The sequence below is a fragment of the Vidua macroura genome, chromosome 3, assembly GCF_024509145.1.
Source record: "Vidua macroura isolate BioBank_ID:100142 chromosome 3, ASM2450914v1, whole genome shotgun sequence".
Taxonomy (NCBI): Eukaryota; Metazoa; Chordata; class Aves; order Passeriformes; family Viduidae; genus Vidua; species Vidua macroura.
The window spans coordinates 21,231,088-21,303,176 of record NC_071573.1 but is presented as its reverse complement, the minus strand read 5'-3'; the positions used below and the strand labels follow the sequence as shown (position 1 = coordinate 21,303,176).

The window sequence follows — 72,089 nt, the reverse complement described above, 5'->3', positions numbered from 1 at the left end:
GTGGATTCCTACGCTTGTCTGTATGCAACACCTAATGTCTTGCAAAAGATGAGCAACTCTTATCTCCATGTACATAAAGATAAACACAAAAGTCTTGCACAAGTGGCTGCAGCAAAGGACTGTAACTAATGTGGAAGAATAACCATGCAAGCATGTTACACCTAGAATTATTTCTTCTTTGATCAGAAGTTTTGGAGTTTATCTATGTTACATAAAATACTGAGGACTTAGGTCCTTCACTGGCTTAAGTCATAGCTCTATATCAAAGCACATGGAATTACGTTGATTTGTGTAAGATGATCACATATTTGTAAAACATATTTTGGCCAAGATGCTGATAGACTAGAGTAAGGGAGTAGAAGGAAATAAACCCTTTTAGAAGATAATAATCACATACTTCAGTAAGGTGAGCAAGAAAGAAGTATGTCCTACCCAGTCAGAAATGTGCCCTTTTTTCCTATGCACAAGCCATATGTACCTCTAATGAAATAACAGCACCTTGTGCTGCAGAAACAGGATGGACCCACATATGAACAACACAAGGGGGGCTTACTTCAGAAGTGCTTCCTCTGCACTGCTTCTGGTACCTTGCTCTGCTTGCTTTTCCAAAGTAGCATCTCTCTGGTGGTTCAGCTTCTGTACAGGTTATTCAAGGACTCTTTTTCAAGTACCAGTACACTTGCAGGGATAAGGTTTATCGGAAAGGCAGGCTATGCAAACAAACATACAATAAACTTATGTGGTTCCACATTTTTTTCCGCTCCAAAGATTGTTCTTCCATCACCTGACACTTTGGTGCAAAATGCATCAACAGGCTAGAAGCTGGTATGTAAACTTCACATGCCAAACATAGGGAATGCTAAGGACATCCATAACTGAAGAGTTTCCATGACAGGAGAAGCCCATATTCATGTGAGGGTGGAAAACTTAATTTACCAACAGTCAGGCCATTTGCTTTGGAATAATTTGATCACTGTTGGCATTAGACCAATTAACAGTTTACATGGTACAACTGTGCTTGGGGAAGCACAGGCTTCCAGCTTCCATGACTAAACACAGCACTGAAAAGGGCAAGGAATGATAACAAAGGATTTCAAGTTATCTACTACCAGAAAGCAAACCTGATTTCCAACAAAACACCTGCCATTAAAAATGGTTTCCCACAAATTCCTCATTTCCTTTATGGAGTCTCATATCTAAGGTTAGCCAAGGATTAGAGGTAAGATGCCAAACAATTTTGCTTATCGACAATAAAAGTCTGCCAGTTCTTTGCAGCAATAGTTAAAAAAAATAAAGTTGCACCTGTGGTGCTGCTCTTCCATAATTTTGAAGCTGTTCTTCAGGATAATGTATTACTTTTTGTCTCTATTTATTTCCAAGGGCTATTGCTTGGCAGGCAAAACTTTTGGACTGTGTTGTGTACCAATCCTTCCAGCATCTAGGTTTTCACAGCGTTATTAATACTCAAGAACACAGGAACAGATCTAAAATAAATATCCCACTGTACTCTTCGCTGGGTCCTATACATCAACTGCTGCACTAGGATAAAGAAATGCTTGGTATTCCACAACTGGATGGAGAACAGAGAAGGGAGAGCTCGCAGTGAAATGCCGGGAGCTTGCTTACTGTAAACAAACAGAATGGAAGATAAATCAAAGCTGTTCTTTGATCCCAGCAGTCCGGGCCATGTTCTGTTTGACTCTGCACTGACAGCCAAGAGCCCCTTTACACCCACATTCACCAGGCATAAGGCATTACTGAGCCTCCCTGTCCCACAGAGGCTGGGTTGGTGCAGCATTAATCAGGCTGGGATGAATCTGTGCAGGCCAAATAGGGGCAGGGCCCTTGCTCTGTCCCCAAGAGCAGCACAGGAAGCCTCTCACGGAGGAGCAGCCGGCTCTGCTGCTCAGTGCTTCCCATGACCCAGGTGCCTCAACTCCAACACTAATCATGCTTCCCTCTCTGCTGTTCCCAGAGGACCTAAAGGTGTTCCCTCAGATGCTATAATTTAGCCCTTCCAGGCATCAATCCTGTTCACCCATGCGAGGACAACGGAGTATTTAAAGCTGAAAGAGCCAAAGAATATATTCAAGAATCTATGATAAAGGCTACAATTTTATGCACCGTGGAGCATCCATCAAGGAAATGCACAGAGCTAGTGCCACAAAATAATTACATGTGCCGGGTCCATTGTAAACACAGCTTTTATGTGCATCAGCACAGCTGGGGACAGTGTTTAAAAATATAATTATGTAATGCATTTTATGTAGTCCGTGAGCCATTCAAGTGATACCATCGGTTCAGCAAAATTGCATGCAGCAGGTCTGTATCTATTGGCCTAAGCAAAGAAACATTTTTCAGGAGCATTATTTTTTTTTTTCCCCTGCCACAAAATAGATTTGTCTCTGATGCCTATGGGGGATTTGTGTCTCTGTCATTGGCCACTTTCTCTCCTACTTTCACCAATGAAGGAGGAAGAAATGTGGAGTTATTTTTGGCCTTGCAGCAGACTCCAGTATCTAAATCAGTTAGTTCTGAAACCACTTGGGGTGGTGCCGGTTCTGTTTTAATGGCTTTAGAGGGAAGGAATTTGTGATGTCTGACTTAGTGAAAGGAAACAAAGCGGCTGTTGTGCGGTGGAAGGGCAAGGCAAGGTTAAGGCTCTGTGTAAGGAAGCAGGGTCCAGCCTACAGTACTAGATGTACAGCAAAGGGTGAGCTGTGGCAAGGGCAGCACAGAAGAGCCTATTACTGAGCCACACAGAGGCTTCAGTTAGCAGGAGATCTCTATTAAAATGCACAGAGAAAGCAAGCTTACAGCTACACTAACTGCTGACACCCTCATACACCCTCCCCACTGCCACCCCCCCATTTATTTTATCCTTGCAAAGCTTATAGCGTATGAGCTGCAAAACACGTAGAGGAAGCTTAGCTTTCCTTCTTGTTCAGTCTGCAATTGCAGCTCAATTGAGGTGATGCAACAGTAAAATTTCTGATACAGTGCTTCACCATGCTGCTAAATGATAGGAGCTGCAGCATCCACAGATGTTTATCTCAGACAAAAATGGAGGTTTGTAGATACTACTTAATGGTCATTTTAAGGCCCCAAGGCTTTCACTACTTTGCAGACAGCAGATTATGTGTCTGGGATAAATCCTACATGGAAACTGACATTTGAGCTGTCAAAGTCTCTCTAGGAGACCCAGAAGATTGTCTTTTTTTCATTTAAAGAGGCCATTAAAGAAATCTGTGCCTAGTTTCATAACAGAAGATCCACAGGTGGGAGTAGCGAGATAGCTTCTTCAGCTAGCCAGGAGCCGCCTAGCACAGAAACAGGACTTGATGCTGATTTCTAAATATAGGATCTGATATCAGAAAAGAGATTTCCTTTTTTCTGTTAGATGCTGGGTCATGTGTAGCATACAGAAAAAGAGAGTGGGGACCAAAATCCTGATGTCTGCATTCCTAATTGCATGCTGGCATCATTGAGAAAGAGAGGCATAGCTCCTTGCATTCTCCCTTCCTTCCTATGAATATTGTATTTCTCTTTGCTTAGTGGGACGGCATTGATCGGAAGATGGAAGATATCACAGCCAGAAGAGCCCATCACTGGCTGCAGCATGGCACAGCAGAGCCAAGTGGGAACGCTGCTGCTGGATCACACCTGGATGATCAGCAATGCTCGACAGAATAGCTGTTTGTCTGAAAGACAGGCAGACATCATCCAACTACTCTTTAAAAAGGATGCAAATACAGCACTATTTGAAAAATCTCAGAAATGCCATGTTTGATTCCAGAGCTCCTGAGGTATTTGGGTGTTTCCTTCCCCACAGAAATCTCTGTAAAATACATTTTGTAGATGAAGATCTTTGTGTTCTCTGTGGCAGATTGTGCAGATATTGACTGATATATAGTGGTGCATACCATCTCATTTCATAGAAAGTTAGGGCAGCTATCAATGCCTTCCCCCACTGCACAGCCTACTGGCACATGTTGGTGACCATATTTCATGTCACATTACACAAGGAAGATAAAGTTTCCCATGAACAATTTAAGTAAGCAAATATTCACACACACATATATATATAGATACTGAGCAGAATCTTTATACATTATTAAGGAAAGATTGATTTGGGGGAGGTGTAAGCAGTTAGATGGTTTCTGTAATTAAACTTGAGGAAAAGCAAACTTCTGGATTTCTAAAATCATTCAACGTGATTTTTAAAGATGCACATAGTGGAATGTTTTCTGGGGAACTTTATCAACACAATTACTGCTTTGCAATACGGGAACGTACAGTAGAGTTAGTCAAAATGAATCAATTACCTCCTATCATGCACACAAACAGAAGGTATAAATAAGCAGTACATAAAAATTAATTTTCTGAGCAGAATTGGTCAGTGGCCAACTAAAAAGTCCTTCAGTCTGTAGTATCAGTATCAAATGAAGGAATTTTATTCCTTCAGGCAGAGATTTTTTAACATGTAACATTTTATATTCTCATGGGCATTTGCAATTGTCCACTTGAATGTGCTTGATAATTTAGAGCAAGACATATTTAACACAATGCCTGCAGACAGTGAGCTGGATTTTTAAAACCACACTGTTGAGCAAACACAGTCACAAGGTTATATGTCTATGGCTTGTTTATGCACAAGATAATTCCTTTGTAAGTCTGGCTCAGAATGTATCATACCAACAGGTGAAGACCGAACTCTTCTCTTTTTAAGTCTTGTCTAATCCAACTGGTGAAGTATGAGTATAAAATGAGTTGAAAAATTTACAGTTTTGGACCCTAAAATGTTATGTTATAAGGGAAACATGTTAAGTAGAGTACTGTCAGCAAATGAGACATGGGGAAGAGGCAGGAATGAACAGGCAATGCGACTTCCTCAGGATCACATAACAGCTTTGTAGAGGAATTCACAGCAGAGCCCCTGACTTGTGTTCCACAGATTGCTAACCACTCTCAGGTCCAAACTGCTTGCAGTGTGCCTTTCCATAGAATGTCACAACACTGCACTACCACAGAAGCAGCAGAGACCACGCTCATTAAACATTTGTTAAACAGATCTGGTTTAAGGTTCTTAACAAAAAAGTTACTTGAAAGGATGTGTTCTATCCAAGTGCATTCAACAGAGCTTTATGGCTTAAAAGCTAAAAGCAAATTTGATTACAAACAAACACTTCCAAATGGAATGTGTTGTATATGATCACAGGGAACCTTCAAAACATAAAATTAAATAATTTATCAGTGCCTCCTGGGTGAAGCCTAGCTGTGAATTCAGAGGTAGAAATATGCAGGCAGAATGTTGTGTCCTAGAAAGAAGAACAAATGCTACTTCTACCTTTCTGAGAGAACAGAGAATCCCAACACTGACGTGAGCACAGAAAATAAAAATTAGTTAAAAGCAGGGAGAATCCCTCAGACTGCGCATGCAGTAACTTCTGACTATCCATAAAGAAGTTAGTGCTAACTATATTTATTTAGCTAGCAGAATTACTTAGGTGTAACTAAAACTCTGATTCCTTGAAGCCAGTCACTCATTCTTAAAATATGGTACATATGTGAAACTGCTACCTCTTCCAATAGAGGCAACTGCCCTGGCACAGCAGATTAAGTAATACTGCAGGGTAAATGGTGGGATTTGGTCACAGGTCTGAAGGAGTGTTGTAAGGAGAACCCATCAACGCCTTGCCCTTAAATTCCTTCAATGCTCTTCCTTTAATCCCTCATACTAATGTTATTTATGCAGTGTTTATTAAAAGTGGTTTCTAATTTCAGGTGCCTCACTAAAAGCACCCAGCTGCTAGAGGTTTGCACAACTCCATCTGAGCTAATGGAAGCAATGGGCAATACCTGGTCTCATCTCCTTCCCTTGACTGCAGTAACACATTCCCACTTTTTCAAGCACTGTTACCCAGCATAAATGGCTGAGCTGTATTTCCTTAAAAAGGTGGGAGTTGGGGAAGCATTGGCTATCTGGGGACTTGCAAGCAAAATATGTTTTTTTAAGTAAGAAGATACCAACAGATGGATTTCATGAAGGAAAAACACGGAGCAAAATGCCACAGTCAGTCCAAATAGTTACAGCGAAGATGAAATGTGAAACTAAAACCCAACTTGTTAACTGTATCTTGGCAGTGTGCAGTTGCAGGTAATAATTGTCTTCACAGTCCAAATTCTCATGTACTTCCCAGCCCATGAAATGGAAAGTTGAGAACATAATCACCCTGACTGGCAGACAGAGCTGGTGGATGGCAGCTTTGAGCTACTTGGAAACTACAAAAGAGACTCAGCCTTTAGAACAAGAAGGTGCTGGTCAGCTTCTTCTATAGTGACCCTCCAAAGCACCTCACAATGAGGATGTTTCCTTTTGCTCACTATGTACAACAACAGAAGTGGTGGTATGGCCTTATCAACAACCATGACAACAAAACAACTTTTAAGTTGTTACTGTTTAAAGGACAAGGAGAAGGTGATAACCAACCTCTACCTGCAGCACCATGTAAGAGCACTGTGAGTATTTCTTCCCCCCTTGGAAAAAGTAGGTAAATGTGGAGAAAGAGTCATAGAAGTTCTTACCCTCCATTCCACCCTGAATTTTCTAGAATTCATGGCCACTGGCTAAAGCCAGTTTTGAGTATTCACTTACCTGACACATGCAGTTGAGAAATTGGTCTGTTACAAAGAGAGAGAGTTAAAGGCAAGAATAGACCACAACAATCACCCTTTCTAGTCTCTAATGTACTTAATTTCAATTCAGTAATACTATAAAGAACCACATAGCCATCTATTTAAGTAAGTATCTGGCTAAAACATGTCTTCTGAAAATATATTAATTCCTGTCTTAAGAATAGTATATGAACAATCACTCCTTAGGAGGTTTTTCTCAGTAATAAAAATTATTTCAAAATTAAGCCAAATTTCTAATTTGAGCTTACTTACCCTCAGGTTCCAGGAGACTGCTTCACCAGTCTCCACACATTCTCTTGAGCCATTCAATCATGTTTTGTTAGTACCATCTTACCATGGGAGTACTTTATACTGAGAAAGTCAGCTTTTAATCTTCTTCCTGATAAAGCTAAACCAGTTCTCCATTGAGGCTCTCTTACTAAAGATTCCAGGCCTCAAATCTGTTTGTGGCTTTCTGTGAAATCTTTAATCAATACCTAGGCAACTAAAATATCTGTCACAAAATAAAGGCTATTGAGACAGAAAAGGGACATACGAGGAGAAGGAGCGTGCACTTCAAACAGCAAGTCTACAGCATTACAAAATACAGCATTCAGATCTAGACTTCATCTGTTTTACTCTGTTTTGTTAAGTTCCAACCTTACCTTTGAATCTCCTACACGTACAGGAACAAAAAATTAGGGAAACTGTTGTATTTTCATGTCTGAGGACAAATTTTAGAACCCCCTGCATTGTAGAGAGAAGTGCTAAGGCAGTGTGCAGGGCAGTGCTCAGCCAGAGGCTGGGATTAAGGAGGAGTGCAGAGTGTACCCAGGACAGCCGGCACTGCCTGGAGCTGGCTGCAGGGGTGCTCTGCCTCCCGCTGCCAAGGGCCGGCTGGGACTGCTTCCACCCTGCCCTGCTGCAGGTCACCTGCTTGGACCCAAACAGGGCACTGATATTTGGGCTGCAGGCCGTGGCTATTCAAGGACGAGTTCGTATTTGCTAAGCTGTTAAGTACAGTGTAGGACTTAGTTTCTAATACCAGCGACACAGCAGGAAGCTCCCAAAGTCCCTACTTCACCCTTCTCCACCAGTACCAAGGGGACTCCATACTACTGTTACTTTCACATCGTTATGCTTTTAAAAATGATCAGATCACCGTTTCAAGAAGGAGCCATCCTTGGAATGGCATATATTTAAAAGAAAGGCAATTTCCAATTACTACAGTCTGTAAAAGCCAGAGATCAGATTCAATTACACTGCACTTTGCAATTTACAATCTGTTGGTGTTCATTTCAGCAGAGCCTTGTTAAATGCTCTCTTGCTGCAGACCTTCAAAATGTTCTTGCCAACTGAAAGAGCACTGGCTCTTAGTGGAGCCTTACCATAGCTTAAGCCATTAAAATCTGGGTCAGACTCCAGCCTCTACTCAGAAACCCCACTTAGGCGAGGATGGCACGTGGCTGGGTTTCAGCCCAGTGAAGGAACCTGGTGGGCTACTGAGCAAAGCTGGTGTGAGCACACATTTAAAATGTGAAGTCACCAGAATACACAAATATGCAATATGTCAGATTCTGACTGGCTCGCTGACCTATTATGGCTCTAAATCCAGAATTTGAATGTTCTTGGATTTTCCTTTTTTGAGAGTGAGGCTCTCTGGCTTCACAGTTTGGTTGCTATTGCTGTGGCATGTAAGTCCTCAGAGATAACAGGCATGCAGTGAAGGTGCTTGCCCTGATGTTTCCTGATGTACATTCAGCAGATCCACAACCCAAGGCAAAATCCAAGGGAAGGGCCACAAAGGCAGTAGATTCCCAGGCAGGTGATCTTTGCAAGCCTCTTCATATAAGTACAATGCCAAATATCGCTTAGGTATGCTACTATAAAGATTAAGCAGCAGTCGTAAAGTCAATAGAATTGTATCAGTTCGTACCAGATCAAAATGTGGTGCTCTCTAGGAAAGTATGTGGTATGTACTTGATTAATTAAAGACACAGGTATCCAAAGAATCCCTGGCTCAGGAAAAATGCAAAGTGTCTTTTGATGTGTTACAACAAAGCAGATTCAATGTATACCATTAAAGTTGATAGCAAAAATATTTGCAAAAATGGAAAACTATTACATTTCTAAACCCATCCCAGGGCTAACTCAGTCACTCCTTCCCCCATTTCTGCACATCTACTGGTATGGACCTTGTCAAATACCTGAAAACATGAAACTAAAGCAGAGGAGGAGAGCAACAACAGAAACAACAGTAAGCATCCCTCTTAGTAAAGACGTATTTTCCAACAAGAAATGTGCCAGAAACACTGAACTGATCCACTAACAGGGCAAATCAAAATGCTTTAAAATTTGTTTAGGAGACTAGTTACCAACAAAAGTCACTACCTTTAAATCTTGCCTGTTAACAATGGCTAAGTGAAAAATTAGCATATTCCTGAATGGGCCATTGCCCTGAGGTTGTGGTTATTTACCTGCAGTGTAGCAGCGCAGTGCACCATGAAAGTTCAAAGTAGGCAGCTGCCTTTGCAGACCATGGGATACATTAATTTTGTGTATTCAATTTGCATTTATTTTAAATATTGTGACCTCTCTACTCCCCTTTCTGGATTTCATTTCTTTATGTTTGCCTTAGTAATTGTTAGTAATTTTTCATTTTTGTATTGGTTTTGGGTGTGGTGGAAGCCAAAGATACTTATCTGCTATTGTTCGACTAGTACTGAGCTACATTATCAGTGGCATGGGCTACAGGGGTTTTGTGTAATCGGGATAAATCAGAGTGATTTCAGAGAAATGCATGGAGTCAAGCTCAGATTGCACAAATTGCTCCAAAGTCAGAGGAGGAACCAGGTCATATAGCAGACAGCAATCTAAAACCTAGGTTTGAACAGGTGTCAGTTGACCCTCCTGCCATGAAGAACGACCAGAAAAAGCACCAGGGGAGGATGAATGGGAACGAATCCTGAAGGAGCTGCAGGCATGAGAGCCCTGGTTCTCTCAGAAGTCCAAGCACTGCAAAAGCATGCAGCAGCCTGCAGGGTTGCTGGCTCTTACTGTGCCAGTCCTTGGGGGAGCACAGCCAGGGCAGCATCCTTGGGCAGCATCCAACAAGAGGTTTTGTCCCTAAACAGTGGGGCTAAGGAGGTTCCAAGGAGGAGGTAAAGTTGACTTTGGCAGCCTTGAGGAAAATCTCAAGGCAGTTTTTGAGGTGAAATGAGGGGAAAGCTAGGAGACAGGCAAGCTTGGAAATGCAGCAGCTGCAATATTCATCAAAATTTAAGTCATATATGGATTAAAAATGAAGACATAACTTCTGAGCTATGAGTATCACTAGGAAAAGGAGACAGGCAATTTAGTCCAAAGGGTGCTTTAAAGCTCTGTGCTTTTAGCTAAAGAAACTAAATGTTAACAGGAGACACTGACATGAACTTGGCTTTTCTAAGGAAGAACTTTCCCTTCCTCCTCGCAGCACGGCAGCAAGCCAAGCTGAAAGCCGATGATCAAAGGTCAGGCAGTGCTCCTGAATCTCTCTAGTTATCAGGATCTCCGCTGGAAACAAATGCTTTCACACGGCAGTTGAGCACGTTTATAAGGGCTGCTGAAAGCTACATTTCAATTAATGCAGAGGTAATGCACTTTGGGTTCTGGGTGACATCAGCATGGAGATATTTTGAGTGGCAGTGAGTCAATACTCTGTTACTAGCAGGTCTGCAGGCAAAGTGCCCGCTGGGAACAGGGAGGCAGCTATAGTCTCCCCTACCAGGAGGGGTCTGGGGTAGGGAAGCATCTACTTTTGCTGTTTGCCCTCTGCTAGGTTTTTGGGATAAGCTGAATTCTTTGGTTTCTGTGATTATCATCTCAGCACCACTGTTAGAGGCCTACATTCAATGTAACAACTTTTCAAAACCTACCTCAGAACAAGACCAAGCTTCTGCAGATGGAAAAGCTGAAAACATGAATTTTGAGAGCCAGCTTTTGTCTGCACTACTCAAGTAGGTCTTAGAGGACTGCCTGCCTACATTCCCCCAAAAGTTCACATCTCATCACTTCTGTTGGAAAGTAATACATGTGTGTGTGTTTATATATATATCTATATATCACTTACAAGGGATCACACAACTGGGGTCACAGGGATAATTAGTTAGGGAAGGGACCACGCAGCATTTCACATTTCCTGCACAAAAGACCATAGGTTTCTCTCAGTTTGGGTCTTGGCTATAAACTGCATTCCACTTTTTGACCTTGAACTGTTGGGAAGTATTTTCTGTACTAGACAATTAGGAAGAAAGTGGAACAGTATATGAAAAATTGGTGTGGGCTTATGTACTTGAGAGCGGGGTGGCCTTGGCCCATTGATGGCAGATAGGCCACACCTATGTGAAATTTTCTGTCCCTCAGAATGGATCCTGGTATGAATAAGTTACTGAAAGAGAAATTTAGAAAAAATACTTAGGGATCTGTCTGAAAAACATCATACTGGTAAACAAAAAGGTAAGGAATTTTTTTTTTCCCCATGAGGCTGCGCCTGGCAACTCCCTCCTGCTCTGTCACACTCATACACCACAGTGCCTGGTGGAAAACTAAAAACTTAAGAAGGGAAATGGCAAAATCATTCATCTAATATGGGTGGGCTAAAATAGAGATAAAGAGGAAATAAAAGATACTATATCCACAAACACTGATTAAGTTGTGGGCGTTAATGAAGAACAAAACTTTCCTTCATTGAGCTAAAACAGTAGTTGGGACTGAACATTACCCAATAAAACAGAGAAATAAAGCTGTATTTCTTTAAATGAATGAAATTCTCTTGGGAGATGGTTGGCACCAAGTCTAAGCACAAATGAAGATCCACTGCAATCCATAGAATAGGATTTAAAGCCATAGACTTCTCTTTTCACCAGGGCTCATTTCATCCTCCAGCAGGCAAAGAAAGGAACAACAGAGGAAACCAATCCAACAGCTTCAGAAAAAAAACCCCAACAACTAACCGATAGTTGGAAAATAGCAGCTCAGCATGCCTTGTGGGTTTTCCTCCCCTTTTAAATTTTTGCAGCATTTATTCCTCCGCACTCTATTCAAGTTCCTTGTATATTCATCACTTCATAAAGGAATTTGAGTGGAGTGGCAACGCATTGCCAAGTAAATGATTTGGATTTACTTATGGCTTTCTCAAAAAAATGCAGATTTATCTTTGTATCAGCAGATTTTGGAGATGTGCCAACAAAGAAGGTAAAACACAAGGAAAGCAGTAATTCCATTTTTTGCTGCTTAGCAATTGCCTCCTCAATTAAAGTCAGGAGATTTTTTTTTCATGTCTTTGTCATATCGTTGAAACACAAAACTGCTGCTTGTTCAGGAAATAATCTTTACATTGTGCAGTGTTTTAAACCCTATAGTGACAGATCTCTGCATAGGATACCTCCACATTAGTAGAGAGCTTCCTGACTCCACTGTGGCTTAGCAAAGATGTGGAGCTCACTGCACATGGAGGCCACATCAGCAAAAACCATCAATAAAATTTTACATGTTACAAAAAATCCAAACCACCAGATTTCTATATACCTGTATCTTCTTTGCCAAAGCAGTGCCACTGTAGAAAAACTGAGATGAAGAGGGCAAAGTTTCCTTTCTTACTTTGTATCAGGGCAAAGAGAAACTGGCTTTCACTTGCTGCTTTTCTCCTAGGTCTGCTGTTCCAGCTGACCTTTGAGCAGGGCACAGAACATGATGCAGAAAGCAGCATTGTAGCTCAGCTCCCGTGAATCACCCATTTTCCACGTGGATCTTAACCTCATTATCACCTCTGCCACACTCAAAAATGGACCCTTGACATCCACAGACTATGATTTGATCCGTGCTCCACCTCCCACAGAGCACTTTGTACTGAAACAAGGATGACTGCATTTCTTTAAAAGTTTGTCACATTTCATTTTGCAGATCAAAAATTAAGCCATCGTATATATCAAATTCACCCACTTGAGTTACTTTGCATGTAAGCTTGATTTCATTAATTGTTCTGCACACTGTATTCATTTTGAGCACAAAGATGAAAACCCCAGCCAGAGTCAGGTCCTGCTGAAAGCTCTGACTCATTCTCATATTTCTCTTAGCTCCAGGGCCTCTTTCTTCCTAACCTTTATATTCTTTCACTGTAAAAAAGACTCAAAAAAAACCCCAAAAACCCTCTTGCCCCATTTACTGATGCTAGCAAGACTAAATGCTTTTTGTTCACAGCCTTAATATATATAGCATCATCACCATTCTCCTCCAGGTTTTCAATGAAGCTGCCTACTTCATCTCATCAGTAGTCACCAAAATCAGTTGAAACATTTCTATGGATTCCAATGGGCACTGAAATAGGCCATTATAAAACATAACTTGTGCAGTTTTACCAAAATGTACTTAGTTCTAGGTGATTTTTTTTTCAGAGAGGATTTTAATACTTGAATCCATTACTTTAGTTACAGAGCAGCCCATAGGCCTATGGCTGCCAAAGTGAAAATAAAAGGAAACACTCATTGAAGTCATGCTTGCAACACACACAAGAGCTCTGCTTCTTACAATCTAGGATGGGAAAGGACTTCTGGAGTTCAACAAATTAGTGAACATCACCAAAAACCTTCAAGCATTTCAGTTAACCTGGTGGGCAATCAGAAAGCAAAGGAGAAGACAGCCTTTTACCAGTCTTCTCTCTCTGGCGTTTGCTGTCAGAATTTAATCTTTGCTAACCTCTGTCAGATGCACCAACACTCTTCCCTCGAGGTATGAGGTGGTTCCCCTTTGTTCTTCACACATGAATCTGTGCTAAGGACAGCTGCAGCACTTCAGCTACAACAGGTGAGAAGCACTAGGCTCACATGATGAAGTTTGTGGCAGGCAAAGGTTCATAAAAAAGGGGGCTTAATTATCTCTTTTTCCTTTATTAACACCTATTGAATCTCATTTTGTAATCTCAGGCAACACTTCTCACTCATGGTGTGCCTGTGAATGAGAACACATTCACTGTCTGGCACAGCCCTTCTTGCAAGTGTTTTGCTGGTGCTGCTCTTTCTTCTCTTGGTTTTGAAAATCTAATTGTGATTTGCAACATGCAAAACACCTCAGCAGAGGATCAGCATTTCAAGGTGGCTCGCATTTTTTAATGCTGTTTCCTCACCACATCATACAAATACTTTCATTCCCACTTATCCTGTCGTAACTTTGGATATCTGAGGTGGTGGGATTGCTTCACACAGCAGTGAGTGCGCAGCAAGTCCCGGGGTTCTGTGGTCAAGATGACCCCGAGATCGTAAAAAGCCTTTACCTCCCAACCCCGCAGCCAAAGAAGTCGTCCAGATGTGTCGGTTTTGCTTCTCAAGGTTGTTTATCTTCTCTTATCTATAACATTCCTTCTCTGACCTGCTAAGCTCTGTCTAGCAAGTTGGATCATGGCATCCTGTCTGCCCTCTAGGGCGGTGTTTATACTATGAACTGTGTGTACTTTATTTATGATTAATTTCCAATACCTATCACCTATGTTAGACAGTGTGTCTCTACTCTAAACCAATAGAAAGTGTCACCATCACAGTGAAAGATGGAGGACAAGAAGGAGAAGAAGAACGAGACACACCCAAATTCCTCCATCTTGCCTCCTGAACCCCATTCTAAAAAACCCCAAAATTCTACTTTTTCACCCTGTGTTACATTAACTCAAACTCTTGTGACCTGCAAATCTTCACACAAAGTTGTCAGCTTTTTCCATGGGTTAAAATTGAAGCTACAGGTGTTTTTGACTTCGTGCCAAGGTCTCCAAGCCCCTTGCCAGGGTCTCGAGACAGCCAGGGCAGCCAGAGTTCCCACAAGCAAGATGACTACATCTACTACAACTACACTAAACAGACAGAAGTTGAGAAGTTTTCCTCAAGGAAGGGATTATTCAGCTTAGCCATAGGCTCATTTGTATCAGATTCTCTCATCACAGGGTCATGACCCAGTTGAGATGACTTAATGTTCTATAGATTTCAGAACCAAAGTCCAAGAAAAAGAAAAAAAAAAACACATCAGTCTTCAGCCAGGTTGAAGACTTTTCCTCCTTCCTGGCAGGAAAGCCAGCATCAGCAGCATTATGTAACCCACAAACTGTGGGCCCCAGGAGCCACTGTTTCTAAAGCATCTTGCTCTGCACCTTGCACTTTCACACTACTCCCTAATGTCTCTTCCCAAAACTGGTACCCACCAGCCCAGCCCAAGGCTTTCAGGCCCTTTTACAAGGGTCTCACTTCCTTAAAGGCCTCACTATCAGTTCCTCAGTCTTAATTCCTGCAGATGTCCTGTATGTCCTTGCCAGACTATTCCCTTCTCATGAGAGTTTATGTCTGCTCCCTTCACATGTGGTGAATAAAGCGGAATTAAGGTTGAACTCCTGCTCCTCTGAGGGGTCCAGCTCATCACATGACAGGATGATCTCCACAAGGGGTAGCTTGGCCCATTGGCATCCAAGTGCTCATTCCACCTGAGCTTCTGGGGCACTGGCTGCAGCTCAGTGGGATAGATAGACATGCCCCCAGGAATCAGAGTAGTGGCATTGCCTACTCACCTACCTCAGTGCTTAACTGCACCAGAGCTGATGTGACCTAGCTTTGGCACTGGATTTAAGTGCTGGAGGCTGAGTCTTTGCTTGCTGCTTTAAAGAAACAGAGCAAGCCTCCTTTTTCAGATACTGAACTCCAGCTGGTTTAGCTAATGTCAGGGGAAATCATGAGTCCTTTGGAAATCTCTGAAATTTAGGCACATAACGTGTAAAGGAAGATAGTACAAACAATGCAGCCAAATAAGTAAATCCTGGTGAAAGAACAGCCATTTACTGAGGAAACAGCATACAGAGAAGAGGAATTAGCTGGGAAGTACTGTTTTGTAAAATTATTTGTCCAATTTCCATGTAAGCTATCAGCAAATCTTGGAAATTACCTTGGAGATTTCCAGTCACTGGAACATCACTGCTGGCTCTCTATTACCATGCCACAGAGATAAAAAAAAAATCTACTGAACAGTTCTCCCTTGCTTCTATGCTGCTCTTACACATCTTTTCCACGATTTTCTACATGGTGATGTTTTTAAACAATAAAAACTTCCACCTGGCATAGGACACTCTTGCTCTCTCTCCATTTCCAAAGCATAGAAGAATCAGTGATTCACCATGGCTAACAAAGAATGAAGGGGCTGCAAAATGGCTCTAGAAAAAAAAAAAAAAATCAGATGTACAAGTCCCCTGTTGTGAGAAATGAAGCCAACTCTGCCAGCCCTGCACTGCCACTGCAGCACAGAGTTCTTGGTGCAGACAGTCATGAAGGCTTGGAAAGAGACCCTAGGAAGCTGCATTTCTGCCAGTCCTCCTGAGATTTACTGGAGCAGGATCATAATGTTAGGTTGCTATTTATTTCCACATTAACTCCACTGAATAAGAGTGGGCCAGGTACAAACACTAAAACAAGAACAAGCCTGGCCTTTAATCCAAACTCTGAGACTTGACACAAGCATAAAAATGTAATATAGTAAATATATTTTTTTAAATGTTCAATTTCCTTCAAATGCACTTATCTCTAGGGTTGCAGCTGCCAGCCAAAATCTCTCTATCTCCAGAGATATATAGTGAGATTATGAGATCATATCCTCTGAAATTAATTCCCTGGTATTCAGTTTCTCCAGCTTCGATCCATGAATTCTGCACAAAATGTTTCAGGGAACGCAGTGCATCTCAGCTAAAGATTACTTGTTAATAAACAGAACAGTTATTTTATGAACACAGAAATTAGAGAAGGTCAATAAACAAACCCTATTTTAATAACATCTTCTGCATTGTTTCCCCAAGAGAACCAGAGCAGAAAGTTAATTGATGTTTCTATGAAAACTCCAGCTCCACATACTCTGCTGCTGTTAGTCAGGCCTCTTAATTGCTCTGGAGCAAGATTCCGTGAGCTGAGGGTGAGGACTCTCCTGGACTGGGGGTCAAAGACAACTATGCTAAAATGAGCAATAGTATGATAAAATGGCAATAATATGATGAAAACCAGAAATAAGGTGCAGAACATGGGCCTCTCCAAGAAGTGCAGAATGCATCTTAGGCAGACGGGTTATGTGCTTTTAGATGCAGATTGCAGTTAAATTATCCACCACTAAGTGGGTGAATGGTCATTTTTTTGGCTGAGCAACAGGCAGGAGAGCTTAACAGTCTGCTAAAACATTTTATCCTCTGCATGGCCATTTTCAGCCGATCTATGGCCAGCCTTTTGAGGTATCACTGTATTAAAAATGTTCTTCTCTGAAGGTACTTCCATACTGCAGCAGATGTCACTGACTTGGCACTGTTTGAAGGGTCTATTAAAAGTAATGTAATTAATTACTTGGGTTGTCATCACAGCACTGCTTTTGAGATATTTTAAATGGTTTATTATTGATAGCCTTATGGTGCAATGTGCTGAGCACCTTCACACTCACCCCTGGACACTGAGACAAGGGCCACTGCAGGCTCCCCAGGCACTGAGCATCCTGTCTCCTCCTGAGGCCGCTGCTCCATGTGGCACTCAGCACAGGGCCCAGTGCCACCACTGCCGGGAGACCTGACCCAGCAGCAGGTGCTGTGGCCAGTTTGGAATACTAAATCCTGTGTCAGTTGATGATTTGGGAAAGTGATATTCCCTGCAGCTGGGTAGGACCCACACCAGAGTGGAGGAGCACGACAAGAAGGGAGCAGCGGGGCTGAACTGCTCCACCCTGACCATAAGCCCAGTCCCCTTTGCCTTGCTCAAGGGACACAACCTGTGGTGATAACAAGGATGAAGGAGAAAAAATGAGCCTTGGAAAGGGGGAAGGAAAGATGCTTTCTCTGAGTGTTTTAGTGTTAGTCTTTTTGTCTTCCAGTACCCAAAAAATTAATTAACTACATAATTAATTGCCAATATATTAATTCAATTTTCCTCAAGTCTAGCCTGTTTTTCCCATGATGGTAACTGAAAGTGATCTCCCTGTCCTCATTATAACACATAAGCTTTCTCATTCCTGATCTTCCTACTCTCTCTCCCCTTCCTCTTAAAGAGGAGAGCGAGTGAGCAACTGGTGGGAGTTTGGCTGCCAGCCATGGCCACCCCACTACACTTGGATACCAAACATCTCACATGGACAAATACTGAATCATGTGCAGGGAACTGGGAACTACAGCACCTATGGAAACCTCAATGACAGGGATGGCTCCTGGTGCCCACTGATCACCAAACTCAGACAGAGCTATGCCGCCACCTTTGCTAAACTGTCGGGCTGCATCTAATTCCTTCTTCATGAAGGAAATCTTTTGGGTTCTGCAAAATTTCTGCCAATGCGTTTGACTTCCATCTTGGGACAGAAAATGCAGTATAGCAAAACATCCTTGAAAAATTGCTGAGCTCTGCTCTGTGGCATTTATTGCCAATAAAACGAAAAGGAACAAATTCTGAGAGGCGAAGAAAAATCTATAGGCATACAGAGGATAAAAGAAGTAAAAGTAATCTGCCGCCTAGGTCTCTAAAGCACAAATCTTTGGTTAATTTCAGTTGCTGATATTGCTGTTGTTTGTTTCATTTTAGACATACCACCAGGAAACAAAAAAGAAGCATCACATTTAGGGTTAGAGTATAGAAGATAATTTACACAGTTTCCTCTCAAAATCGATTCAAAATGCCTCAGATATGAGCTAGATCATGCAACCTAAGATATCCCTAAACACTGTAAACAGAGTACAAGTAAATATGAATTTGAAATATGAAAAGAGGGGGATGTCTCCAGGCATCTTTCTCAGCAGCCTCTCTCAGTGATATGGAAGAGTCATCAGCACACTAATGAACAGAGTCATGTTCAATATTAACAGGAACTTTTCTCAAGTGCTACCAATGGCCAAGAAATATTACATAGGAAGTAATATAAGAGTAGTTAAAGTAGAAAGAAGGTAGAACACAAGCGGATTTAGAATCTCACCTGAAGTCTATTGAATAGAATGGGTAGAAAACCCTTGACTCAGTGATGCCTTATATCTTTCTTGAGAGAGGAGCATTCAACTAGCATTTTCTCTGTAGGAAACAAAGCTACGGATACTTCTCCAAGCCCAGAGATAAATCTAAAAAGCAACAATAATGAAAATGAACTAGAAGTGAACGCAGGGAGCTCGCTACGTATGACTGTGCCATGCAGTTTGGCAGCTATGCAAACTAATATATTTTGGGCTGCAAACATATACATGGTGTGGTGCTATGCCAAATGATTCAGGCTGGCTCTAAAAGAGGCAGCTGTGTAACCAAAACCTCTATGGCTGTCTTTGCTTGGCACCCCATTTGATCTCAGAGGAGCAGAATGTTTTACCTCAGTAGCAGGTGGCATCAGAGAAACACTTGAACTGGCCAAACCCAGACTGACTAATTTCCAGCTACAGTGTGTATCCTCCATCCAGAAAAGTTTTCCCATGAATGAAAGAAAGGCTGTGGGGGAAAAGAAGCCCAACACCCAGGAGTCATCTCTACAGACCGTTATTGCTGGTTGCACTTACTTGACAAGATGAAGTGTTCCTTGTGGCTGCTACAAGATCTGTTAGATGCTGTCTGCTGGCCACTGGTGTTCCCAATGAGGCAAACTCTCTCCTTTGGAATAGGAAAAGGCTGTACTTGATCCCAAAGTAGAGACTGTGGATGAACAGGCTAAATTTTCCTCTGTTTGAACTCTGAATTTACATGAGAAGTTTACCATTTGAGTATCATCCTATTCTGCACTGATTTCTCTTTTTCTCTCCCACTTTTTGCAAATTGAAATAAATGGATTAACTAGAATTCAGTTGACCTTCTGTTGTTTAAAACTGATTCTTGCTTGTTATGCTCATACAAAGTGGCACAGAACTAAGCAGACATCCAACCTAGACAGGCGGGCTTTTATGTTATGTAAAGCATAAGCAGATTTCAAAGCAAAGCTACTATTAACCTCTGCCTAATTTTTTCTAAAAGGATTTTTTTAAAGAATTTGAAAGCAGGGGAAAGCGAAAACTGCATTTCAGAATAAGGCTTGTTAAGCAAATGCCAGTGAGATAATACATGACTCAAGCATACTGCAATGCTTCCCTTCCTCCGTCTTCCCATTTACAGATTCAAATTCAAAGAACGGGTAAGTTTGGAAGGGACCACAGTGGTTCAAGTTCCCTGCTCAAGCACGGTCATCCTGGAGCACATTGGAAGAACTCTTGAATATCTCCAACAAGTGAGACTCCAAAACCTCTCTGGGCAATCTGTTCCTGTGCTCAGTCACCTACACAGTGAAGAAGTTCTTCCTCATGTTCAGGTGAGATGCTGTGTTCCAGTTTCTTCCCATTGCCTCTTGTCCTATTGCTCAGATGGAGCAGAGCCTGGCTCCATCCTCTTGGCTTCCCCCTTCAGATACTGATAGACATTTATGAGATTCCCTCTCAGTTGTCTCTCCTCGAGGCTGAACAGGCCAGCTCCCTCAGCCTTTCCTGGTAAGAAAGATGTTCCAGTCCCTTAATCATCTTTGTTACCCTCCACTGGACCCACTCAGGAGCTCCATGTCTCTCTTGTACTGAGGAGCCCAAAACTGGACACAGAACTCCAGATGTGCCTCACCAGGGCTGAGTAGAGGGGCAGGATCACCTCCTTTAACCTGCTGGAAGTGCTCTTCCTAATGCACTGCAGAACAGCACTGCCCTCCTTGGCCACAGGACACACTGCTGGCTCACGGATGGCTTGTTGTCCACCAGGACCCTGAGGTCCTTCTCCACAAAGCTCCTTTCCAGCAGGTCAGTCCCAGCCTGTGCTGGTCCATGGGGTTATTCTTCCCCAGGTGCAGGACCCTGCACCTCCCTTTGAATCTCAACAGTTCCTCTGTGCCCATCTCTCCACCCTGTCGAGGTGTCTGGAGAATCGGCCTCTCCATTTCAGGTTGACTGTCTTACCATCAGCTGGCCCCTCTTGTTGCGTGTGCTGCACACCTTGGTCCTCAGCACATCTACATATTCATGTAATAATAATAATCATAACTACTCTGAGATAGCAGAGGGTGCTACTCCAGGGAAAACTAGTTCATGGTGAGGTCTTATGAATTTACTACTTCATTTGGGAAACATCAGTTGAATATAAAGAAGCAATTGTATTGCCACTTCTCTCTTAGTCAAACATGTGCTAGAAGCTTCTTATTAAGGATATTCAAGTGACCTGTGTGACAAATTACTGCTTCAATAATTTTCCCTATAAGCACTGCCACAATTGTGCCATCACAAATCCAGCCAGTAACATTTCAGCATTGTGCCAGGAGCAGATAAGAAAATTAAGTAGGACACACAGTTTACTTCTTAGCAGTTTAGTCCCCCAAAGAGTGACAGTGCCCAAATGCCTCAATTCATGCCCACTAGGAGGAACCAGGTAATCATTCCTGCTTTTCCTTTTTCATCACTTATCACTTGGAAGAGGGCTGACTAAGGATCTCAGACACTGAAAACCAGACCTATCAGGTAATGTAGCACTTCTCTCTTTTTACAGCAACAGGATTATTCCCTCTTGGCTACTGTATTCTAAGCATATAGAATAAGCCAACTATCTTGGTCCTCAATAGTTGGGTGCTCTAATCTGCTTTTCCCTGTGTTTGGATCAATCCTGTCTTTTTTGTAACCTCTTTGAATCTTTTGTCAAATGTTTGTATCAGTAATAGCTGATCAAAACTCAAAACTTCCACCATGTGGGGAAGTTCAATGATGATGAAGTTCCAAGACCCTGCACTACAAATTTTAACATTGCTAACACTCCTCTGGTTCAGATGCAGCTAGAGGTAGGCACACTCAAACAGCCATTCATTAAAGCCCAACCAAGGCTAAAGTAGACAGGCTGTGCATCTTCAGTGTGAATATTTATTTCTCTGTTTTGTCTTAACTCTTGCAATCTAACTCCTCCACCCAGCTATGTAGGGTGCTGATCTCACATTTGCATAAGATACTGACCAACCTCAGGCCACACAAACTTCAAAACAGACTTTTCATCCTCTGTGGAAGATAGTAAAACATTTAAGTTTGCTTTATAATTAAAAATACAAAAAATGGCTAAATAAATGACTGAAACTGCCTTTCAAAGTGCTTTGTACCAACTTAGATTGTACGCAACATCTAAAATTATAATTGGAACAAGATGCTTTTGGCTTGTCAAATTTAAAAAGGTTCAAAAACTTTCCTTGAAATTTTAAACAGAATGTGTGTACGTGTATGTGAAATACAATTTCCAACACCAAACCTATTTGCTTGAAAATTTTCAACTGTTTTGCATTAGTAATTTTGCTCCTGTTCCCTGAACAGCTGATTGTTTTCACTGTTTTCTGTTAATAAACAGCACATAATTAAAGATAAACAAGGTACCACTGCAGGATGACTTGATGGAAAAGGAGTTACCTCAGTGGTACCACGCAACATATGCAGGGCTCTGAATTAGATAAGAATAACATGGTTTAGCTTTCCCCTGCAGAGTTTCAGTGATTCTGGTCTCCCCTAAAAAGACATGAACAGAACTAGAGCAAGTATTCCCATTAAAACTCACACTGACAAAGCAGAAAGGACTCAGTAAAATTGCACAGGTCTGCTCTACACCCTTTGCTATTACTTCAAGTATAAGTATTGAAATTTAGACTTAAATATGTTTGCAATATATGTTTATCTGTCCACCTGATTGTATTTTAGGGGAACAATCATGAACTAAGTATCCATATTATAATAATCTCAATCATTGTGTCAATTTTGAGTGCCTTTTCTTTTAATACAGTCTTTAAAAAGCAGTTTTTACAGCTAGGCATAGTGAAAACAGTTTCTAAGAGGAATTTTGCAGGAATCTTTAGCTTTGAAAGCACAGATAGCCCAGAGAGATGTGTATTCTCCACTCAGTACCTAGTAGATATTTCCTGTATCAGAGCATCCTGGGCACAGCTGTCAGAGAAGCAGGCAAACATTCACATATTCCATGATCCCCTGCAGCACTACAGCATGGCACAGAGGGGTCCTCTGAACATGGAGCTGCAGTAGTGCAATGTTAATGTCAAAAGCTGCAGACATCACCAAAGCCATATACTTTACTAACTCATTACCCTGTCTTCCCCTCCTGCTGCTTATCCTACAAGACAGTTCTCTGCCCAAAATGGGACTTCACCAGGCATGGACTTAATCTGAGTAACAGGGAAAGAAAAGCACCAGAACAAGATATAAGGGATCTTCAGAAATTGTGGCTCACCTCTAGGATTCCTTGCGTTTTCCATCCTTGAATAGCTCTGAACAACCATGCAGTGAGCAGCCTTTGTCGTTTACAGATGGGACTGGTCTGGCCTCAGAAGCAACTCACTTTGTGAATACCTCTGCTACGTGAGTCCTGATTTCAACCTATCCTTTACAAGCATATAGGCAAACAAATGAAGAAAAAAAAAGACAAAAAAGAAACCAGACTATCTAGCATTGTCTCAATTTAAAAACCATGAGTGACTGCAAGAGCTAGATACTTCTACAGCCAGCCACATTCCTAGTATCCCTGTGCACAGTCTGTGTAATTTGTAGTATGTTTTATCTATCCTTCAGTAAGTCCATCTGTATGTATGCTATAGTTACCACAGGAGAGTTAAAAATACATCCTAGGTGTAGCAATACATAAGGCAGATCCTCACCAGGAAACTAGGAAATGAGTAATTCCCCACTCTCCTGAACAATTCTTCACAATGACAACTCCCTCCTTCCCACACACCTACACTCTCACACGCCTGGAGAAGCCGGGGGCGGAGGAAAGCTGAGCTTTGCAATGTTGTCTGGAAGCTCATCAGATCCAGGCTACTTCCAATTAAAGGAAGGAGCAAGTTCAAAGCCTCTGCTGATCTCTGCCCTGAACTGGCATAATGCTCAGAGACATCTGTGCCTGCTGCTGAGACACAAGTCTGCTGAGCCAGAGAAGAATGTGTATGAGCATGTCCCCTGTCAGGAAATAAAAACAGGATAGCAGGGAAACCCCAAACCTGCTCAGGTGGCTGACAGTACTGGAACACTGACTTGAATTAACAGGAGAAAATGACAACCAAATCCAAGTGAACTACAGTAGCTTCAGAGCACTGGCAGAAGATGCTGAGGGGGAGCGAAGACCAAAGCGAGGAGATGCACAGAGGGAAGGTAATCCTGGCACTGTTGACATCATCATGCTGTGTGGATCTGAAATGTTCCAAGCTGCAGGCTACTTTGCAGCATTGGCTTTTTTTCCCCCCTCCCTAAATGCATGCACTTTAAAAGTCTTTGGTTTTCAAATCCTAGATATTGTACTGGAAATTAAGAAACAGCCTTCCAGAACAGTAAGGTATTTCAGCAACTATCAGAAAGACATGCTCAATGATAAGCTGTATAATTTGTCACATCATTTCCCTTCTACTAACTGTTAGAGGATTCTGAATTGAGATAAAAATTGCCCAGTTGCTGCCATTAGCTTGGGCCTGGATTTTTTGCAGCATCCATCAAATCTTCAGAGTCAGTTCACTGACTAGAAATGGAGCTACTTTGTATTTGCCATGACAAATACAGTGACAACAGCTGTGGCAGGTCCTATCTCTAAGCTTTATCTGGTCCTTGAATATCATTAAAGAAGGGAAGATGAGTGAGGAGAAAACACTCGCATGCTTGTGATCCAAAACAACTTTAAGCAGAGGTAGGTTCCTACTGCCCTCTGCTGTAACATCCTTTTAGAACTCCTAAGAAGGAAGCACGACCGCCTGACGTGCAGCAGTGGGTGTTACACCCAGATTGTATTAAACTGTGGAGAGTGGAACAAGACAGTTAAAAGCAATAAGCTTTGGTTTCTTGCTGCTGCTTTTAATTCTTGAAGTGGATATATACTTCCCAGATGTTGACCCAGGCTCTACCAAATTACTGGTAAGTCTCCCTAGCAAAATATTCCATTCAAGCTGCCTGAAGCTTCTTTGGCACTGCACAATCACTGCAGCACCAGAAACTCAGCAAATTTTCCTAGTAGCAAAATGGGATACTTTGACTGGACAACCCAAGACATTTATATATATTTAAAAAGGGGGAAAAAAAAGTCTAATTCATCATCTTAGATTAAGACGGCAATATAACTTATGTAACGAATAATGAAGAAAGATGGTCACTATGCAATACTGATGTGTATTTGCAAGTTGATCTATATTTACAGAACTCCTTTCAGCTGCTTTTCCAGTAGTTCTTGTTGTTCCTTGAAAGCTTTGTAATTTATGGAGACTTCTACAGGCTTATACAACAAAATTTGAGCAAGTAATTTTTGTCTGCGTTCTTTCCCTTTACTACTCAAACACTAAGTTTACTGAAGCTGGCTTTGATATATCATGTTTCTTCTCTTGCCTCTACTGTTCATGCAAACATAATCCTTCCCTATAGAAAAATACTATATATTTAAGGGCAGTAAACAAGATGCATCTATTTAGTTTGACACCACAGCCCTTCCCCCTCCCAAAATAAACCAGACATCACAATATCTGTAACACAATAATTGTAGCTTGGCAACATGCACGTGTGAAGGATTGTGTATGTAACACATACTGTCACAAATAGAGAGGCTACATCTAAATACAAGCAGAGGCTGAGATTCTCAATGCCATTTGGGTATGCACGTACTTCCTGTTAGAAGGAGTAGGAACCGGACATTCAAATCACTCTAGCAGACTTGAAAGCCTCTTCTGTGAACAGCTTGTGACACCAGCATTTACTCCTCTTGTAATTTCATTCCTAAAGTCTTTTCAGTAACTCTGCAAGCAGCTGTAGTTAAGGGAGAACGGAATCCTAAGTCAAGGCTGCAATACATGGACACTGCATGGGCAAGATAATCCATAGATGATCCATAGATAAATCCACACCTGCACATATCTACACCTCATACAAGGCTAACAAGATTCATTGCCTTGCTAATATCCTCTCTGAACTTTGGATCAAGTTTCCTGTATGAGCTGCTATCCCTTCAAAGAAAGAAGGGAAAGAAGGACATAATTACAGTTCTCAAATAGCCTGAGGCATTCAATTTCTTTTTTTTTTTTTTCTTTTTTTTTTTTTTTTTTTTAGGTCTGCATTCAACTTAGATGAAAAGGACAAACAGTAACCTAACCTAATGAGGCATTTGAGTTATGGGAAATCCTGGGAAAAAAACTGCAGAACAGAGCCTGCAGGCAACTGCATAAATGCTAGTGAGATTTGGGATTCTGTGAGGTTTACAGAATAATATCAAATTACTGGAGTAAATTTGCTCAAGGAATAGGCTGGATCTTTTTAAAGATCTGATTCTGATCTTAAACTGTGTTTGTCTGTAGTGTAGAGATATGCAGGTGGATGCCTGTTACATACCCTACTGTTATACCTTTAGATTTCAGTAGAGCCTTCTTCAGGTCTCTTTTTCACCTTCTCAGCAAACAGTCCCACTTCAACAATTTTTCTGGGTGAGATTAAAAATGCATTTTTCCCACATAAAAAGAAAAAAAATCCTGCAAATAAGAACAGGCTCTGGAAATTGAACTAGAGATTTGGAAGAGAGTTTTTCTGGAATCTAGGGTGTGGCTTTGAGGAAAGGCACATGAATTTCAATACACAAATAGTGTTAATGACGAAAGGGAACTACTTCTGTGTTTAATTAAGTACACACATAGGTTGTCCACTAAATCAGTGGACTAAATCAAGGACTAAGGACTGTTAATCCATATAAAAGTTTCATTCTAGGTTATGTATACTTGAAGAATGTGATTGAATAAATTCATCTGAAAGGCTAGGGTACAACTACTGTTTTACACTACAATAGTGCAAAACTACCAAAAGATAAAGCAAAAACCAGCAGAACTCTAACATAAGTAAGCTCTATTGGCTTTAAAGACAGTACTGAAATCACAGTATGACAAGACATGCCAGAATGTTTCTGGTTTCACTTTCATCTCCAATTAATTTTCACCTTTGCACAAAGCCTTCTCTTCTTGAACATTTCTTTTACCCACTAGAAAAGAATACAGACTCAGCAAATCTTAAATTATATACTGTTTCAAATCTTATATAATGTACTACTCATCTTGGCATAGAAATTATTTCGTGGAGGTTGATCACCCAAGTGGAAGGCAAGGCCTGTCCTCTTGCTTCCACAAGTTAATCTGATTGATTAAACAAATCCATCTGAACAACTGATAGGTACTACTGCTTGCAAACTCTGCAAAATCAAAGTCCATATGGCTACAATTCTTCTTCACCAACAAAGTCCCAAAACCTTTGAGCAAAAGGCAGATGAAGCAGACCCACCCTCTGCTGAAAACATCAGGAGAGAGGAAGCAGTATCACCTTATTTCATCATTAGCATAATAAAGCATCTCCCTGGGACAGCTCAGCAACATGAACATAGTCAAGTTTCTTGTGAGTTTTCTTTCCTCCTCCTTAGAGAACAGTGTCATGAGGGAGTAGCCTTGTGAGTGAGAATTCAATTTCTTCAGGATGTATTGGGGTGAGATTCCCATAGCATCATCTTCCTCTTCCTCATATATGCTTACCCAGGTTCCAGCGTCTTACACAGTCCATGGAGATGTGGGCAATTTATCTCAAACATTTTCCAGAGGAGTAAAGAGGCAGAGACTGCTCTTCCCCTGTCAGCAGAGGTTACAGAAGATGATATATGCAATCTCCAAGTGCAATTCTTACTTCCACTAGCTCAGTTCTATTGCATATCACCTGTCCAAAGCCATTTTCCCTCCAAAGGACACCCTTTCCTTTCAGGAGAGCTAGCAGCTCTCCCTTCCTTAGTAACAGTCTTGAGATAAACATAGATGAAACTTCAGGTTGCTGAGGCTTCCAGGTCACTTTTCTTTTTCCCCATAAATATAAGATTAGGCTTTGGAGCAACTTTCCTGGAATTCAAATTGTACCGTAATTAGATACTGAACAGGATGACTACAATGAGAGGAGCTATTGGAAAGGGCTTCATTGAGGTTTCAACAGTCGCATTATGCAGCTTCCTTCAGGATGCATTTTTTTAGTCTTGCAGGACTCCTAGACATGTCCATAGCAGTGAACTAGAGAAGGCCTGAGACTGGGCCAAACACTATCACAGAACTGATGTATTATTTAATTTTTAGCATAAACCTTGACACACTTTCACCCATGCCAAAATGCCATTTACAAACAATATCCACATGTACCATTTGTGGAAGAAAGATCTGGCAATGCATGAACTTACTAACTTACAACAAGGACTTATTGTAAGAGTGAGAGGGCAGAATATTTCTGTTATCTGGACTTGCTACATCTCACTACAGCCATTCTTTGGTGAATACTTCATAAAATACCTAAGACAACAGGAATGGACTGAGGTGAGTGCTTGATCTGAAGACTCATATGTACAGGTATGTATTACAGGAACCAGCTAGTAAGGTTAATTTATTATTTCATGGTTCTAGAGAATCACAGAATCATTTACATTGGAAAAGACTTCTAAGATAATCAAACCCAACCTTTAAACAGTGGTAGCTCTTCTCTGGGTGTGCCTTCTCACCAAAATCAGTGGGAAGTGAATATGTGCAAGAGGATACTGATTTTTTTCACCAGGAAGGTTAAGCCTACCCATTCTGCATCACTGGAAACAGAGAAAGGACATCATATCAAGAGGTAGCAGCAGCCATTGGGTATGCAACAGTACCTTTGCATAGAAGCAGCTCAGAAAGGAAGATGCTGTTGCCAAGGCAACAAGAGTGCAGAGGTTCTGGGCATCCTCTCCTGGACTCCCACAGAGAGTTAGGTTTTGCTCTGGCAGAGCCAGGAGGACAGGAGGCACTACCACCATGTGCCCTCCCACAGGGCAGAACTCTTCCTCTGGGACACAGGGCTCAGCTGGCACAGGCAGTGCAACATCTCATCAGCTGAAGCCAGACAGAGCCTGTTTCTGTTTAGCAGAAGTTCCAGCTGCTTTCAGAAATCCCAGTGATATAGTACAAGCCAAAAGAAAGAAATCCAGATCCTGTCTTTCAGTTTAGTTCCAAATTAGCAACTGTAGCCCTTTAAATTGTTGCTTTTTTGCCATCATCCAGAAAAAATCAGTTGCTTGTCATGCCTCAATTAATACATGACCTGACAGGTTTTTTGTTGGGATCCAAAAAAGGACATTCAGCAGATATTAATCATTAGACAAGCTTCAAATGAGACTTTCATGTTCAATAAAAGGCTGATCCCATGCAGCAGTAGATAAACCTTGATCCTAAATAGATGGCTTTTGTACAGTGTGAGATGAAACCTTTGCCTTCCAGGTTTTCTTACTGGATACTACTTGCTAATGATCCTTGTGGGATTCTGGCCAGAAAAGCTGACTCACTAGGGATGGGCTGCCTCACAGTACAGCCATCACAGCACCGAAAGCTTCATAATGAGAATGGCTGACATTGAAAAAGAGCATTTTTCAATGCCTAGGGCACTTTGTGCAGGCAGCATTCATTTCTATTTAGCTACTTTTCCAAGGCTTTCCATGTCCTTTCAACAATACACTTGCTGAGCAGTAAGAATCAAGAAGAGTTAACAAATTATCTTTCCTGCCTTTCCTTTTCATGGAAGTGAGGCCAAAACCTCATAGCTGCAAAACTACTGTGCCTGGGGCTTCTGAAATGAGCGGGACATGTATGTTCCATCTGTTTAAAGAGTAATTACAGGGATCAACATAAGCTTCTTGCTTTTTATGGAACAACATTTGCTCTTGTTAGTGAAATAGCATTTCAAGAAAGTCAATAACTACAGAAATACATTGGTTGTGGATACAGCTACATTCTGTAACTCTGTGAGTTTTATGAATTTGAAATCAATTAATATTTAATGTGCCTGGCAAATTACAAGTTTCTTCTCCAACATACCTGTGTAACAACAGTTTGAATTAAAGCAGTATGTGATACAGGGCAATCACCTTTTAATGCAAGACAAACACTGGCTTTAAAAAGATATTAACACACTGGTGCTTCATCAACAAATAGTTAAACCTCTCTACCTATCACACATGGGATATTGACATAGGGGACATTCAGGAACATGCCCGTATGGCCAAGAGACAACAACAGATGGTACATGGCTGCAGTTTGTGTTCCAATCTGTGACAGTTTGGAGTTCTTAAAAAAAAAAGGAAGACAGTCTCACATTACGTCACATCATAAATAGAGTGTGAACTGTTGCAATAAAAGCATGATGGGGCAGCATCTTCAAGAGTTCAACTCTTTGGAAGAGCAAGCCAAAGAGGTTTAGAAATATACTAGGTCCAGGGTACACAGACTGAACTCCAGGTGTTCAGGCTTGTGGTTCAATCCTCCAATCTCCCTACAGCATCTCCACAATCCTTATGAACAACATGCCAGGAGGAAGAAAAGTATTTCATATACACATGACCTGCCATTGAAAACAGTCTTTTTTTTTTTTTTTTTTCCTGTTTCTAGACATTCTTATACAAGTGACTATTGCTGAAGGACACTGAATTCTTGGGACAAAGTAATTGTAAGTATAAGAGGTCATCATTTTGCCAGATAAAGTCTTGCTTTGTGGAAAATGGTGAAAGAAGCATGATATAAATTCTTTCACTATCTTTGTTATAGACTACACAATTCAACTGAAAAATTCTTTTAGCTAGTAAAAGAAACATCTAGATGCTATTTTCCTAAATAACTGCAGTTCACATTTAAGTGAGTACAGGCCTATCTCTAACTTTGAATGAAAGGCCACTTTGTCTACTCTTTTGGCCAGCAGCATCACACCTTTCAAAGATGTATTTGTTTCTTGGGGTTGTTCCCACTGAGTTGTACTATTTATAAAACAGTATTACCAACTATCACCACCTCCAGCTGAATAGCCATATAATAGGTAGCCTGGATACCAGGAAAACACTTGCTAAAGCAGCACAGAACATGTTAACATACTCACCCAGAGTATGTTAACCTTTACTGCAATTCAACTGCTTCTCTTAGCTTTGCTTTTAATGAGCCTGGGTGTCATGGGGGCTTCTGGTTGGCCACCTAACCAAAGAAGTTGGGGGATACTTGAATATGTGTATATATACACACATAAACAAGCTACCTGTAAGAAAGGATAGCAGCAGAAACCACAAAATAATAATCATGAAGCGGAAGCAACTAAAATAAAGGCAGATTTTCAGACTGAAGAAACTGGATACATAAAGACCATCATAAGTGGGTATGAAACTATACAACTAGCTTATTTCCCACCAGGCCTACAATGCTTAGTACTCCCAGAATGGACATAGTTAAGCTAGATGAAGTCATATGTGGACGATTTTCTTGGAAAAGAAAAAAGGCAGTCATACTGAAACAAGATAAACATCAACTGCAGCACACCACTTCTGCTTTTCCTATAGGAAAATGGATAAAACCAGTTGATTTTCAAATATTATTTCAGAGAGGAATTTTGAGTGGTTTCCAGTAAAAGTTGGCAGTAGGCTCAGATACCTATTTCAAAGCAGCATGTGTGTCATTCCAGTACTCTTCCCTGTTTCACTTGTTCTGTTTTCAGTTATAGACAGCAGTGGGTACTATCTCCTACATGGACAGATGTACAGTGATTTCTAACATTACAGGCTAATGTTATGTAAATTTAAGAATACATGCTGGGTTTTTAAGAAATGGGACACAAATGCACAACTGAGTTTTAAAGAATTACAGACACTTGAAATTTATGCACAGGAATAGCAAGAAGCACTTGTGAAGTTGCAGAAGTCCAACTCCTACCTCATGGACAACATGTTGACATGGGATCTTCCACAGGTACTAACAAATGGTTCCAATGGGAAGAATGCAGACAGATATCTTCATCCCCATTTTTTGTAGAAATTAACTCTCATATGCAAGGTCACTGCAGCATACAGTGAAGGAGGAACTGCAGTGTTTGCTTCAGCTGCTGCTTAGAAATGTTATTTGTGGGACAGCAAAAACACAACAACAAAGCAGTTTGATATGGGTGAAGCTTATTTTTCTTTCTTTGAATAAGTTAAAATGAAGAAATAAAAAAGAAATTGGATAAAACAAAGACTAAGGCAGAACCAAAGTTTTGGGGTTGTTCCAAGCAAAAAGCCAGAACCCTTTATTAGGAAATAGTGGCCAGCATTGGCAGTACTTACACAGGACACTATTACTGTCTTTAACTAGGAATCTAACCCTGGCTGCAGGCCTGAGTCAAGAATTCATCTTCACTCTAATCCTCAGTATCACTATTGTCAAAATCTCCTTCAATATTTTTTTTCCTGCCATCATACTTGTCTACCTTAAAAGGGTGTGAGGCAGATTTATTGCTCAGGTACTTGGGGATTATAGACTATGCAAACATAAAAGCAGGATAGAAATGAATGAGGTTTGCAGCACAGAGAAACATTTTTTTCCCTTACAGCATTAACATTATAAACTTCAGCCCCTCCAAAAAAGTCTTCTGTAGTTTGAAGACTAGAACACCAAAACCAGTGACTCAAGAGGTTACCATAACAAACCTGTAACAAACCTACATGCACAAACTGGCACACAAATACACTTTGAGTAATTGGCTACAGAAATCACCACATCCAAACCCCTTAAAAACAGCTGACCATAAATGCCTGCAAACAATTATTGATCAGTTACATTAAAAAGCTGCACTTCACCTATCTAAGCCCACTTGTACAGACCTGTGCGACTGAACAAGCCCTGATCTTCCTTAAGCAAGGTTCAAATGCTTATTTGCTGTGCACTGATGCCACCGCCTGGCTGTTTTCATAACTCAAATTCCTGCATCTACTTCTTAATTTTATTTAGGTTTTTTTTTGTTAAGGCAGCAAAAGCAGTTCACCTAAGAAAAAAATACTTAGCCCATTAAGATTTCTGTATTGTCACCTACAAAAAGAATACACAACATTGCATGGGAATAAATTGATGCCTGACAGGTATGTGATGGTGAAGCTCTTGCATGATTACCAGAGGTGCCCAACAAGTTATGCTCAATGACACCTTCACATGCTGGCCACAAGCTTCAGAGCTTCATTTCCTCAGTTCAACACTACAGAACCCTGAGGGCAAAAGCTATTTGTTGTTCTGAACTACCACCTACTGCAAGAAGGACTGAATATATTTTATAGCAAAATAAGTACATGCCATTTTCTCAAACAGATGCTTGAACCAATAGTTCAGAAGAAAGCTGAAGGCATCCAATTATTCTGAGCCCAGCCTTCATTGAAACCTCCTTTTTAGAGTTATCATGCCCTTCTAGTTTTCCACATGGCTCAGTTTCTACCCTAGAAAAACACAAGTCAGCAAAATCTAAATTGTATTCCATGAGAATAACCCTCATGTGGGTAAAAACACAAGGCTCTCAGGGAGCCACTGGGGCCTAGAACTTCAGGGATAGAGAAACAGATAGGTATGAGTGGATTAATACAAACTTTTCTTAGGGATTGAACATGGTCCTCTGAGAACTAACAGCCAAAACTTAGGAGTGTAGCTTAACATAAGGGGCAAATATACACCCCAGTGTTGAGGAAGACCGAAGGACCAGTAAGCCTGTATAGGATGTTCTTCCACATCACATGAGCTCATGCTCACCCACCTGAGTGCAGAGAGTATCTGATGGCCAGAAGCATGTGAAAGCTTCTTGAAGGATCAGGCTGATCTTGTCTTTTTTCCTGCAGCTGACTCACAACTTGCTATCAAGAAACGGGATGTGAGAACTCTGGAGGGAAATCAAATACTTCCTGAAGATACCGGTGTTCCCACCACCATCCCAGAGTCTCCTGCTTCTGAGCCTTAGGGAGTCTGGCACACAGGCTGTCCAAGAGCTGCTGTCAGGCCTGCTCTAAGTTGTAGGCAGCTGTGACAAGCTCTTCCTTCTCTATTCCCTTCTCACTTGTACCTTAGACTGCAACTATGAACAGCACACCTTCCAGCATGGCCTCCCCTCAGCAACCAATGCTTGAAATCTTGTAAAACTAGCTTGTCAGCCTCTCACTGGACTGCTACGTGTTTGGAAAATCATGTCAGCAAGCAGGACAACACAATTTTTATTCCTGCCACCCCAGGGGCACCTAGCCCAAAACTAATCCATGATTGCAGCTGCCTACTGAAATACCTGCCCTGTACCTGACATCCAAATCTCTAATCCTGCAGTGACCACACAAGGCATCTCCTCTAGAATAAACTTCATGCTGTTCCTCCCAGGGCCTGATTAAGGAACAGCTGCCATGAAACCTTTCAAGCTTATTGGAATATGGAAGGGAAAAAATATTACTACAGTGTCAGCAGGTAACTGCCTTTTATTTCAAGTAAACTGACAGCTCAACCAGTATTTGTCCCTGCTACTGTTCACAGGATTGTGTGCAGTTGTCATCAGCTCATCCCCTACAGCACTCAGACAGGGGAAGACACTGTATTGTCTCTGAAGTTGAGGAAGGTTACACAGGCCCCTTATCCTTCTGTGCAGTCCACATAATTCCTTGGACAGACCTCACATGGCAGGAAATAGGCACTTTGATGCATAATTGTTTCATGGCAGATTTCTCCTACACCTCACAGCTCTATGGAATTGCTTTTAAAGACCAAAAGCAGCCCTTCTGTTCAGATAAGCAACTCACTGTCTCTCCACACACTCGGGCCCCATGTACTAGTTCCATCTAAAGCCTCACATGCCTGTCCCCATCCTCCACCCCAACAAGCTGGATAGGAAAACAATAAATTCATCTGGGTTGAATCTCAGTCTCACAGGAAGCTGAATGCTTCTGAAGAGATGTCTTCAGTATCACTGTAGTAAAGACAAATGCTCAAAATGTTTGTCACCCTGGTTTTCAAGAAGGCCTCTTCATCCTTTTTGAACTGTACCTCATATCCCAGCTGCTGATCTTCTGGCAGTCAGGGACTGCTGAAGTGCACAGCCTCTTCCTACTGCCGCTGGGTTATCCAGCCACCAAAGATTTCATCCCTCTCATGACAGACTGAAAGGCTGCAGTGAAATACTCATTTAAGGTACCACCATACTGTAACACCTGGGAAGCCAAAGAGACTTTGCCACAATTGTCCATTTCTTCTTTTCTGCCCAGAGCAACAGAAAGCATGACAAAAAGAACAGAAAGGATATTGTGAAGATTGTGGGACAGCAAAGTAACAGACTTCAGTGGGACTCAGTAGTTTGGATCATTGACACCATGGGCATACACTAGGAACAAACTTCTATTGCATACAACTAACCCAAAAGACCTAATTTGCATACAACAGCAGAAGCTCTGCAATCCAAAGCAGTGTGTGAGGACAACCATGAGGATTCACTTCAATGCCACAAAATTGCCCTGAAACAGTGTAGATACAGCTTTTCAAGAGCAACTCATTGTAGACAACCAGTGGAACCTGGCTAAACATCAAGTGATTCTCTCAAATCAGGTCTAAACTGTGCAAATCTCTTCAGCAGTACATGCCTATAATACCAGACCTATAACTAGAATGAAGAAGAACCATGTAAATAAAATAAACACAAATAGTACAATACTTGGTTAGGTAAGGTGTCAAAATTTAATACCAGCTCTATTCTGATAGCATCTTCTAATTAAAATCCCACATAAAAGCCAAAACTAATATATTTTCTTTTCTGTAGTTTTGATATATACCAGATCTAAACATACTTAATACTTTTTCTTATATATTTTCCACCAGTCCTCCTCCAATCACTGGAAAACAATGCAGATCATATATAATCTCCCCATACTTGGTTAGACTTGAAAACAGAAGATTCCAGAGGTGGGAGAAGAGATCCAAAAATCTTCACCCAAGACAAAGACTAATTTTTCTACACTTTTTTTCTTGGTAGAGAGTTTTCCCTCCTCCTATTGCTTTAAAGGTTTGACTCTTTGGGGTGAAAAAGAGAATGCTGTAGATGGATCCAAGACTTTTTCTACACTTTTCATGGGATGTCTGATTCTCTCCACATCTCACTACCCCCTTCAGAATCCTCAGATACTTAAGTGATTTCACAAAGTCTGCAAAACTTCTGAGAAATAAATTTGTAAATCTAACTGAGGTAAGCCTCGTTTTAATGCATCAAGGTCTGAGTTATGAACCATGTACATATTTCAGTACTGATCGAGGAATAAGGTTTTCACATGAGACAAGAGCAGGATAAATATGGAATAAATGTCACTTCTGCATTTGCAATAACAGCTTTCCATGCACTGTCCTTTGACCACTAGATGGCATCTGCATGACAGACCAATTTGAGCAAAAAAAAAAAAAAATTACGTCAACTGGATTGGGTCTTTATCAAGTAACGATGATAAATCCTTGTATTAGTATAAACAAGTCAGACCAAGTTAAAAAGTATGTCTTCTTACTCTAGGTGGTAAAGGCAAGGCAAGGGCCTCTAAGCCTACAATGTCAGTCATGTATTGTACCTTTAGGTAAGGCCTTGAGTAGGAATGAATGAAATATGGTATTTGTTCTCCAGTACTACTTCAAGAAAACGGCCTAAAGTCTTTTAGCTCATTCTCTTAACTCAGTCTTCCTGGAAACCAGATGCAATTAAGATGCAGGTAAGATGCCTATTAAAATGTAATTCTTCTAAAATGTTCCCTCTCACAGCACTCCACGAAAGTGTTATGCATTCCATCTTTGTGGAAGTTGCAAATGGCCACCCAGGAGCAGGAACCTGAAATATAAAAATGAAATATCTTGGGATAATTAATGGAAAACAACTAATTTATACATGCCCAGAAATTTGACAAGACAGTGAGTTACAGGGGCAACCACAGAAATGCTGCTTGTATGTCAGAAGGAATGACATGAAACACTTGCAACTATTTTCACATTACCATTTGTTGGGACTTCAAAACAATGGAGAAAAACTTAGAATGGAATATATTCACTTGCCACAGTTGCCCTCTGCGCATTCATCAATGCTGTGCGCTCCTCCGCTTTATGTCAAGAGCTGCACCAGTTTTATCATCAAAATATTATTTTTCTCTGGTTAAGCCTTTTCAAAAATTGGATCCTTCTACAGCATTCTCTTTTTCACCCCAAAGAGTCAAACCTTTAAAGCAATAGGAGGGAAAACTCTCTACCAAGAAAAAAAATCAGTAGCTTAATTATTTTGCTTTCTGCAAATATAATTTACTATATTTGAATATGAACCACCTGTAAGAATAGACAAATTTTAATCCTTCCTATTTATTTTACCTCCTCCCCATAACAATAAGTTGGATGAAGTTAAAACACTAAAACTTAACATCTGGAAATGTCTAACCTAGATAAGGAGGACTTCTTCAAGTGGTGCTCATTTCTACAGTTCAGCCTATGAGCTTTTTATCTTTCACATTATCCTTACATCTTCCCCTGAAGATACAATATAGTTTTTGTTGTTCTTTATCAGCAGCTGGATATAGTTATCACCTGTTTTCTGGTATGGCTGCTTCAAAGACCAAAAGGAAGCTTGGGCTGCAGATTCTGTTAGCAAAGGCAGTGGAACCCAGCAAAGGGGCAGTGCACACAACTCTGCTTAAAGCTCCACCTGTTCTGTTTCATGCAGCAATTAGTTTTTCTTGGAAAAGATTATTGTAGTCATGTACTGGCAAGGGCTTGTAGCAAACACTCATTTTGAATTGTTCTTGACATCTCATTGGGACACAGAGATACACAGATTAATGAGTTGAAACAGGATACTAGGAAAAAGAATGAAGTGTCCTTATTACCCATTAACATTATTATCTATTTTAACAAGGCCCAGTGAGACACAAAACAAGTAACCCAACAACTTAGCTGTTTTCCCAACACCTTGAGTGCTGTGCAGGGAAGATGCTCAGGCACTACCAGTTCCATTAATCCACAGAGGATGAGAATTTGGCAAACCCAAAGCAAGTACCTAAACCTGTGTCTTATCTGCAGAACTTCTTTACTGACCCAACACTGAGTTACAGCCACCTGGTTTGCAGTGTTCAGCCCAACATGGCCTGAGGTTCCTTCAGCTTTGATCATCCAGTATATGCAGTGAGAATGCTTGGTTATAAGCCTACGAGTTGCACGCAGTCACCTGGTTAGTATGTCCCCAAAACCTTGATAAACCTTTGGAACAAGACAAGCAAAATCCACGTATGATCCAGGTGAAAAAAGTATACAGCTGCACTGAGAGTGAACTTGAAAGCTTCTATTGCTAATTAGCAGAAGCAAAAAAAGTGACAGCAGAACAAAAACATCTAGGGCTTTGCTTAGATGTCCCAACCTTGGTGTTGATTCATTGAGTTTCTTTTTATTGACAAGAATGGCTATATGCATGAACTTTTTTGCAAACTCTGACTTGTATCAAAAAACCCTCCCTGTCCTTTAACCCATGTGGATTCAGACATTTGATTGTGCTGTTATCTTTGCCCCAGCATAAGGAGACATCCTCTCATCCTTGCTTTTTTCACAACACCATTTGAAGTCAAATATTCACATTAATCCTCATGTACATTCCAAAGCAGATGGACACCAATCATGAACCAAGCTGCAATTCGAAAGAGTTCAAAAGCAATACAACATTGACAGTACCACTGTCTGCTCTTTGCTAAGCTGCCATATTACCTGGCTAGTTTGTATAAGGTGTCTTCATCTCTACCCAACCTGGCAGCAAGGACAGTCCCAGAAACACCAGCATGGACACAAAAATTAATAGCCTGCCAGCAAGAAGTTCAATACCTAGTTAAAGACTAGGTTTTTACAATTGTTATCTACATAAGCCTCTACAAAGCAGAATCCCTTTTCTGTTAACCTCTGAGCTTTACATTTAAGGACAAAAACGGAATATTTGTGTCTGTCATCTACAAATTCTGAAGATTCCAGTTATTTAGAACACTTACTCTCAGATCACCTTCAGTTCAACCATATTCAACAGCAAGTGTCTTTTATATTTCTATTACTAGAGAGGAAAAAAAAAAGTATCTCCCAGCCCCAAAGTAATCATACAGAGCTCCAGCAATTCAATCTGACAGTTTCCACTTAGACTTATGGGAAGATAAGCCACAGACAGGAACACGTCTTCATTTATAGATACCTTTCTGTTCATTGATTCAGACTTTGGCAGAAACACAGCAAGGTGGATTTCTATGACCAAACAAGTTTACAATAGGAATGTAAGGTTACTGACAATAAAAGCAACTTCCTTCTGCAGATCAGATGAATTTCCATCAGTTCCCCAGGCAAGTAAGTGCAGAGCAATGCACAGCACTGGGATGCTACAAGCTGTGTCACACCTACCTACTGGCCTCCCTCTCAACAGAGAGTACAGCAGAGATTGTCTTCACAACAGGATCCTAAAACTTGGTGACACCTGGCAGCAGGACACTTGCAATTAATCATACTGAACTTGGAAACAAAATTACCAACTCAGACTTCAGTGGCCACAAGTATTCCTGTGTGTCTCTATGCAGCAAACCAAATGCAATCCATTAGTTTAAGACCCTCACACCATTTTCAGTGAGTCTATTTCTACAGCAGTTTTTGGAAATACATCAGATCATTAAAAACAATGTACTTAACAGAAACAGTGTTCAAGGTATTAGAGCAGCACAATCACATGAAACTTTTTTCCTCCTTTAAAGCAGTGAATAATTATCCATGCATAGAAAACACTGAGCATACAAAAAAAGTGATGCAAAACAAGAATCTTGTATCAGTCAACACAAAAGAGACCAAAGCTGCATTCCTTGCAGCATACTTTAAATTAGTATTTGGGAAATTCAAAATGCCCATCAACTAGAAAGGAACACGAAAAGAGGTTGCGTGCCATGTGTACTCTACTATAAACATGAAATGAATATTACTATCAGAAAAAGGTGGGGGGGGGGCTAAACATGCAAAAGCACATCTTAAATGGTGCAATGTTTTATATGCCTCTCAACAGCCCATATGAGAATGCTCCTGTTTATTCCCAGGACACTACACATGCTATTTAACAGTATTTAAGGCTTGTACAGACAAGATGTTTATGTGAAAAAAAAAAAATTATTAGCCATTAGACCACTAACAATTCCCATGGAAGAAAGTTAATTTTATCTGAGTAGAATTAGACTGAGGTTATTTCTTCTACTTCTCCCAGAATGGACAATATTAAAAATAGAGATCCATACTAATTCTGTAAATGTAAGCTGAAGTGGTGAGTTCTGTTATGTATCAAACTTGCTTTTAGTATGGAATATCAGTCTCATCTGCAGGGGTAAAATTACCACAGCGTGTGTTTTCTACCATATAGATGATGAGGCATGTTAGCAGACATCCCAACTCTCCAGAAATCAAAACATTCAAGTAATTTCCAAATGACTGCTGCTATGTAAAAGCGCAATTCTGCATAATACCAGCACCCAATGTGGCTTACTAGAGCCATTAAACAAACTAAAAATTTCCTATATCTTTAGGACACAGAAGAAGGCCCGAAGACTTTATTTTTCTTTTGACATAGCATCTGTAACACAAGCAAGCATGTTAGGTACTCACATAACATACAGCTTTACACCTGGACATTTTATGATACAGAAGACATTGTTCCAGAAACAAAAGAAAAAATGGAAAAGGGTTAATCCAGATGTTTGGTAACACAGAGGCTGGCACTTGGTAAAACCCAGCATTTTCAAAGCTTGCAAAAATAAACCTCAAGTAAGCAGTGACTTAGAGCAGGAAGTTACCACGTCAATGCTTACAGATTAGATTTCATTAATTACCTTGTCCCAAACTGCAGTTACTCTCACACAGCTCTTATTGCTGACTTTTAAGAACAAGTGTCTTTGAACAACGTCCAAAAAATCTACTTCATTTTATTTTGAAACTGGTGTTTGTTTCAAAGCATGGTAGAATAAACCATTGTTCAAAACCACCGACCAACCCGGTATAAATCAGTAACAGATAGATATATTGTAAGATTTCCTTTTCTTTAAAAACAACCAATTCTACATGTTTTGAGTAAGTCAGGTATGTTAAAATAACCAGTCAGACTTCATTCAAATGAATTAGACAACTTTTACTAAATGAAAAAAACCCCTACATTTAAAATATGCATTTAAACCAAAATGGAATTAGAAAAGAGACTTAAATCCATTTTAAAGAACTTGCTCACTGTGTCAGAAATCAATATATCTCTTGCATTATATAATGTGCCAGTTCATAAAACATAAGTTACTAGAATCCTCAATTTAACATTTTCAAAGACAATACTGAAGTCAAGAGTTTTACATCTACTGATGCACATTTAGAATGGTATAAATCTGCAGCCTTCCCCCAAAGAATCTAACAAATTTGACAGTATTCAGTAAAAGCTTTTGTACTTGTGTCCAATAAGTATTGCATCCTAAAGCATCACAAACCTGTGCCTTTCATTTATCCTACTATATATTTTGTATCTTCTCTATATCTTGCCATTTGCCAATGTTAACTCTTTTAATAAAGGAGAGAACTGAAAAGAAATACTGCGTAACTCTTGATCACGTACAGAAATTATTGCTACTATAGTACACTACAAAGCAGAAGTCTATACAATAGTATATGAAATTTGACCATGAAAATCCAAATGATAGAATCTTTAGTGATGTAAGCCTTACTATAAAGTTGGACATTCCTGTAGCATTTTCATCTCACCACCCATCATCTAGCCTATTGTATGTTGAAGAACATCCATTTAAACACACCCTCTTCTGGAAAAGAATGTCAGCTTTCAAAGGCTTAGCAAATAAGGATCTTCATGTTCTGTAGAATTATGTAAAATGAATTTTGATGCAGGTAGGAAGTTACCTGGAAGCTAAGCATGCCAAAGGTGTTTCATGCTAATAAAACTAAAGCCAAGGTACCACTAAATCAAGTTACCAACTAATAGGCAATACCATTTTTGTCCTATCTAAGTTAAATGAAGTGCCATCGCACAGTGTAATGTCAATAAGTTAAAATAGTGTAGTGCACAAATTCATTGTGTGGCAGTTTAAGTTAAAAGGTCAGGACAGGTTTTTCTGTCTTAATGTATGTTGGCTGCCAAGCTGTCCAGTCTGGGCATTTGGGACTCAGTTTGCCTTTTAATCACTACTGTACTATAAACAGTTCTGTACTATAAACATTATAATGGGGCACACGGCATTATGATGAAAAAACAGGGGATTATGGGGAGGATAAAAGATCTGTCTGTTCCAGAAAGCCCCTTCCTCATATCAATTTCAAAGAGCCAGGAAATAAGACTAGATACCATATTCGCATCATTCTAGCTACAAAATAACCAAAGTAAAAGCAATTAAGCAACAATAAGACCACATTACACAAATGGAACATCATGCTCTCATCTGGTTTAACTATTACACCAAGTTTTAACTGGGATGTTGGTCAACTTTAAAAACCGTGGTAAATATGAATATGTAGTTGAAATAGTTTTTTCTAATTTTTTTCCCTCTCTATGCTGGATATTAGAACTTGGAGTTATACTTGTTACAATACAGTGTCGCACATCTTTCTACTAGAAAAAAATTAATAAAGATCCTTTACCCGTCTCTTTAAGTTAAACGTGTGACATCATAAAGGGTGTCAAATGGCTGGATGGTTTTACAGTGCACACTTATTATATACTGTAATATGGAGTTTTGTCCTTGACAGATCTGATGGTGTTTTCTACGTTATTTCCTTTCTTCACCTCTTCTTCGGTGGATTAGCTGTGCGAGGTGGAGTGACTGGACGCCCAGAATTCAGTCCACCATACTGGTACTTGGCTTTCTTTTCAGATGGTTTCAATATCTTTGAGAAAATAAAGAAGTTCCTTTGAGTCAGCAACAACTAAGAACATTTCAAATACTGTTAAGCCCACATGAAACCTTGTTCATCAGGAACAACAGGGATGAGGATGGGGGGGGGGTGGAAATCACATCACAGCTCTACAAATTTCTTAGTTCTACATGCAACAATAGCAGCAACTCTAAATCCTTCTAGTTCTACCACTATGTTGAGGTGGAAAGGGGAAAGAAAAGGGACGGAAATCACACCCGGGAAGGAATAGGGACTAAAATCTGATCAAAGCAGCCATATTAAAAGGGTCCGTTTAACCATTAGTTTGCATAATTGTGTACTCCAATCACTAGTATGACCAGGTATGACCAGAAAAAAAAAATCCCCCAATTAAACTTTAAATTTTGAAATGTGCATTTGAATAGAATGAACAACTTAATATGCAATAGTTTGGAAAACATAAAATCCCAGTTTTCTACGGAACAGCTGGTTTGCAGTTCTAGTTGTTCACAAATGCCAGCCTCCTGTGCAGCCCTCTCTGTAGCCCAAGAATATTGCTTTACACTAACCATCAGCACAACAATGAGCACACTAACATGGTCGACACAGCCCAACACATACAGTCATCTTGATTCACAAATATACCATACCTGGAAGGAACACATCAGAGTTTCATCCACACTCATCATGCCCCCTGCATTGTCAAACTCTCCACAATAATTTGGAGCTGAGAATAGGGTGACCAACTGCCGTTTAGCAAAGAACTCGTATCCATCTTCAACCACCTGTCAACACCAGAGAAATCAATATGGCTTACAGATGAAATTTTGAAGAAAGAAAAGAATCTTGAGGCAAACTGGACTTTATATTAGAAAGATAAAGGAACTCATCAAAAAGCTATTTTGTGTCTTGACTTTCAGAGAGGACAAGTTCACTCATTTTATCTTACCTGACACTGAATGCCAGGCCAGATAGCATACCCCACATCTGACACTTCAAATATTAAACACACAAGCTTGACTGTTTAATATTTTCATAGTTGAAGTCCAATTATACACTGCCGCATGAGGATTCCAAGCATTTAATGCTTTATACACAGAATGTGGTTGTTTGACCTAATTAGTTCGGAACACACAAGGTCTGGATACCACCTTCACTGCAAATTGAAACAATTAAGTTTTGCTTAAATTGGTGTTGATTGCACACACCTCAAGTGTAGGTGATTTTAGAGCAACAAAATCATAGAAAAAGAGCGATTCTGCCAGCTCTTGCCTAAGAGCATAATACACCTTTACAATCGTGCAAGTAGTATGATGCATCAGCTAAGAATGTTCCCTCTTTTCCAAAATAAAAGCTTCATGTTACAATGTAGTACAAGTACACCCAACTGCTTACTTTGGTGCAATCATCATGATCCAAGATATCATCCTTCTTTTATGAAGAACTGAATCGACTATATGAATAGAGGAAGTTGGTAGTAATCTTGATCATCTTGATCAGCACTTAAATCTAGTCAGCACGTGGAATCAATACTAAATCTTCTCTAATGTTTTAGCAGTAAAATTACAAAGAAAAAATTTTAAGTGTTCTAATAGTGTAACCAAGCCTAACAGTGACACAGAATAAAGAGCCTATTTTTGTTTCACAGCAGGAGGGAGCTTCTAAAATAGACTAAATAATGAAACTGAAATGTTATACAGGAAACTGAAACCTGATGTCCACCTAACTAGCACTCTTGCTTGAAGTAACCTAATAAAAAAGTGTGCTAAGGATTGACAATGCAAAAACAGCCTGACTGAAATGTGAGGAAATAAAAACAATCTATGCCTAAGTACTCTGGATAACTGAACCAAAATACTGGCAACAGTGAAAGTTTTTATGCACAGACTTGTTTGTAGAGATAGTCAAAATGCATTTAATATTTCCATGAAGCAAAGCAGAGGTAGTTTAAGCCAGAACTACCAGGGACTTGTCTACTGCCGAAAGTGAAGAACTCAAATTTCACTGTAAATCTCAAATTCAAGTCACTCTGCCCCTTTAAATCTGGAGACTTTACCTGTGATGTTCACGTACATCACTCTAACATTTAACAGACAGTACAAAAGGAAGACATCAATGGAGAAATCCAGCGTTAGTATTCTATTCCACTGACATTAGACACTTATGTGTCAACATGAACCAACTGAAGGACACAGCCTTTATAGGCCCTTTATTAGAAAGATTTTTTTTTCTCTAGAAATAACAGTGTAAATTAAGTTCCAAATATACACTACTGATAAGGAGCAGGAGAGGTTTTAAGAACAACAGCAGCAAAATTCATACCTGATGAGCTCGACAGATCAAATCCAGATCATGACGATTCAGAAATTTACTGACCACATCAGCACCAAAAGTGAAAGAGACTCCACGATCATTTTCACCCCAACCTTGCACATCTTTGTCTGGGTCAGACCACAGCAGGTCACAGAGCAAACCTTCAAAAGATAATAAAAGTGAAAATGCCAGTCTTAGGAGGTATTTTATAATGCAAAACAGTTCTATTGTAATTACCAGAGCAACTCTCCTAAAGAAAATAAGCCTTAACAACAAACGCAATAATACTTAAACAGAAACTCAGACAAAGAGTACAGTCTGTAAATCTGGAGATTGTTCCCCCCACCATCACTGAAAATGCCTTGAGATTAAACAAGTCAGAGCCAAATAGTTCTCTGAAATAATCTTTTATTGCAATATTCAACGTGTTTACAGTGAGCATTTAAGGAGTTTAAAAATATTAAAGTGCATGTGCATTAAAAGGCAACCATCAATTTCACAGCTCACCAAGAAAGCTTAGTTTGAAAGCTGCAGTAAATATAAAAGTCCTATGGAAGGCCAGTCATAAAGGCAGCAAATAATTTTGTACTGTAAGTTTCTGAACAGGAACAGCTTTGATTCTTACCCTTCCTACCATTCACGAGGAACCTTAGATGACTAAATCAAAATGTAACAAAGCAAAACACTGATACATCGTTTCACACAGCACTGTCAATTTGCTTGGACCCCCGTTGACTGTTTCAAAAAACCCCGTGACAGCCAGTCTGGAAGCTAAGCTAGAACAATAAGCCTCTCTGACATTTTAGCACTGGTCAAGATTTTTTTTTTTGCTGCCAACAAAAGATCAGCCAACTCTGGAGTTATCACCAGGTATCAAAAAAGATTTCTCTAGATCAACTACAATGCCTTTACACATATAGAACTTTCCATAAATATTAGCATGAGAACAAACTAGGCCAATCCAACTGCAACACAAACCCCCAAATGTTTGAAAGGTATCCCTTCTTACCATGAATTTCCAGCAAGTGACACAAGCTGCTTGTCTCAGCTATTCAGAAAGTGCTTCGTCTTCTATTCTTTCCCCAAAATCAAATAATCTTTAGGGTCATACAGAACAATAGGCAAATCTGTCCTAAGAGGTCTTTAAATTGCAGTCAAAGTTGCAAAGCCTTTTTTCATCAGGCTAGAAGAAGTCATCATAATGATCTAATCCTAGCACAGCCACATGAACATCTACCAAAACTTCTGTATCAACACAAACATTCCCTGAGTGACACCCCTCCACAAGGGGTAGCTTTGAAGGGCTTGAAACTTTCATGGAAGTGAGACTACTTCAGTTTAGTTTTAATTTTCCACAAGATTTACTTCCATTATGTAAAACTGGTTTCCTTAAATAGGCCCAAAAGATGAAGACCTTTGTCACTGTACCACAGCACACATGCCACTGATGGGACATTTCATTTTAGCTCTGACCGTATACACACAGCTATTGCTTCTGAAAGCAAAATTAACACTACACAAAACAGAAGCCTTTTACAAAAAAATCTCCATACTTATTTTTAGGAGGTACTAAGAAGAGAGATTATTTCAGTGGAGTGTCCATGGAAACAAGAACTACGTTCTGTAAGGGCATTCCTGAAGTGGGGGTGGCTCAAGCAGTATTATTCCCCTGCTGAATAAAACCATCTTTTCTGGGAATGCTGATATATGCAAAGATTGTCTCGTTTGTGCTGACATTTATTTGGTTATGCACTGAATGAATAAGTAGCATAAAAGGACAAACAGTGTAATGATATATACTACAGAAACAATCACTCACCAGTCTATAATGCATCTTAGTGTCAGGAGTGTATATACTGACTTGCACAGCAGTGGTGTTGTTTAAGGGACAGTAGATATATTAACATTAGTCCCTGAATTACTCCATGCCGAAGAACATTACAGGAAACAGAATTCTTCTACTTCAAAGTTTAATTGTGACTTATGTTCAAAAAAAGGTTCAGATCTTATATCTCCTCTGAAAGTTAATTTCAGACTACTGTTGAAATCAACACTTTAAAAACTATCCCATTGTACTGCTCAACAGTCTTTTTCAATCCACTAATAAAAAAGTGTGCAATAATTGAGACGCTGAGCAAGACTGATTAAACCATTCAAAAGAACATTGTACAGAAAGCACTAGCAATTTGCATCCAACATTTATAAACAGAATAATAACCTATTAGAAGAAAATTTCACAACTAGTACATTGATAGATGCAATTGAAATCCCAAATGCAGAGAAGTAAGAGCTCTATTTTTCAAATTTAATGAGGAAGGAGACAAATAGAGCAAAGCCCAAATACTTAAACACCCAAGAAATTTAACTTCGTTGTACTGTTTAACTTTGAACAATTATGTTCTTTGATAGACTAAAAGGTTTGTGTGTGCCTAATCAAGGCAAGGGGAACTAGCTCTTCAGTTTCCTTTGTCTTTCATTAGATTTCTAAGATGTTTTAAGGGAAACTTGTGAATAATGTATCCAAAACCATACCCTACTCTGCTATGACAAACAACAGCAACACATACAACAACCTTTAACAGATAACATAGCCATCATGAGGAACAAGGCTCACATCCTTATGCAGGCACCAAGGAATACTGTACTGTGAACAGAGGTTACGTTAAGTCAATGCTTGCACAGAAATTGATTAAACCTGTTTCATCATTAAGACTTATTTACAATAAATTCCATGTCACTCACCCGTGTCAGGAACATCTGTAGGTCTCATAATTCTCCGGATCTGCTCCATTGACTGGAGATCTGGAGACAGTCCTGTAAAAGTACAAGAAAACAAGTGACTCATATATGCATTTTACCTGCGGAAAGGGTTCCAGAGAACACAAGATTTGAAGTTCAAAGGCACACAGCATCCACTGTTTCCACTGCAACATAAACAAAGGCAGTTTGCTATAAGACAATTAAGTCGCTGAATAGAGGACAGAGAATAATGCGAGTGAAATTACCAAGGGGTTCTCATCACCATCCTTTTAGCCATGGAGATTGTCATCTACTGTAGCTTGGCTGCTTAAGTCAATTATAAAAACCACAGTACTTTGATTACTCAAAAAAAAAAAAAAAACCTCCAAAACACTTAGTACAGACACAGTCATCTTTCAATAGTTTAGCTATTAACATGCAGCTACAATTAAAGCATGGAATTCCAAAGCCACCCTTTGAGGAGTTTACACACCTTAAAGCTCCTCTTCTTGGGGTGTACAGGCATGAAAGAGAGCCTGCTAGATCCTATAGCATCTTAACGTGTCCTTAAATCAGGGTCCTAAGTGTTTTAAATTACTTAGGCCAAGGTATCTAATTAAGAAAGCTGCAAGTTTGAAAATAGAACATGAAGACCCAAGTTGTGATGAAACACATTTCATGTTAACAACCCATATCAATTTGACTCAGTCCAGAACTCTGAACAGGACAGAAGAAAGCTGTCATTGGAAAGGTCATTTTATGTATCATTTCACAATGTAAAATAATTTCAGCTAACATCAGAGTTATGCACAGTGGCAATGTATATGTTATAAGAACAATTATATTTGACAGGAACCAAAGCATTTGATACAGACTTGAGGAACTCATATGAATATTTTAGATTATTTTTCTTGAAGCAGTCTTATGGTAAAATCCTTCTGTCATCATCAGCCTGCTAAAACTGTTTTCATGCTCTTGCTTTGAGGTTGTAAAGGATGGCAGAAATCTAACAGTAAACTACTTAAAGGGGGTATTAATCAAGTCTATAAACATAACAACACAGGAATAATAATATAAATTCCAGTAGACAATCACCTTTTAAACTTTGACTGATTTACCACTTCCCCTTTGCCAGATCTGATCTATTTACACACACATTACATTAGCACATGGCACCACACCCAGAGAGCGCAACGGGCAGTCTCAGTGAAATAAACATGACTAGTTTGTGACTTTCTATGAAGCTACAGCTTTCAGCATTTCAGGTTGCACCCAAAATAAATCTTTAATCCCTGGAAGTGTTCAAGGCTAGGCTGGATGGGACTGAGCATCCTGGTCTTGTGGAAGGTTCCTTGCCCACAGCAGGGTCACTGGAACTAGGTGATTTTTAAGGTTCCTTCCAACTCAAAGTACTCTATGATTCTTTAAAAGGAAATGTTACTACAAATCATGCCTCAACCCTGTGGCTGTCCATTTTTGTGCTATTTTGCATTATTGGAAAATAGCAAAACCCTACAGAATTGCCTGCAGGTTTGCAAGCTTTGTAACCATTTCTTTGCCCAAGTATTTTCCTAACTTCCATTGCACAAAGAAATGGCTAATGTCTCAAATTCATACCAACAGAAAAAAGTCCTACATGATCAGTGTAAAATGGAGGATATAAGAATGCTAAAGCTCACTGTAAAACTGCTGACAGTAAAGTGACTGCTGAAACCTACAGCACACTAAAAGTACACAATTAAGCTGTCTTGTCACAACAGCTAAGCAGAGAAAATATACCTTTCAGTATACTATATTTTTGAAGCATAAGACCACCTCTCCCCTAAGGGAAAACCAGGAATTGTCATTACTCCTGGCAGACTCATCAAATTTGATTTGAACCACTCTCTGACTGGGTGGAATTGGTAAAGTAAGTGTGATAGGTACTAATTTTTATAGTGTAATCTTTGAATACTATGTAGATCATGTAGAATTAAACATCAACATCCAGTTAGCTGTCATTGATGTCACAAGAAAAACAAAATTCCAGAGCCTAAAAATACACAAATGCAGTTTTTTACTGTACAAACACAACTTCCATCTCAGAGCTTAAATCCAGTGTGGTAAGACCAATGTATTCCATCAATATGTCACTACAATATGGACTTCATTTATAGAAACTTGAAACTAATCATCCAAGTTCTCTAAAGATTAGAGCTAGAGAGTGGTGTCATAGATAAGAGGACCAATGCTGTACAGAATACAATGCAGAGAGAAAGGGAGAAGACAGGGATGGTTATGGAATAAGCTTTAATAAAGTGAGCTAAAGAGCAAAGTCAGAAGTTAGTTGAGAGGACAGCCTTAAAAAAGGACAAATTCTGACACATATGAAGAATGTGGGAAGAGAGGGAGGTGATGGTAAAGATACAATGAAAGATCCTCTCACTAGCATGAACATTTAGAGACAGGTGTAGCAAGAGAGGTTTGAGTTATATTGCAAGATGGATAACTCAAAACAGGTGCCCAGAAAAGTTTAGGTAAAAGAGATGACTCAATATATTAAGCTATTGTAGGTGGCCTGCTGGGGTTGAAGTTAGGTGCCTTTTGTTTTACTATGTTATGCGGTTTTGCAAAGTTTTATTATATCCCAGAGGACAATATTTTTAAAATAAACTATGCAAAAATGCGCAATATAGTAAAAAAGGCACCTACCTTATATCTATATGCTAGCTTCAACCTCCAGCAGAGTTGAACAGTTTGTGTTGCTGCCTCAGTGTCTATTAGAGTAGTAACATCATGAAAAGGCGTTGACAGTCCATTACTTCATTGGATCTGGAATGCAGTTTGGATAGGACTGGAGAAAAGTGGAAAAAGGGCAAAACTTATTTCTGTGCTGAACGTCCGCTTCCATTTATAAGGAGCACACAGCACATTAGTAATCTTTTCACTTTGTTTCACAGCTGCAGATCAGTTCAGAGTGGCAATAACTTCAATTACAGACTAAGCCTATACAATTTAAGGGGCAATTAACAATGAATAACAAAGTAAATACTGCTCTTCATAAGAAGATCCTTAAAGTATACTATGCACAAAATAACCTCTTGTTTAGTCAAGTAGGAAAATTTTAATTCACACATGCCCCCCGCCCCATTTACAATGAAACTTTTAATTTTTTTTCTTGAAATACAGCTCTTGAGGCTTCTTTCTCGTAGTTCAGGTCTCAAATGCATACACACAAAGCTACCGGTTTTGTCATAATGTTCTGCTCTGCTAAGCTGCTTTACCTTCCACCTAAACTTAATTGTTTTCCTGAAACATTCCAGTATTTTGTTACTATTCATTCTCTGTTTTCCAAAAAAAAACCAAAATTCTAAAACATATGTTGATAGTAAAACAGTAATTCTTTCATAAGCTGTTTTGGAGACAAATTTATTACATGGGTTTTTAGCCACTGATATTTCGCTACCTAGGTGCAGAAGTAACTCTATCTCACATTCTTAAAACAATGAGATCTAGTCTGTAAGATAGATACCAGTACTTAAAAAGAAGAAAACACCACCACATGGCTTGAGAATAAGATTAAAAGATAAGCTGTAAGCAAACAGGCATTTTGACATGTCAGTGATACCCAGAAACTGGCAGACCCAAGTGTATTACTGCATTAACTATGTTTTTACAGGGACTTAACAGTATCTCAGAGCATGTTATGTGTAAGACCCTGTTAGCATATTCTAGCAGGCACTGAGGGCAGAAGCTTTCAATACAAGACACAAGAATACTCCAGACCATTTTTAAAGCACATTCCATATAGGCATAGCTCTTGAATTTATACCTGTAATTGATAAAGGCAGGATGGCAGCCATCAATAGAACCTCATGAAATCTGGAAGAGTCTTCTCAGGAACTCTGGGCTACACACTGTTTCTAATTCCAAACAGAGGTGTTCAAACTAGATGTTTCTGCATTGCTTTCATTTCCACTAATTTCCATCTCACTAGTAACACAGGTGTGACATCTACCAAACCATTTCTAGATCACTCAGAGAAAGGCATTAAGTTGCTTCTTAATGAAGGTGGTTGCAAACACAGCTGCAAAAGGCAGGATGGCTCTTTCTACATGTAATTGAAAATCCTGTCAACTGTTTGACACTGCAAGCTTCTGAAAACCTGTTAAACATCATTCATTGCCTGTAAAATCATGGCAAGGCCTGTTCTACAAAGAGAGCCCAAGTAAGTTCCAATATTCAGACAAGTCACAGCCCTTGGTCAGATCAACACCAAACATTTTTTTCAATACCCTAACAGGGCAGCACAGGACCAGGTACCCACAGAATGTAGACTGTCTAGCAGCAAAGGCTTTATGGAGTCCATGCAAGCCATGCCAAATCTGTTCCAGTGTTAACAAATGTCTCACTTCAAACTGCAGGCTTGACTGTGTGACCTCAGAAGTTCCACCCACCAAAGTGTTGTGAAACAGTTAAAGAAGCTGAGAGTACAGAGCCAAGGTTACTAGTGAAAGCCATTCTTCACTGCTAGGGATGCCACCATTAGCGAAGGCTACACTGATATATAGTAACAGCAACAAATAATGTGGCAAAGTAAGCAATAATTCTAGCAATAAGTAACCTTCAGAGAGGGATAGACTGATGGGAATACTTACAGATGCACTTCCCCCTCAGGCACAAGAGGGCTATGTGTATCAGGTAAGAATGATGGTCTACTGACAAGTGCAGAGAAAAGCATGACCTTTACAGACAACACAAGGTTAAATATCTCCAGCTAAATATCAGGTACACACAGCCGCACTATTTGGTATAGCATTAACCTGAAATCAAATTTAGATACAGCCTTTAAAAGCAGCCATCAGCTTACCTCCATGACAACAGAAGATCTTCTCATCCACAATGGCTGCAATAGGCAGGCAGTTAAAACAGTCTGTGAAGGTCTTCCACAGCTTAATGTTAAATCTCCGCTTGCCTACAAAAACAGTGTGTGACATTAGGAAGAGGAAGCTGGTTTTTAAAGACAACCTGTAGTACAGATCAGAGCCTAAGCAAAAATGTTAGCAAACTGTCTTCATAGGACTGTATGTCTGCTAGCACACTTACGTCTCAATCGCTTACAAGAGCATTTCAAGGACAGCAGAAGAAAAAATAGTAATGCTCCAGAGTGACTTTAACTTTGGCTTGGAACTTAGAAAGTTTCAAAGCTGGTTCAGATTATTGAAACCCTTACATTACAAGAGTCACTACTACAAGTGTTTCCAAAACAAAGTATTAGTCTGTTGTAGTCTTCCAAAAGTTATAGATTTTGCTTACATTCATCATAAAATCCATAGATTCGATTGATGCTAGCACACTCATGATTTCCTCTTAGGAGAAAGAAGTTTTCCGGGTACTTGATTTTATATGCCAGTAATAGGCAAATTGTTTCCAGAGACTGTTTGCCTCTGTCTACATAATCTCCAAGGAAAAGATAATTAGCTTCTGGTGGGAATCCTCCATATTCAAATAATCGAAGCAAGTCTGTATACTGACCATGGATATCACCTGAAAAAAAAAGAGTTTACCAAGGATTAGTGCAACAACATAAAGACTTATACAAGTCAAGAACTTAAGCCAGCTAATTAGTTTTTATTCAGTGATATTAAAAAAAGGCATTAATATTACATTTTAAAACTTTGTAATACAATATGCATTACAAAGGTAAGAACCAGGCTCATATTAAAGCTGAAGTACTCACAGGATATAAATAACTCACCATATCTGCACAACTGCTATGTCAGGTATGAAGCCAATCTGAAACCCAAAAGCTACAAAAAATCTTCACAATAAAGCATAAGCTTTCTAACCAAGCTTTAATTCACTTAAATTAAAACAAGTCAAAAAAAACCCCCTCTAATTGAACAGGTATATGACCAGGAAGCAAATGTACCTCCAAAAAGTCACATTATTTACTGCAAAAACAGATCAGTGAAGAATTCAAACAGACTGGAGAGGAACTGAACACTGTGCTGGCAAAGTACACTTACTTCAAAGGTCAATTTCCATAATGTCGCTGTGCTAAGAATCACATCCCCCAGCATTTAGACTAACTCCTCCTTTGATGCGTGTAACAAGCAAGACAGAGACTCAAAGACTCCGTCCCTTACAAGATTCTTAACCCTGCAGCTTGTTGTTAGGAAAAATATCTGTCATGTTACTCTTCACACTGCCAGCTTTAAAACTAGGCTTTCCATGGAACAGTTCTGTGTAGCATTTACACCACCACAGTGCATCACATCCGAGCAGCCAAAGCTAAACTATCTCTGAACTGTCCACATGGGTCAAGATGCCAAAGCTGCTCTACAGTAACTTCCAGCACACGTGTAATTTATTCTAGCTGACTGGAAAACTTACTACCAGAGTGACTGGAGGCAAAACAGATATGCCAAAAGCCTTCAGTACAAGCTGTATGCTACTTAGATTCAGTACCTCCTGGTCCTGTACACTAAGCACCACATAAATGTATTTTCTCCACTGCTGCTTGTTCAGTGACAAAATCCTGACTTTGCACAGCAGAGTTATTCTCCAGTAGAGCACGATCTACTACAGCCTCAAAAGAGAAAAAAGAACAACTCATATAACTTTTTTCAACTTAAAAAAGAAAAACGGTTCCCAAACCTGTATACTCTGGTTCAACTCAAAGCATACAGTGGTAAGAAGAGTACATGCTATATTATATTCCTTTAAACTTTCCATGAAAAATGCAATACTTCCTCCTTTAGGCAACATTCTCCCATAACTATTTCTCACTCAGGGAGAAGAATCACTTCTCCAATTTTCTTCTAATAGAGGTGATCAGTATCTACTACCCAATTTCAGTCACAATCTGAAGCTCCACTGGCTAAAATCTCTTTAACACATTGCAACAAGAATGACTTGTATTCTCATTGATATTTAGAAGTCTCCAGGTCACAACATGAAGAAGCAGAGGACTGCTCAACAAATCGTTTCTATGCTGAGTCTAGTACTCCAGAACCATGTTATCAAATCCCCAGACTTCAGCACTAACAGAATTAACTACCAAGTAAACACTACAGAAAATATTATTATTATGTTGTCTATAACTACTTTCAGTTACACATGTGCACTGAGGGACAAATGCACTTAAGGGGTAAAAACATTTTACAGAAACAATTTTACAAAGGTACCAAGGCATTTACCATTCCATTCAGGGCACTTAGCATCTTAAAATACAGCTTCATGTGAGCACAAGTTGAAGTCTACCATATATAAGACTTACATTAAAAACCACATCTATTTTAAAATGGACATTTACATAAGAGCATCTTTCATCTTACATTAAAACACAGCCATTTGAGATGTAGAGCTTATTTTGAACTGACTTGATTGTAAGACAAGACAATCCTATTATGGTTCCTCAGGCATTGCCTGAACACACAAAAGTAATAGTTCAAAGCAGTACCAGCTGCATATTTTGCTTTTGATGAAAGCAATCATCTTTCTTTCAGTTTTATCTAAATGCAGCTTTGACAATTGTTCCAATATTAAATTTAGATGTACCTGACACTTCCTGGTACTTTCACTGTGTTTGGAATCTGATTTAAGATAACAAATACCTCATTTAGCTGTGCATTAGCTACACCTATTACTGCACACCTAACAGTCCATTCAACTGTCTCAATCTAAACAGATGAGGAGAACCTTACTTTGAAGTAGGGCAATTATTCTTTGCAGACTTTGACTTATGTACAAGCTACCTGAGTTTGTATGTTTTCTTCATCTAGGAATACAATAAGACTACACTACAGTGAAAAGTCTAAAGAAACTACAATGTGATAAAGTTGCATTTTACCTTCAACTTTATGTAATTAGGCAAGCTGGGCTGGTTTTAGCTCCCCACCCTACCAAGCAATTAGTCATTTAAAAATTACTTTGCCATTAGTGGTTGGTTTGTGGGTTTGGCTGTTTTATTTTGGCGTTTTGGTTTTTTTTAATTGGTAATATCCTTTCAATGCAAGAAACATTGCAGACATTGCATCTGCCAAGAAGAAGCTAATCTATGTTAGAGGATGTAAGTAGTAATGAATACAAAGATAGTTTCCCCTTTAATATTATGACACTTCAATTAATCTAATTCAAGGAATTTTATGCTTTCCAAGGCATTGTCTATTGTTAATAAGCAAGTTGAAGGATGATTACAATCCAGCACTTACAAAACCTTTAAAACATTTTTTTACAAGCTTGTAGTTACAGTGTACTTTGGAAGAAGTGTAACATCTTATAAATGCTTAGTGCAGTAAAAACAGACATGTTTTATTTGTGTTTCAAAGTAATACTGATTTTAAAACATGCTGTAAAACTCAAGGAATTTGTTACATGGTAACTAAGCCTAACTTAAGTCTGCATTCAGTTTTACTTTCTCAACTGAAAGACTAACAATGCCTTCAATTTTTCAAGTGTTTCATTTCACGAGGTCTTTGTTTTGTTTATGCTTTGAAGTGAGCAACTGCAACATGCGGGTCTTTTAAAAGCAACTGCTTTCTGAAATAGCGATCAGAAGAGCACCAGCTCTGTGCAGGCAAGGAACAGGGCAAAATTTGCACTAGATAAGGGCACAAGCAGCCCTTATTGCCAAGGAAGCTTGCTCCAAAATAGCGTGAGGAGCATCGGCAATGTACCAAGTGCTAGCTGCTTTTTCTTCACTTAATCCAATCAAAGCTGAAAACTACATTCAGGATTTTGAAGACCTCCCTCTAATCCAAACTCAACCCCATTTGCCCGACTCAGTATTCTTCCAATCCCCCTAGCACAGAACTAGATTGAAACACCTACATAAAACACGTATATATCAAGCTCACATACCACAAATTTTCAGAGGTGCCTCTAGTTCCAGAAGAATAGGCTGGCTAAGAAATATTTCCCGTGATTTTATGCACAAGCCCCGAACTTCTGCTTCAGTCATCTGAACAATCTTCCCAGGACGACATCCTCGTACTGAAATGAGATATTTAACAGTTGAAGGTAACTACCACACAGATATACAGCAATAGCTAAATGCAGATGATCTGTATTTATAACACATATTTGACAAAAGCCAGCATCACATTCTACATATGTACCAAATACCTTGGAATTATGCTGTCCAATGAATTGTAAAATTAATCTCTGATACTGTGGTAATCTGTGCTTCAAGATCTGTATGCATTCCTGTTTAATAAGATCTCAGAAGATAACACTTTAAATAGCAATTTTAAGAAGTGTTTAATTTAACAATTCCTTTATGCTAAAGTATTCATAAAAGACAAGAAACAACTTCGAACAGAGAACCTGAAAACACTTCCACATTAGCATATGGTAAACTTCTTTAGGACTGTTAAGTTCAATAGCACTAGTTAAATACAAAGAAAAAAATCAAAGACATTATGTTTAAATAAACTGAAACTGCCATTGTTGGGGAAGATGAAACAAGAAGGCCTTATAGGTACGATTGCCTAGCAGGGGATTGGGAAAGTGCAGAGAATGTGAGCCAGATTGAGATGAAAATGAGCTTTGAGATGACAGACCTTGGCTGCTAAGTAGCTGGTGGGCAGTGGTGTAGCTGGTGGAAGATAACTCCCTTTTTTGACCCACAGATAAAGCAAAGGGTCAGATAGTGTTTTGTCTCATTCCTCAAAAATGTAGAGTTTATCTCGCACTTGTAACCCTCCCGTGAAGTATGATGTATCTGTAATCCCATTGGTCCAAAGTCCTTTTCCACACCCACCTTCAAGCCCCCGTGATAAGGTGTACCCGAGAAGCCGGGGCCATCTCCATCTTCTTCTTCTTCTTTCTCTTTTGCCTCCCTCTCTGCTCTCTTGGACCCTTCTCTTAGAACTCTCTCGCTACCTCGCCCTACCCCCACTCCTTGAGGCCTGCTTCGGGCTGCGCCTGGCAGCTCCGAGCAGGGCCCCCACAATAAACCATACATCCTAAAACCGGGCTCTAGAGATCTCTCGTCTCCGTCTGTCCTGACCGTCCCGGATCAGCGCTCGCCACAGACTGGCGCCCAAGCGCCATGCCACACCCCTTCAGCTTTTCCACCTGTGTGAGACTTCTCCATGGACGGTAACTAAATAACCAGTTCTACCCCTCAAATCGGTGTCGTGAGTGCGGCATCTCGCTGCTGGACAGCGTGAAAGCCGCAGCTCAATTTTGCCGAGGCTGTCCTCGAGCACAGGCTGCCGTTACTATGTAGCGAGCACCTGGAGCTCCCTGAGGAGCCTTGCCTGTGCCTTCTCTCGAGCACGGAGACGCCGCTGATCAGCGCCGACCGGAGCTCTCTGGAGGGACATTGCCGAGCACAGGCGAGCGCTGCTCAGCACCGCCCGCACTGTGGCTCTGAGTGAGTGTTTGGAGTTTGGAGGTCCCGAGCACGGAAAGCCGTTGCCTAGTGACGCCTAGAACCGGAGCTCTGAGGGGACCCTCAAAGCAGCGTCCTGAACCCCGACTGGAGTGTCTGGCCAACCTCCCGACGGAGTTCTGAGCAGGACCCTGATTCTGCGACACCAAGGTGAGCTATACTTGTGTAAAAATGTGACAATCCCACTCTGTTCACGCCAGAGATCTCTATAAGCATCTAAAGCATTCCTTAAGATGTAGCAACATCACATTACCTAAGTAAGAGCTAAAAAACCTTTTAGAATGGACTTTAGTTAACTTTCCAAATTCTGACCGTTCAGCCGTCTTTACCAGAGCCTTTTGGGACACAGTTGGAAATAGACTCTCTAATAATCTCTCCTGCCGCGATATGGGTGCCGCTGACCTTGTCCCAGCATGCAGGGCGTGGTTCGAGTTGTTTGCTGTACAGACCACGCCCGCAGTAGTCTCTCCGTCTGTCCACGCTGTTGCAGAGAGTCTCCTCCATCCCACCGCGAGTCTGGAACGCGGCACGCCCCCCGCTTCCCCCCACGCCACGCGGCTTCTGTATTCGCGGCTCCATTAACCCCTACGGCCCCACCCCCCTCTCTCGGTGCCCGTTCCCCGGACCCCGCGGCCCCTGCCATCACTCCCGCCATCCCCGCGCCCGCTATCGCGTTCAACCCTGCTGTCCCGGTTGCCGCAGTTCCTCCCCCCGGCTGCAGCGTCACCGTCGCGGCTCCACCGCCATATTAGGAACATCACACTAAAAACTAGGAAAGTTTGATGAAACTTTTATATAATGGCTCTTAAATTACTGAAACCTTTACAGCCAAGAACAATCTAATTAGAAATGAAATTGAATTCACAAGACCTGTAAGTCAGGCACTGGGACCTATATTTAGCAAAAAATCAAAAGCATTTGCATGTCATTGCACTCCAACCAATATCCTCTGGAAAGTTTATCTGCAGCTGCTTCTTTCTACAAGTATCTGTATGATTCCTGTCAGAGGCTTTAATGTGTCTTCAGTGAGGCAGCAAAATAGAACAATTGTGTTGTCACTTTGGCCAATCCAGTTCAGTCTTGTGTCTCAGCATAAACCAAACTTCAGAGTTCAAACGAATAAGCCAGAATCTATCAGTGTCTACAACAGGCGAACATCCTGTCCTGCCATCTGTTTTAGGAGAAAGCAACATTCAGCACTAAACCATGGTAGTACCTTCAAGCAAAGATAATACACAACTTTTGCAGCTCAAATACAAATGTTTTCAAATTCATGTATAGTAAGACTTGATTTCATAAAAAATTTACCTGCAGCTTCAGTTAGTCTAATAAATTTGTGAACAGAAGAGCAAAAACTAGTTCTTCACACACAGCAAATTCCTAGGTCACCTGCTTTCCCTCTTCAAAACAGAAAAGTAAGCTTGTAATTTTTTTTTTTTTTAATTAACATAACCTCCCTTTTCCTTTCATTTCTGCTTAGTTCCTAGAAAACCTACTATATAGGGGAGGTCAGTATAATTACATCTAGCATTGTCTACATAGTGCAAGGGGGAAGAAAGGATATGAGGGAAAACAGTTTGTGCTAGGTCACCTAGTACTACAGTCCAAAGTGTTAAACTCAAAATGCTGTGCTCTGGTTATCACTTGTCCCAGTGTAACTGCACCTCTGACCACGCCAACACTGTGCTATAAATATTTATTTTTAATAAACACCAGACACTCATTAGAGGTTAAGAAGCAGTCACAGGAATACGTGAAAAGGCAGAACTGCAGAGTGGTTTTCAAAAGCAAGGAAGAGATGCGAAATTAGATCCTGGGACAACTAGTTTGAGTGCCAAAAGAGAAGGAGGAATAGTACATCTGAAGTTGAGGATATATTGGAAATACTTAGCTCATTAGAAACTCACAAGAAAAAGGCTGTGTCATACAGGACTTCTTTTAGTGACATTCAGTGAATCACTACCAGGTGATATTTATGACATGGTAAGTCACATTCCTCTTGCTAATTAAGATTTCAACTACACTTGAGAAAGCACACAGCATTTTAGCAACACTTTTTGTGTTATTATTCCTCATGCATTAAGATATTCGCTTGCATATTAGAAGAATACAAAGGCAGACATCAGAAATAATCAATGTGACTTGCAAACAATATATGCCTACAGGCTTCCATTTCATCACATTTCAAACAAATGAGTGATGTTCTTACAGCTACATCTTCAGCCCCGTTATCAGCAAAAAACCACAAACAAACAACTAAACAAACTCAGGCTTGACAGCTTTGCACAGAACTTGACTATCCACTTTGCGAGGTACCAAAATGTTCCAATAATCTTAATTTTAAATGCTTGTGTTCCAATCGTTTGTAATGATCCCCTTCAGAGACTTAGGACTCCTTCTGATAGGCACAATAAACTGCCATTATACACAAACCGAGTCTTCATATTACAATGGCTAAAATTTTAATTAAACAATTGCTCTATTTTAGACCTATAGCTTGCAACAAAGTCACACCAAAGCACCATGCAGCACAACCAGCTTTCCAGTCACGTCTTCCCACTACAGACAGTGCATTCTTTTAACCATAAGCAATGACATTCTCTTCTGTATTTAACTTTCATGATGTTTTGCAGTACCAGAATGATGACGTTTCATACAGGTCAAAACCAAGTAGTAGAACTACACACATCCACTCCAGCTTTAGAACTAGACTCAAACTAGTTTTGGAACTAGACTTTCAAACCCGGGAAAGCCCACTATACACAACATTAACATTACCAGGAGCAGCACCAGACCAAGCACTGAGACCAAAACTGAGATAACAGTTCAAGTAGAGCACCCAGTTTAAAGAATTTTGACCCAATCTATTTTTCTTACAACACCAGCCTTGAGCTCCCTTTCAAAGTCACACAGAGGTTTAAACTTGGAACATTTGCTTTATAGGATTGATGCTTTGAGTGGTGCTGGATTTTTTCATGAGAAGCAAGACACAGAGAACATGTAGTTCCTGATTTCATAATTAACTGCCAGTCAGTGCCTTGATGGTATTTCTTTACTTCTAACAGTAGAGCCCTAAATACTGCAAGTCCTTAACAGGCAAATCAACCAAGCAACTTATTGCCTCACTTCAGATTTTCCAGGTTAGGAGACACTTCTACAACTCTAACAGCTCTATCGCTCTCAGAAGAGGAGACAGCATGCACGTGATGATCAGTTACTTCCATCCTTTGGGAAGGGTGCAGATCTGAGCCATTGCACCTTTGCAAAGGCACCTTCCACCCAGTCTGCAGCTCCAGAGTAAACACGTAGGTTCAGTTACATTTGAAGTAATACAAAACCTGGAGTTTCATGAGGAATAATCATCAATACTAATTAAGATAAAAGCAGTTTTCTCCCACAGTTTCCGGATCAGCAACAAGGGTGCTGCATATTGAGAAATGAGAGGCTCCTGTGACCCTGAAAGGCTCAGCACTTCACTGGATTCACAAAGACACTGAAAGGTTTGCCAAGTAGTCATCTGGAACAGATGTGCCACAGCTGTGGTTCAAGCACACAAGTAAGACTAAGCACTTATTTCAGCAGCTTACATTACAACTAGAATTTTGTTCAAGTTGACTCAGCTGAGCTTTGCATGGATTGTAAACAACACTGCATTTAGTTTTTCAAAAGCCAAATCCCCAAGAACAGATTGAAGGGGAGGTTCTAAGAACCAGATCGGGAGCATAAGAGATCTTTTTCAGACTCATTTATGAATTACTATAGCTAACCACTCAAGTCATAGCTTCACACACTGCAAAATCCGTAGCCCACAAACAGCCTTTAACAGCATTGGGAAAACCATCATTTTTAACAGCTGTCAGTTACCCAGGACAGAAATATACCAACATTAAAGGTAAATTAATTCTCTTTAATCTAAAATGCTGTAAACAAGCTTTGATTTACATAAATTAGCCTTTCCATAGGGACAGCACTTCCTGTTGTAATACACAAACTCATAGTGCTTGTTCTCTCCAGTGAGCTTCAAGCAGAGTGACATGGCACGGGATAAAAAGTAATAAAAGCAAATATATGCACTGAACACAGACTTCTTTTAGCACAACAGATCCTACAGTTACCTAAAAGCTATTCTAATTAATATTAGAATAATCTCTGCATCTACAAAATCATTGGTAAGCAACCTTAAGAAGTTCCGTAACAGTAATTAGCAATCCAAGACATAAGCTGCACAGTGGAGGGTAAGAAAAACTTCAGCAAAAAAATAGTAATTTTTTTTTTAATCCCTCTAAACTCATGCCAGAGTGTAGTAGATTATGTAAGGCAATACTGGAAAGGAAAAGGAAAGTGGGTCAAGAATTGGCTGTTCCAAATTCCACTTGCATCGCTTTTTTCCATAGCCTTCCATGAAATGGAAAAAGTATATTTAACCTGTTCTGTCACACTGCTTCTGGTGTGCCTCTCTCTAAGCAACTAAGCTGCTCATTTTGTGCCATCACTAATAGTTTCTTCAATGACTAACTCAGCTATGGTATGCTCAGCTACCCTAAGCATTTACCTGGTGTTGCTTTCCAAGATCACTGTGTCCAGTTTATTGCATGTAACACTCACAGTTTTATCATAACATCAAAACCCAGAGACTTCTCCCTAAGTATCATTAAAAAATTGGGTCAGCATTATTGCTAATAAGCACTCTCCTTTCCATTCACTCTGGGTTTTTTTTTGCATACATGCACTTATGTGGCCACATAGTAGCCACACAGTAAACTGCAGTGAAGTGATATTTTCTTCGTAGAACAAAGATACAACAAATCAAAAATAAAATCTAAATAGTTCCCCAAGCTGAAGAATATAGCCTCTGTGAACTTGAGATAGGGCTAGTGAAAGAGTAAGGAGCTGGTTCTGCTTCTTTCCACAGTAGCTCCAGCCAAGCTTATGTCTAAAATTATCGCTTTAGAAGTCAATTTTGCCAGAGCAGATCTAAAAAAAAACCCCAAACTACAACACAAGATTGCAAGCATGCAATTTTACAAATCGCACACAAGCAATCCCCTTAAGCTTACACTCCCCCCACATTCTGTGCAATGTTTAATCATTGGTGATTAACAACTCCGACATTTAACTTTTTTTTTTGTACTTAAAAGTACTTTGGAATATTTGGCAAATGTTGAACAGCCTGTCAATAGTAGGAGCAGAACGGATTTTAAAGCTTAAGGCAGCATTATCTATGACTTGGGGAAAAAAACACAGTCCTCACACTGATTTTGGAAATATGTTCTGAAGTTATCTGCTCTTAGTATTTTTTAAATCCAAATTACATACTTTCATGAGTTTAGGTCAAGAATCCTATACTGGATTTTAAAAGCAACTCTCAAAAAGCTACCCCCTCAGAATATCTTCTGTTATTTGACTTGTTTAGCTGCCATGCAGAAGAAGCCACTCCCTACCTTGCAGCAAAACAGAGTTAAGCCAGCAACACAAGTTTTAAATTTTCAGAACTGCTGTGACAGAACTAAGCTTAGAATAGCTCTCACTCACGAGTTACACTGGTGGACAACAATAATATAAATGGACACGTTAGAGCTTTGCTCAATTCAGCAAGAACAGATTGCTGAACATACAGCTCTTCTGCAGTGTACCCAGCAACCCTGTACCTTTCCTAGGGTACATCACCCAAATTTCTCACTAAAAATAGAATAATCAGTCTTCCTGGGAGCTTTTTTCCTGAAAAACTGTGCTTTTACGTCCAAATAACCTTAAAGTCTTTCTAAAATTGCCTTCACTAGAAGACCTTGATATTAAGTATTTTGCTGAAGAACAGTGATTGCTTGTGAACTCATTTTAGCAGGCTTATTTAATATCTAGCACAAGTTCACTGAATAGTAAGAGACTGCCTAAGCCTTTAATGGGAAAAAACCCCTAACAATGAAGTGGTGTTGTTCTACCCAAACTTGAATTTACATTCTTTAGATACATACAATCCAGCAAAATTAATACTCATGGAGAAGAGGCTTTGAAATTACTTAGAAACAACTATGTAAAATTGCTTCAGGGGATGTTCCAGTAAGCCCACGAAAACATGCAACCTTTACCCACTCCTTTAGCTTTTCATGGACCACCTGCTTCCTTACCCAGAAGTTCCACAAACTAACTGATGTCTCAGTCATTCTGTATCATACATGGTTCCAAGAATTGCTGAATTCAGTGTTGATGGGCAAGATCACATGTTCTGTATTTACTGTTCGCTTAAGTACACTTGAACCTGAAACTTGAGCAACCAGCAAAACTGAAGGTAGAAGCTTCTTACAATGCTGTATTATACAGTGATAGTAATTCCTGTCCTAGTCTACTTGGAAAGCTAACCCAGCATAAAAATTTCACGAAGCGAAGAATTTCAGCTTATTTCTTAAAGGATGACTTTCTTTTCCCCTAAAGCAGTGCTAATAAAATTCCTAAAACCTAAAACTCAAGGAAGGCAGAGGTAAATTACAAAAGTTATGAAGTAATTTCTGAGAAGTACCAAGGAGAGAAGTTACTGAAGCTACAATACAAGTTACTGAAGCTACGATACAAGAAGCTGGCTATAATTTCTGCACATCAATGTCACTGGTATTTAACCAATACAGTTATATGGGATAGATACACAAAAAGCTTTTTATCAAGCTTGGTACAAAAATACCAAAAAACAAACACAAAATGCCCCCTCAAAACCCAGAAAAGATGGTACCATGAAGCTAAAATGTCCTAGTAGTCAATGTACTAAGACAAATCACACAAGAGAATGTTCATTTCAATGTTTCAAATTATAAACCGGATACCGAATACCTTTAGAGGGACCTCAGGCTGAAGTTAAGAGTGGATTCCCCTATACAGCCCTCTCACTGAGTACTGCATCTGACCTTAGTGAGCAACAGCCAAATATAGCATGCTGCCCTCACCACGGTCTATGGTTTAGCAGTGTGGTTTCTTCCTTTCTAAAAAAAAGTTACATTCCTACCTTTGGTGGTAACTAATGAGCATTTAAGAGAAATTTTAACACTTTGTAGTTGCAGTTATCTTAAATAAGAACAGCATTTCTCTCTTTTTATACTATAATTTAGCTGAGCAGTGAGAAAGACACTGAATGACTCAAGTAAAACCTGTGCTGCAGAGTATCTAAATGAAACAGTTACTGAATCATGGAGCCTTCCAGTGGCCGAACAGCCAGACAGAATGAAGAACCCCAGCAGACTGCCTGATGCTGGGTCTTGGCCTTCAGTGCAGTTTTTCAAGCCAACCATTCCATTCGTCATGCACTTATAAAGCTAAAGATGAAGTGGCTGATATCTGCACTGCTGTACAAACCCAGAAACAAACTTCATTTTTCTGTCCCTCCTCTCTGGTTAATACAATACCTACTCTCCTAGAAACATATCAAAATTGCTTATTTTTTTCCTCTTTTTAAAGACTATTTTTTAAAAAGTCCTTTGCAAGCAACTCCTTTTACAGTTATTCTTGTTTATTTTTCTAGTCTCAAATCATCCAGTGATTTCACACCAAGCCAGGTAATAACTCTTGTTTATTCAGGATTCATATCCATGGTTTGTTTATATTGTTTTGCAACAGATCATCGAGATCTATTTTATTTCTCTACAACTGCCTCTCTTTTTCAACATCAGTTACAGAGCCTAGAACTGCAAGCACTACTACCATATCATAATACCACACCATCAGGCTGGCTGGATATATTTATTAGCTAAGACAGTAACAAAATAAGAAATGTTATTGACCATAGCATATTTGATCACTATGCTCTATACCATTTAAAACTAACATGGAAAAATCTCAATTATTTAATAAGAATTTAAAATCCAACTTCCATTTAAAAAGTCAAATAATATTCAAATTCCTGTTTATCACAACCTATAAGACCTCCAAAATCACAAGAAAATGAAACTTGCAGCTTTCTTAAAAGACAACCCATGACACAGTAAGAACAGCATGCAATTGGCTTTTTAAGGCAATTATAAATATCACCTTTTTAGCTGAACATTGAAGCAATAACCATTCCTACACCTACTGGGTGTCTTCTTGGATAAGTATTTCCCAGTTTCCTTGGTGTGTTGGTACTACCAGAACTAGTAGCCCTCAGCCGCACACAAAATGAATTTGTTTAGAAAAGATCCTCATTAAGTTCAGTCAGATTAATTCAAACTGTTAATTTTAATTAGGACAGCTAGATTTAGGCAAGCAAGGTGTTTTGCCTAGACAAGGCAAATTTGTTTGTACCACAACAGAAATTAAGCCCCTTTACAGAAAGCCACCTTGTACCTCAGGTTACTGTGCCTCGATTTCCCTAAGTACATCCTCCCTTCCATATGGTAAACTCCCTTGTGTTTTCTAAGTCAGACACCTATAAATTTAAAAGAGCAGAGATGCATTCCAGCTGGGACGCCTTATATCCAGAAATTAAGGATACAGCACAGAAACAGAAAGCCCAACTCCCTGACAGAAATATGGAACTTAACACCAGTCACAGCACTCTTTACAAGTCAAGGTTACACCTATTCCAGTATCTTTGCTTTCATATAGGGGCAACCTTCTCCACACATCACTAAATTTAAATCAGCTTAGAATCTGGCTTAAATGTAGACCTGGTGCACCCATTTAGCTCAGCATTGTTGCAAATTTCAGGGCATTTCCCAGATAGGGATACATGGTATTCCTAGATGAGGCAAAACACAAGTAGCAATTTCAGCTGCAGAGCCCAGGAGAAAAAAACTTCTCTGTTCACATTGGAAAGTAGGATTCAAAGAGACACTCAAATCACAGCCTTCCAATACTTAAAGAGGGCTTATAAGAAAGACGGGGACAGACTTTTGAATAGGGCTTGTTGCAATCAGACAAGGGAAATGGATTTATACTAAATAATTTTTTTTTAAAGTAGGCTAAGACTAGATATATGGATGAAATTCTTTTACAGTGACAGTGATGAAACACTGAACAGGTTGCTCAGAGAGGTGGTGGATGCTTCATTCCTGGAAACATTCAACATCACACTGGACAGGGCTCTGAGCAACTTGATCCAGTTGAAGCTGTCCCTCTACTGGAGAGGTTTGTACCAGGTGACCTTTACAAGCTCCTTCCAACCCAAACCATGTTATTATTCTGTATTTCATAACTGATGTGCTCATGGCAGTATCATGTGTGCATACTCCTGTGCTGTCCACAGCTAGAACGGACTGGGAAAAAAAAATTGATCCACCAGATGGCATAGCTGGGATAGTAGGAAGGGGAAAAAACATGTAGACACACTGTAGCACACACAGTAGACACACTGAAGCAAAAATAAGAGCACCATCTTCGTGTACCATAACATAGCTAAGCCTGATCTGTGATTCTGCATACCAGCAGCACAAGAAGGAAACACTCTTTCAATCAATTTGGCTTATTCACTTTCATGGCCACGTATCACTCTAAGGGTCTTTCCGCAAAGTTAAGGAATTCCATATTTAAATGACCTGCAAATCTTTGCAGATTCACTCATGATAGACAGTAAAATTCAAAGTATCTCCAAGATAGTGAGGCACACATGTCAGAACACCAGCACTTCCCTCATTCTTCTAGTAAAGCAACAGGAATGACAATTTAAATCTGGCAGATGGTACCTGGTAGACAGAGATAAAATAAAACATTGCTATGTTCAGACTTCATGTATACACTTGGTTTTTTACCTTGCTACCATTTCCAAACAGTAGTTATTTATAAGGTATCACTAACTAATGGCCATGTACTAGACAGACTGCAAGAAAAAGTCAATTCAAAATGAGATTTTACTATTCCTAAATTCATCACTTAACCAATGAATAGAGGAGAATAAATTGGTATATGCAAAAGACCATGGAAATTAAAAGCTAAAGAATATGGAAATTAAAAGCTGCAGTCCTAGAAGACTATTAACATTCATTATACCCATTACATCACCACTTCAGGTGAGTCTATGAAAACTCTCTCTAAATTCAACTCAAGAGTTAATCGATCTGGCTTCCAGCACTCAAAAGACCCACAAAGTAAGAATACATTCAAGATAAGCATGTGGGCACACTCCTTGAGGAATGGGAAGATGTTCCTGAATTCTCCCAAGCAGCCCAGCTGTAGGCCACTTCATACTGATATCTCAAAAAGAAACCAAAATCACAATTAAACCCAAAGAAAGTAAGACACTCCAAGTAGGTAATTCCAATCAAAAGGTAAGTTAATGTGTCATATGACCCAGAAGGACAAAAACAGTTAGAGTAACCTAATTAAAGTAGGAGCAAGAACTCCTGACAGTTAATATCACAGCCTAGAAACAGGTGTCACCACCCAGCAACCCAGTGGCAGCAGTGAAGTTTCCTACTGCTGTGGCTTTTGATATGTATTTGCTAGTCTTGAAAAATTACATGTAGCAGCCACTGAGAGATAATTGTAGACTGTTATTCAAACTTAAAGCCATCCATTTCACTTAAAGCAACCAAAAGGACTAAATATATACTGCATGACAATTTAACAAAAAGGTCTTTTTATTATTTCACTGTATTTACACTTATACCACAAAAGCCATGTTTCCTTATCCTTTTAAGTCAAAGTTGAAGTGTGAGTAATGGAGCCAAACAACTTGCTTTGAACAATGTAGCTGGCGATAAGAGTCAACAGAAATTTTTCTGCGCAACCAGTGTGGGGAGGGATTCATACTCACTTTACCAGAACAGGTCAGCTAAGCAACAGCATGAGCTCCAGAATGTGAGCTGCCAATTGTACAAACAAAAAAAACCAACCTTCATTGTGGAACACTGCTGTTTGAACAACAGGTTAAAATGCTATATGCTAGCAGTGCAACAAATAAAAGATGTTAAAAAGACAGCAAAAATAATTGACACGATGCATCCCTTTAATTGCTGCCATTTTTTTCAAACAAAACCTGTAAGAATTATCTATTACGTTTCAGATACAAGATGTTGCACAAGGTACTCCTCTAATGTTAGCAGATGACAAGCAGAAAGAAAGCACCTCATTCCCCTTAAAAATCTTCATAATCTCTGCTCAAGAGTTAAAAGGGGACTTAGAAACAGAAAAAAATTACAAACAATGCTTGGTTCAGAAGTTGTACATACATATATCCCTAAAGGTTAAAGTCCTATAGAAGACAAAAACCACGGGGTAGGCTGCTGAAACACAAGGTAAGAACCATAACCCAAAAAAGCTATGAAGTTGTAACAGACGTATTTACGGTGTATGCAAACTGTATGGAAGACATATTTTAAAAGTCTTCAGAAGAAAAAAAAAAAAAAAAAAAAGCAGAGTAATATTTTAAGAAGGAACAGAACAATCCAACAAGTTGCACACCAAAACAATGCAGAATCCCCTCCTCCTTTAGCACTCTATATTTAAATTACTACACTATTGTGGAACAAATATCTTTCAAATATATTATTTAAAGCGTCTCAAAAACCCCAGAACCGTAAATATACATGTATTTTAATATCTCCCCCCCAAATCTGCCCTAAAATGTCAACATTTACTAGGTTATTATTTAGCTTGTCTTAAAAAGCTACCTATTAATCTGTGTTTCAACATCCAGAAAAAGGGAGTTTTATCTGCATTAACGATCTAAGAGAAACTTCAACTGATACTTGTTTCTTCATACTATACTACGTTGCATACCTTAAATCACAAACGTAAGCACAACTGTTCAAAGACTTCATGTATTCTTAAATACTGATTTTGCTGCTCTTCGTTTTCACGCCGAAAGGGATGAGATAACACCTACTAAGAAGTCCTTAAAGCCCTAAACCCCTGCTTTGTAGTAACTCGAATAAACAAAACTCAGCCTCACAAAACTTGTTTCACTTCCCAAACTATACATGCTCCATAAATTCCTCTTTATAAGTCTTCTGCAATGTGATCTAACTATCTAAGGAGTACGGCAACCAAATAAATGAACGGCGCATACCCATGCAAGTACTCTCATCTCCAGCATACCAGGTATTTGTTGAATGTGGAATGAAAGATTAATGGAAGAGGCCCAAGAAGACTACACATTCACGACATAACTTAAATAAAAAGAAAATGCTAGCAATAATTCCTCAGCTTCTCCAAAAGCAGGCAATAAGTGAGCTTACTTTAAAGGGCAGAATCACTAATACACAGAAAACCCTCCACAGCCTTTATCAGCCACCCATGAGAGCCACTTCTGGAGACTGCCCCGTAGGCAGGCTGAGGAATGTCAGCGCACTAAATCCCTCTGCTCCCACTGACACTCACGTACACACAATCCCACACCTAACGCAGCTCGCAGACGTAATTTTACACACGGAGGACTGCGACTACAACCCGACCGGAGGGGCGGGGGGGAAAGGCCGCTCAGCTAGCAAGGAAAAGAGCTCAGCTAGCGAGGCGCCCCCAGCTCGCCCCTCAGCCAGGCAGCTGCAGCGGGGTGAAGAAGGGAAGATGGAAAACGGAGCTTTTTTTTTTTTTTTTTTTTTTCCTATTAAATAGGAAGGCAGCCAAGCCAGACAGGGCGGGCACCCCCCCGCGCACACCAACCCCTCCTCCCTCCGCGGGGCTGCAGGGCCGGGGCTCGGGGCACCGGCGGGACGCGCCGAGCCCGCTCCCGGCCGCCACCCCGGGCCGGCGGCGCGGGGAAGGCGCTGCCCCCGCTGGACCCGCACCGCGCCGGCTGCCCCGGCTCCTCCCGCGGGGAGCGGCGGCGGTGCCCTCTGGCTCCCCGCGGCGCCCCGCTCACCTTCCAGAAGCCGGGTGATGAGGCTGTCCACGTTCAGCTCCCCGTCCGCCATTTTGTGGCCACCAGACTCGGTCCCGGGCGGGGAGAGGGCGGGGTGGAGGGCGCTCCACGGAGGAGGAGGAGCAGGGAGCGGCGGCCGCAGCGACAGTGGCTCCCCCCACCCCCCTCCGGCGGTCCCCGGCGGCCGCCCGGCTTCTCCCGCTCCCTCGCAGCTAAATGGGAGAATGCGGCCACCGCTCCTCCCCGCGCCTCCTCCCCTCCTCAGGAGCCGCCAGGGCGCATGTGTCGCCTCGCCCGCCGCGGCCGCTCCGCGCTCCGCTCAGCGCGCAGGCGCGGCGGGCTCGGTGGCGCAGGCGCGGAGCGGGCCCGGCCGTGCCCCGCCGCCCGCCCTGTCCCGGCGGCCTCGGGCGGCGGCGGCAGCGCCGGGCGCGGACGAGAGGCGGGAAAACGAGCCCCGGGAGCCTCAGTGTCAGCCGAGGGTCACCGCTCCGCCTGCTGGCACCACACCTGTGCCATCTCGCAGCTTATTAAAAATAATTTTTAAAAAATCTGTCAGAACTGGAGTGACGAGTTGTGCTCTTTGCAGCGCTCTTCTAACGCAGTTGTCAGAGAAAACTCTGTGGTTCGTGTTTCACTGCGGCTAGAGCTGTTGAGAGTACTTTTTTGGTGATTTCTGGAACTTTTGTTTTTTTGGAGATGAGCTCTCTAAAGACATGTTTACATACTTCTGTCAGCAGATGCTTGCCTTGGATGGACAGAGAAGTGCTTTAAAATGTAGGTGGTGAAAACCCTCTGTGAACGGGGAGAGCAGATAAATACATGTATGTTGACAAAGTAACAAAGTGCAGATGTTCTAGGAAAAACAGACCTCTCCTTTATATGCCTAAATATAGATGTTGATGTAGAAACTTGAACTTGAATTTTTCCATCAGTCCCTACAAGCCAGCAAAATGCTGCCACCTTATATAATGTTGAAACCAAATTTTTATCTCCTGATTAGAAGAAAATGAGTATGAGCAAAACAAAAGCAATTAGGACAAGGTGGGGCCATGATTAGGTATCAGATGATGCTAAGTGTCCAGTCAGGTGAAAGAACACTCTTGTGAAATGCCTACACAGGTGGGCAGGTTATACGAAAATAAAATTTCAGCTCATCTGCTCATGATAGGATGTATATCTATCCTTTCTTGTTTTTCAAATTCTGCTAGTATTGGAAATCTAAATTAAAGAAAAAAAACCCTAAAATGTTTTTCTTTCATTTTTCGTTAAGCTAGGAAAAAGAATTATTCCACTTTTTGAAAGTTCATCCTTATCCCAACTACTTCATTGCTACCAAGACTAATAGATCTGCAGTCCCTGTTGAGCTTTTAGGAATTGTCCCAGTTTCATTTCACACTGAAATGCCCTCAAACTGAACTGCCCTGGAGGCTATTTTAAGCCATCACAACATCAGGT

General features: G+C 40.3%; 1 protein-coding gene and 1 long non-coding RNA gene across 6 annotated transcripts; one reads left to right on the top strand and one right to left on the bottom strand.

The window, feature by feature from the left end:
• Positions 1 to 40,104: 40,104 nt before the first annotated feature.
• Positions 40,105 to 70,839, bottom strand: PPP1CB (protein phosphatase 1 catalytic subunit beta). Of its 2 annotated transcripts, none has more exons than XM_053972893.1 (8): positions 70,635 to 70,839; positions 56,341 to 56,472; positions 52,792 to 53,022; positions 52,346 to 52,450; positions 47,500 to 47,571; positions 44,767 to 44,918; positions 43,095 to 43,229; positions 40,105 to 42,456 (listed from the first exon to the last, which is right to left on the bottom strand). In XM_053972893.1, exons 1-8 carry the CDS (start codon positions 70,684 to 70,686, stop codon positions 42,352 to 42,354), a joined length of 984 nt encoding a protein of 327 aa, XP_053828868.1. In that variant the 5' UTR covers positions 70,687 to 70,839; the 3' UTR covers positions 40,105 to 42,351. The 2 variants fall into 2 exon arrangements, with proteins under 2 accessions (XP_053828868.1, XP_053828869.1); XM_053972894.1 differs by lacking the exon at positions 70,635 to 70,839 and adding an exon at positions 57,242 to 57,344.
• Positions 57,940 to 64,416, top strand: LOC128804769 (uncharacterized). 4 transcript variants are annotated; one of them, XR_008436188.1, is made up of 3 exons: positions 57,940 to 58,027; positions 61,009 to 61,433; positions 63,976 to 64,416. It is a non-coding gene; the product is annotated as an uncharacterized LOC128804769 (long non-coding RNA). The 4 variants fall into 4 exon arrangements; XR_008436187.1 differs by lacking the exon at positions 63,976 to 64,416 and having other exon boundaries at positions 61,009 to 61,182; positions 61,278 to 61,487; XR_008436186.1 differs by lacking the exon at positions 63,976 to 64,416 and having other exon boundaries at positions 61,009 to 61,182; positions 61,265 to 61,487.
• Positions 70,840 to 72,089: the final 1,250 nt, after the last annotated feature.

Coding starts and splice junctions, on each gene's coding strand:
- PPP1CB (XM_053972893.1), bottom strand. CDS start 70,686: ATGGCGGACGGGGAGCTGAACGTGGACAGCCTCATCACCCGGCTTCTG. Junction 56,473..70,634: donor CATCACCCGGCTTCTGGAAG/GTGAGCGGGGCG, acceptor ATCTCATTTCAG/TACGAGGATGTCGTCCTGGG. Junction 47,572..52,345: donor GATCTTCTGTTGTCATGGAG/GTAAGCTGATGG, acceptor GTACTTTTACAG/GACTGTCTCCAGATCTCCAG.